At 52.7% G+C, this 61224-nt stretch overlaps 1 protein-coding gene across 7 annotated transcripts; it reads right to left on the bottom strand.

Moving 5' to 3' along the window:
* Positions 1–863: 863 nt before the first annotated feature.
* TCOF1 (Treacher Collins-Franceschetti syndrome 1) lies at positions 864–32130 on the bottom strand. Of its 7 annotated transcripts, none has more exons than XM_014543089.1 (26): positions 31952–32129; positions 29040–29095; positions 25872–26011; positions 25254–25327; positions 24674–24746; positions 24205–24278; positions 23434–23643; positions 23008–23217; positions 22316–22537; positions 21931–22134; positions 21557–21784; positions 21292–21468; positions 17356–17493; positions 16991–17164; positions 16651–16854; positions 15338–15448; positions 10798–10963; positions 9413–9534; positions 7903–8016; positions 7352–7595; positions 6803–6885; positions 6073–6253; positions 3973–4464; positions 2811–2908; positions 2015–2058; positions 864–1301 (listed from the first exon to the last, which is right to left on the bottom strand). In XM_014543089.1, exons 1-25 carry the CDS (start codon positions 32057–32059, stop codon positions 2032–2034), a joined length of 3930 nt encoding a protein of 1309 aa, XP_014398575.1. In that variant the 5' UTR covers positions 32060–32129; the 3' UTR covers positions 864–1301; positions 2015–2031. The 7 variants fall into 7 exon arrangements, with proteins under 7 accessions (XP_014398575.1, XP_014398576.1, XP_014398577.1 ...); XM_014543090.1 differs by having other exon boundaries at positions 864–1298; XM_014543091.1 differs by having other exon boundaries at positions 2015–2055.
* Between the last annotated feature and the right edge of the window lie 29094 nt (positions 32131–61224).

Raw genomic sequence — 61224 nt, 5'->3', positions numbered from 1 at the left:
TGTCAGCATTTTGGAAAACCCTAACTTAACTCTGGTGCCGTGTCACATATAGAAATTTTTTGATATTTGCAACCATAGTAAAACAAAGACTTATATTTTTGATATTTATTTTATATATTTAAATGCCATTTAACAAAGAAAAATCAACCAAAAAAATGAGTTCGCGTGTCACCTCTGACACGCATGTCATAGGTTTGCCATCACTGGTATAGATGGATGCTAACCTCAGTCTCCAAGACCTCCCCAGCGCAGTGCTGACTATTTCTGCCCAGCCCCTTGCTGTCTTTAGCAGGAGGCTAAAACCACTGAAGGAAAATCTCCCAACCCCACATGTTCACTGCCCTGGGCCCTGGGAAGTGGGCCTTTGCACTGCTGGCCATCAAGTCCTGGAGACCCTGACATGTCTTTCGAGTTTATCTACTCCTTGCCTTCCTTATTTCAGAACCTTTGTTACCTGGATACAAGGGCAACTCAGTCCTAACTGGTTTTCTGTTCCTACTGTGCCCGCCACCGCCATTCTCCACCAGGTACCTCAAAAGGGCCTGCCCACAACTCCAGTCCTAACTGAACTTCAAAAGGTGGCTTAGAAAGCCCCACTTCCATTTCTTGCCTTCTGGGTATTTGTCTGGCCTACCCCAGCACCTGGCAACCAACCATGGCCATGCTTGGGCTCCCTCTTAGCTATGCCATCTCCTCCAGGAAGCACCCCCCCCCCACCAGTTTAGTACCAGGTACTTAACTGAGGCAAACTGTCCCACTCAGCACAGCATCCCAGAACCTCGACATGTAGTCAAGAACAAATCCTGAGCAATGGTTTGTTCACCTCCAAGTGTCAGCCAGACTCCCAAGAATAAGTCAATTGCAAAATGTTTGCCCCAGGTGCACTGCAACTTGCACCTTTCCTTCAAGTCTTTTATTTTCTGAGTTCTTACAAAAACACGAATCAGGAAAAAACTGACAAAAGGAGGACAAACCCTCAGTATTAGCCAGGGACCAGGGCCGTGGGAGGAGCAGGAGGCTGGGCCTCACTGGGTCTGCAGGGTAAAAGGGTGGAAGGTCCTGAGGCCTCTGGGCATGTTGGGTCTGAGGAGGAAGGGGCATGTCACTTAAAAATATATTTATATGTATATATATACTGTACACATCTATACGAAGTGTCCTGTGTCAGGACGGAAGTCAGGCGCGGGGTCAGCGAGTGGAGGTCTCGGAACTGGGCACACTCCCTCCTCCTCCTCCTCGGACCAACCTCTGCAGGGCTTGTGGGCTGGGCCAGCACCGACTCTGTGGCTGGCCATCTTCTTCTGGGGAGGAAGGGGAAATTAAACATTCACTCCAACCCATGGGGAAGGAAACACACCTAGATGGAAGATTTCCTGACTTTTTCTGCATCAGGGAGAATCAAATCAATTCAAAACCTGGCATCCAGATGCAGGGGACAGGCATTAACTAACTATAGTGGATACCAGCACTGGTCACGCCCTGGGAAGTGGGCTGAGTGCTTGAGTGCCTAACTCCCCTTATGCCTGCCATCAGCCCAGGCGGCCACTTACAGCAGGTGTGGGGCTGCTGGGCCTGCTCAGCACAGAGCACGTTACCCCTTCCCCACCACCCGGGAAGCACAGGCCCATCGAATGGCTCCTCTCGGGGAAACCACCTTCTTTCCCATGAGTAAATGCCCTCAAATTAATGATTACAAGGAAAAGGAAGTGGACTGCAGGGAGGGAGAGAGGAGCTCAAGCCTTACCCTCATCCACAAAGAGGCGCCATCCCAGTGCCCATCTCCTAGGGCATGTGCAGTGTCTGCACCCAGGGAGTACCAGGTGCCGGCCACTGACCGTGAGTGACAGAATCTCTTTCTCCACCCTTCCCTGTGGGGCCCACCTCCCAGGTCCTGCCTGGCTCCTGGGGACCATGGCAATGCTGGAGCTCCCCTCACTCCAGCCCCCATCCCCCATCCCCCCGCCCTCTCCAGGGATCAGATGCTCAGCAAGGGTCCCCGGGCCAGGAAGTGTACCTGCTGTCTTGTGCTCCTCAGACAGGCTGCTGCTCTGTCTTCTTCTGTGAGAAGAGAAGGTGAGAGACTCCTGTACCTGACGGCCTCCTCACCCATGCTGCCCCCACCAGGAGGGCATGAGGGCTGCCTCCTGCAGATCTGAGGCCTCCCCACCTACCCCCAGAACCGATGCCGGGTGCACAGGGATTCCTGAGAACAGGGGCGGTGCCCCACACACCCCACCTACCCCCAGAACCGATGCCGGGTGCACAGGGGCGGTGCCCCACACTCTCTCAAGGAAGGAGCCCAGAACTGTGCGGCACAGACGTTCAGCTTCCCTGAACACAGCCAAGGCCTGGGGCCCAGTGAGAGCATCTGTACAGGTGCTGAGTCCCCACACCCCAGCCTTCAGGTGAGCAGCCTTGATCACCCATGAAGCAGACGTGCGTTTCTGTGGAGGGGTCCCTGCCAGCTGGGGCACCACCTCCCAGGGAACGCTTCCTCTCCTACCTGGGACCTGTAACAGCCTCCCTGTGCCCTGGGGCTTCCTCCCTTCACCCGCCACAGGACATCCTTCTACCTCAGACAGGGCAGAGGGTCACTTCCATGACTTCCACACAGACCTGTCCCTCCTCGGGGGGCTCTACTCTAGAGTCACAACTCACCCCTGCATACTCCCCGCCCATGGAGATGGGCGGGACGCTGGTCTAGCTCCCACCCTGTCACCTGCCATGCACAGGATGGGGCTCATCACATTGCCCCTGGGGACGAGGTTAGGTCCCTTTTCTGGCCTGAAACCCCCAGGAACTCACTCTACCTTTTTCTTCTTTTTCTTCTGTATTTGTGAGTCAGGGTCTTTGGTTGAGGCCTTTTTGGCTTTCTTCTTATTTTCCTTTTTTTCCTTGTCTTTTTTTTCTAAGGGAAGAAAGTAAACTTCCTAAATAACAGATGTTAAATTTAAGTGTTGGGACCAATATCGGGAGACACGCAGGGCAGGTCTCCAGGGATCCTAGGAGCCCCTCCTCCCGCAGTTGGGTCTCCAGCTCTCCCCACACCCTGGGGAACCATGAAAACAGGCCCTCAGGCCTATGACCACCTGCCCTGGCCTCATAATTTCTGCCCCACCTATGGAACACCTGGAGTATTACTACTTTTCTTTAACTCACTTTACACATTTATTTAAGACTAAAGGCTTGAAGCATGAAATTCGTGCAAGAGTAGGCCTTCCTTCCCCCCACTGCCGGCACCAGCTTCCCTCGTCCGGAAGGACATCTGGTCTAATTAGCATATTGCACTTTTATTATTATAGACTAGAGGCCCAGTGCACGAAATTCGTGCATGGGGGGGGGGCGGGGGGTGTGTCCCTCAGCCCAGCCTGCACCCTCTCCAATCTGGGACATCCCCCTCCCAATCCAGGATTGCTGGCTCTTAACTGCTCACCTGCCTGCCTGCCTGATCGCCCCTAACTGCTCCCCCTGCTGGCCTGATCTCCCCTAACTGCCTTTGCCTCGGCCCCCGCCACCATGGCTGTGTCCAGAAGGATGTCCAGTCTATCTGGTCTAATTAGCATATTACCCTTTTATTAGTATAGATACTCTCTATGGAAAATGGGAATGCAGTATCACCTATTACAGGGGGTTAAATGAGGTCCCGCCACATGCAGTCTGGCACAGAGCTCACAGGGGCAGCTGTACCTCTGCAGGGAGCTGTGGTCTAGGAGCGTGGACCTGAGAAGCCTGAAGCTGAAGGTGCACTGAGCACTGTGGGGAGCAGGCCCCGCCCTGGAGCGCTGGGTCTCCCTGCCAGTGGGCCCAGGTGCTCTGGGGTCACTCTGGCTTTGTCAATAGCTGCCCCCCATGACCCTGGACAATCTTCATCCTCCCCGTTCTGTGCTGAGGGCCCGTCCCGCCCGTGTGGTGACCGACAGCCCTCAGCACAGGGCTGGGCAAGCGCGATCCAGGCTGTGGACAGGCACTTACTCTTGTCAGATTTTTTTTTCTCCTTGTTCTTTGAGTTGGCTTGGCCTCCACCCTCAACCATCACCATCTCTGGCTCCCGTTCTGGCTTGTCCTTCTTCTTGCTGCCACCACTTGCTGTGTCTTTCTTAGATTTCCCCTGGGTAGTACTGGGGGCCTTTTCTGAGGAATCAGCACCCTCCCCGCCTCCCCCGGCCGCCAGCTTCTTCTTCTTCTTGCTCTTGGGGGCCCTGGCCGCTGCCTGCTCTCCCGACAGCTTCCGCTTGTGGCTCTTCTTGCTGCCCTCCTTGGCGGCGCCAGCGGCCTTCTTCCTCTCCTGCTCCAGCAGCTCCGCCAGGACCTTCACCACCGAGGCCTGGACCTGGGCCTCGCTCAGGGGCCAGGGCTCACTCAGGAGCCGCCGGGCGATGTCGCTGTGCAGGGCCAGCGTCGAGGCTTCGGGGCTCCCGGCCCCCTTCCCGGGCTTCTGAGGTGTGGTGCTGGCCTCTCTTCTGCCTGTGGGGAGAGGACGTGTGACATGGAGCTGCGGGACCGGGAAACAGTCCTCTCACGGTACAAGAGCCAGGGGGGTCCGAGGTCATTCTGGCCACATCTTCCTCCCACCTTCGACCTTCGAGCTCTTTTCTGTCTCCTCACACTGAAACCTCAAGTTCAGGCTGGGAACTGACCAGGACTCCAGAATGTTAGTGAAAGGCCTGGAATCTATCAACACAATGAAGGTCAGACAGGAGTCCAGAGCCCGGAGGCCGGAGACTGGGCTCTGGGTTTGCCTCCCACTGACCGGCTGTGTGGCCCTGCTCCTCCCACAGTCTGTTTCTGTGTTTGTAAAATGAGGGGTTGGGTGAACAGTGAGGTCCCCGTATTCTGAACTGTAGATCCACAAAAATTCGACGGCTGTGCACCCGTTCAGCTCACACCCCTCTATTCACAGGGGCCCACCCCTTGCCTGCCCAGGACCCTGTGGTGTGCACACGTGGTGTTGATCAGCAGGTTGACCGGCTGCCAGTGACTTCTGGAGCAGCCTTTGTTTAGAATTTCCCACGCCTCTGCTCTCCTTTGATAACTGTGCTGACATGTGTGAAAATGAAAACCTCCACAGCCCCTCTAAAATGCCGGCCGTCCCGAGATCGCTGAGGAAGAAAGTGAGCAATGGCTGCTCTGCTCCCCGGCACCAGTCTGTGGGACACCAGCACTGCCCTCGCACTACCCCTCCCCCCCTACTTCCCAGGTGACTGGCAGGTCTGGACTCGGTTCCGGTTCCGGGCCTCAGAGGTGTTCAGTGGCTGGGCTGCTCCCTGTGGCGTGCAGTGGGGCCTGAAGCAGCTCTTGGTCCAGAGCATTGCACTAGCCAAGTGTCCCAGGACAGACAGAGGCCCAGTTCAGTCCTCTGGTGCTTAGCAAGGGCACGAGTCGGGTAGAGGGGAAACTGAGGAGGGCTCAGTGGGCCGTGGCAACCTCCTCCCCCACAGCCTACTTCCCGGCTCTGTTTACAAACACCCAGAACATCGAGGCTGGGGACCCTGTGAGCTGTCCCAGGTGAGCCCGTCTGAGATCCCTGTCCCTCGGCTCTGGCAGAGTCGGGGGTGGCACGTGACTACTTTCTATGTGTGCCACACCTTGACACCGACTGGATGCATCGACCTTCCCCGTGTGGTTGGTTAGGACAGAGGCCCAGCAGGGCCAGGGGCCTGTCTGAGGCTTTAGAGTCAGCCCACTGCCCGGGGTCTTCGCCATGTGCTAGAGATTTCCCAAATGTGGCTCTGCCTTTCCTTTGGGCTCCCAGACTCCCTAGACCCCACACCATGAGCCATTTGTTAGGAAGAAAAGTCAACAGGGTTGGCCAGAGAGAGCCCAGTCCTATACTCCTCCAGCCAAGGTGCACTTCCTCTAAGACAGGTGGCCTGCCAGGTGCACCAGCAGCCACAGGGGTCATGACCCGACGTCCAGGCTGCCCTGGACCAGAGGAGCCAGGCACCTGGGCATGGCCCTACACTTCGATGAGCACCAGGCCTGGAGAGACAGGACCATGCTGGTGAGACTGTTTCTGAGGGAGGGAAAGGAGGCCATTGCCTGCCCCTCCCTGTCCTGCTGCCCTGGACTCACCTGTTTTAGGGGATGTGGTGCTGGGTGCTTGTTGGGGCTCCACTTTCTTCTTGCTGTCCAGGGCATCTTTGGTGGCCAAAGCAGCGGAAACCAAGGGGTTGGGGTCTGGTTTGGGAGTGGCCTTTGCAGCCTGGGAATTGGCTGGAGTCAGCCCAAGGGGCACATGACCTGAGAGGAGAGACTGAAGAAGCCCAGTGTGAAAGGGGCTGGGACCCCATCCCAGCCCGGGGAGCATGGCCTGCTGGGAAGGAACCAGCCCAGGGACCCCATCTCAGCCCCGGGAGCAGGGCCTGCTGGGAAGGAACCAGCCCAGGGACCCCCAAGATTGGGTCAGCTCTACTGGGCTGGTGGTGGGGACGTCAGCCCTTTGTGCATACTTCCTGTGCTATTTTAATTAATACATATCTTAGGCAGGCACATTTACAAAGGAAAATTCTTATTACTAATGCAAATGGAAAATCACTAGCGCCTGCCATGTGCAGATGATAACCTTAAAATAATCCCATCTGTTAAAGATTGTTTTTATCTGGGAATCACCTAACATCAAGGTGAGCCCTTTCTATAGACTCCAAGTCAGCTCCTCAGCCTTCATGCTGATATGGGCTTTGGGGGAAACATCCTGGCTCCACAGCAGGGCCCTGCCCAGGGTCCTTGTGAAGAGGAGGGCCCAGCCCTCTGACCTGGGGCTCCTGGCCTAGGACCCCGATGTTGCCAGCCCCCCTGCTGTTACCTGGGAAGGCTCTACCACCTCATCCTCGCTGGACTCTGCTGGGGTTTCCTCCACCAAGGTCTCATTCCCAGAGGGCACTGGGCCTATGGAGAAGTATAGGTATCCTGTTGAGAGCCTCAGGTAAGCCCCCTGCCAGCTGGGCAGGGCAGAGCCTTTCAGGGAGGCACCTGACATGGCCGGGTCCCCGCCTCACTCTCCCATCTGTGGTCATGGCATTCCAGGCGAGACACCTGAATGCTAAGCGTTTCCATTCTAGTCGCTGACGCCTGCACGCTGCTCTGCTGGCCTTGGGATTATGGTGGGGTCAGTTATGGGAGCCTGATTCCAAAAAGTTGGGAGTGATCAAACAGCAGCATCAGGGGCCTTTGACAGAGTTTGGACCAACTTCCTCAAGGGGCTGTACAGAAAGGGAAACAGCCCAGTGTGGGACGACTAGGCCAAGGTGGCAGAACCAGTGGAGATACAGAGCCACGGCCTGAGCCTCGGGCTCCACCAAGCTACCTCTCCCCTCCTCTAGGCCCACCCAGCCTTTCCCTCCCCGATCCTCACCCAGCCTGTGGGCCAGTGGGGCCGCCTGGGGCCTCTTCGCATCCTCCTCGCTCCCTGAAGAGCTGCTGCTGCTGTCGCTATCATCTGAGGTCCCAGAGGCCTTGGCTTTGGGGCGTCCCAAGGGAGGGACTGTGGCCCGCTGGACTGCAGGAACCTTGGGCTTTCTGGGCTTGTTGTTCACTCCTGCTTTCACGGGGGTGCTCTGGGGACTCGCCACAGGGAGTGAGCCTAGGGCACCATCAATCTAATTTGATGAAAGGAGAAAGTGGGAGAAAAGTTAGGGGAAATGAGATCTGATCTTACTGAGCACCTCAGCTAAGAGCCAGGTACCATGCTGGTTGCTTCGCACAGGCCTCATTCCATCCTCCCACAGCTCTCAGCCAGGCGGCCCTGGCCTGGTAGGCAAGCGAGCATGTGCTCAGGTCACAGGGCCGGTGGGTGATGATGCTGGAACTTGAGTCTCTGCCTGGGCCTCCCTTCTACCCTCTGTGGTCTTTGATTACTGTCCGCTCCAGGGTAGGGCCTGGACCCCTGGGGGTTCCCCAGCTCACCCCACTTGAAGACAGGGTTCTGGCAGCAGGAGGCTGGGCCTCACTGGCTTTCTGGGCAAGGACCTTCAGGGCGGCCTGGGTCAGCGGGAGGTTAGCCAGGTTCCTCTTTGTCACCTGTGGACAGGCAAAGGCAGCTCTGAGACCCCTGGGTTCTCAGGCGTCACCTCTGCCATGCCCTGAGCAGACCCCATCTTGCTAGGGTTGGAGGAGACCTGTATCTGCAAGGAGCCATGGGACTGGAGTAGGGACTGAGGGGTGGTGCAAGGGGCCATGCCACTGCCTGGGCAGGAAATGGGGTATGAGCTAATCACATCATTCTCAGAGGGTCCAAGAACACTCGCAGCCCCCACCAGTCAATCTGAGCTCCACTGGGACAAGTCTCTAGTCTGGTGGCTGGAACTGCCTCCCCAACAGTCTCCCTCAGGCCACTCCTGCTTTCCACACCCACCAGCAATAGGGAGAGAGAACTAAGAGAACTGGGGGTGACTCCTCCGCGCCATGCAGCCCTCACCTCAAACGACTTCCTCAGCTCCGACCTCCATGCACTTCCCCAGAGGGTCCCTGCAGCTGGGTTTCCCTGCCTGGAGTGGACCCCAGCTCGCTGGCCTGGCTGCTCCTCCTGCTTCCACATCATCTCCTCGGGGAGGCCATCCCTGCCCATCCTTTCTAAAGCAGCTCACCCCATTATTCTCGTCACTATTGTTTCCTGCGAAGCACCCACCAGTTCGTGAGTACTCTATTTTTGGTTTCCTTTGTTAGTGGCTGCCACCCCACTCACTTGGGAACTCCCCAGGGGAGGCACCTCTTGTTCCTGCTGCATCCCCCCTGCCTGGAAGACAGATACTTAGCACCATCTGCTGGTCAAATGGCCAAATGGATGCAGTGACCACAGCCCAGACACCTGTCGAGCTGTGATGAGCCCTCTGAGCTGGGGGTCCCAACTCCTGCTCCGGCCTCCCCCACCTCTCTCCTGTCCTCTCAGAAAGGAAGAGTGAGGAAACGGAAAAACCAACGGGTATGGCCCACAGAGCAATGCCTGGGAGCCAGGAGACCTGGGCTCTGGCCCTGCCCCATCACCAGAACAGTGAGCATTAGCTCCACCTGCCAGCACTTAGATCCAGGCAAGGACCAAACAAAAACACACTGAAACGGTGGAGGCTAGGAAGTTAAAGTCACTAGCACGCCCACTGAAAGAGGCGACTTTTGTTCACAGCATCTCAAAACTGGGAGAGAAAAACAGAACGAGCTGACAGGACCTCTCAGGGCAGCAGTGCTCTGCCCGGTGCCACATTCCAAGATTACTTCTCCTGACCACCCCCAGGTGCCCGGGAGCTCGGATGGGTGTAGCCAGAGGCCAGGAACGCGCTGGCTGCGAGGAGCAGCTACTCCTGGCGGTGGGGGTGGGTGAGAGCACCTGCAGCCCTGCTAGTAGCATGTGTGGGTACGTGGGGGGAGGGCAGGGAGCCCCCCACACTGCTGGTCTGCAAGGCCTACCTTGTCTGCCACATACCTGAGTGGCAGGGGCCTCCTGCTTCTTGCCCTTTGTCACCCGACTGGACACCTCACTGCTGCTGGCCCCAAGGGCTGTCCTTGGGTGGGCCGTGGGCATGATTACTGCGTTGGTTCTAATGGCTGGAATGGAGGGGAATGAAGTGCACGTTAGGTCACAGAAGCCCCATGGCCTCCCCAGCTGTGGCTGTGGCAACACCTAGTTCATCAGCCCTTCCCGGGGACCAGGTGTGGTGCCCAGGGCTTATGCAGCAGGGGCCTGTGCCATGCCTTCCCCAAGACCTCTAGGCAGGAACTGTCCTGCTGTCCATGCTCCAAGGCTCTGGAGGTCACGTGGCTGCTGGGACAGTGACCCTGGCTCTCCCCAGCCCCTCCCCACACTCCAGTTCTTGTGATGTCCCCCCAGCCGGCTGGCTGCCAAACGAGACTCTCCGTGTATTTAACACAGTCTCATGAAAACCACCGTGGTCACCCGCAAAGGCTCCGGTACACGACGCTCGCTGTAGCACTATGTATAAACGCCTCAACGGCCCCAACCAAAGCCCCGGCTTCCTCCAACATGGCACTGGCTCAATAAACTATGGCATGCCACCCGAAGGACCGCTTTGTAGCCAGAGGGAATCACGCTGTAAATGTGTAATGCCACAATATTGTCAATTAAAGATTACCGAGCATACGTTCAGCATGGTCTCACTAAAACACACAGGTATAGCTTAGGTTTTTGCCAATTTAACAGCTGTAAAATGTTAACAGTAATTATTCCAGGCAGTGGGATTATGTATAGGTAAGTTTTTCCTTTGGTGCTAGTCTGTATTTCTTAATTAGCCTCCCCAAATTAGGCATTAATATCCTCATTAAAAAACATCATAAAAACATTTATTAACCATTTTCATGCTATCACTGGTAGAGCACAGGTTGCAAACATCAAAGAAATCCCAGATGTGGTCCTGTCTCCCACTGACAGATGGAATCTTCCCTGCAATGTCTGTTTAGGGATCACCTAACCCCCTTTACATGCCACCAGGAACGGGAGGCTCACTACCTCTCGTAGCCCTTTTCATGTCCAGGCAGTCAGCTGTGACAAAGCTCTTCCTCAGACTATGGAGAAACCTGGTCCCTGCTGCCCGTAGCCTCTGGCCTGGGTTCTAGCCTTGGAGCCGGTACAGTGAAGCCCTGGTAAATCTTTCTCCTGAGCAGTCCCTCATCAAGGTGAGCCAAGGCAGTGCACAGACCTTGCTTGCCCTGAGGCCCTCCTGACCAACAATGTGCTCTGTGGCCCTGCCAGCATCCGCTCCCCTCTGGGTGTGTGCGGGCAGCCGCTGGCAGCTGAGCCCGGCCCGGCCATTGCAGCAGGGGATTTGGCCCTTGGTGGCGGGCCATGCTCACCGGGAGTCAAGCACTGCGTAGCGGGGATCACATCCTCATCCTCGCTCTCGGACGAGGAGCTCCTGGCCTTCCTTGGGGCACTTGCAGCCTGGGTGGGCACAGGGGTAGCAGGCTGACCAGCTGGACTACGATTAGGGTCGACAAAAATCAGAGGGGTTTTAATCACCTTAAAAAACAAAAACAAGAACATCCCCCCAGTGATTAAAGGCTGGGCCAGGGGGAGGGAAAGATGGGGTGGGGAAGGGTTTGACAAGGCAAGGGGGTCCTGAGAGCTCAGGGCAGCCAGACAGGGGCTGTTCCCCTGGGCACTCGCAGGTCCCCGAGCCCGTGCACCTGCTAAGACCCAGCACAGCACCTCATAGCTCACAGGAGCCCCTCCAACCCTCACAACGAACCCCTGAGGTCAGTAAGATTAGCTCCGCAAGTCCTGAGAGGGGAAGAGAGTTGCCTGCTGAACGGACACAATATACATCCACCTGGGGAGTGGCTCAGTCTGCTGGTCCCACCCACATGTGGATGCAGCCGCTGAGATGGGACCAGGACGCAGCAACCCAGCTCCATCGCTCAGCAGTTTCAACAAATATACTGCACAGGGGAAGACCACCAGGTGACATGGAGAAGACCACACCAGGGAGTGCCCTCATCTGGACCCACAACATGAAAAGTATCGGTCATGAGACTCGTGGGAAACGGGGGCGCGACGGGCAGGTCCCTTTCCAGGTGCAACATTACATGGTGGTTGTGCCTTAAAGGATCAACTACGTGGAGGGTTTGGATGAAATGGGCTGGGAGGGTATGTGCGGGTTCTTCATGTTGGTCTATCTGTGGGTGCGCTTTCCATTTTCCAGTTAAGACATTCAAAGAAAAAACAGCAGCAGCTGCGCCTGCTCCCCTGTGGACTAGCCTGGGACGCAGCGCTGGCGACTGTGACCACCGCAGGCTGCACTGGCAGCCCCGAGCCGGGGAGTGGGGAGCCTGCTTCCCATTCCCCAGAGATCAGGTCTGGCCCGAGTTCTGCTTTCTCTCTGGCCAGGGGGGAGACCAGGAGGGACCTTCCGAGGTCACAGTTGGGGACCCAGGTCTCCTCCAGGAACCACCCTGCCCACCTCCCCGAGCCTGACTCCACGCCTCAGCCCCAGGGTGCTGTGGGAGAGGAAAAGTGAAAAGAAAGCAGAAAGGCACCGCCCGAGGGTGGGAGCTCTGCTGGGCTCAGGCCCTTCCTACCCCTGCCAACAGCCTCCCCCGCGGCTGCTCTGCTCTGATCTGCCACTTCCAGAGCCTGCCTGCCCACGTGATGGAAGGGAGAGGACGGGAAGTGGGAGAAGGCTTACAGTTGAGGGAGGGAATCTATATATATGTGAGAAGACAGAGGAACAGATTGTTGAGGACGCAGAGAGGCAACGAACCCACCGAGGCAAACAATAGCGTCTGGGATGTTAAAAGTAGCTCAGCAGCAAAAGCCGCCTCCTCCTTGTTCCACTTGCCCACGCCACCTGCGCGCCCCCCCCACCCCCACCCGCCGCCCCAGCTTCAGGTGGTGACCCCTACCTCTGCCATGACCTCACTGTGTGGCCAAGCCCTGAAGCTTTGTGCCTCAGTTTCCCACCTGTTGAAAGGGCTGTTAGGAACGTCAGCCTGCGTCCACTCACCAGAGGGGCTCTGATGCGCTTTGGAAACTGCACAGCACAGTGCACACGGGGTGATGAGGGCGGTTGGAAAAGGCTCATGGGAAGACGAAGCAGCCTGAACATCTGGCTGTGCCTCCACATAGACGCCGGGAGGTAAGGACCCGGCGGGAACACAGAGACTCCCATCCCACTGCAGGGTCTACCGTCTGCAGAACCAAACCTGCGGGCAGTGCTCACCACCTCGTGTCGGAGCCGGGCCCATCACAACTATGCCCTCATCCTAGGCTGGGCAGAGCGGGGTGGGGGGAGCCGAGTAGCACATGAAGGCACCCATGGTGGCAGGGCTCGAGTGCAGCTCTTCTCCGGAGCCTCTCAGAACGGTCTGGGTTGGTTAACCGACCCCGGGCAGCCCCATCCCAGGGACCGAGACATCCCACTTGCTGGGAACGTGGCCCGGAGCCTCCATGTTCACGAGCCCCAGGGACTCCCTCCCAGGGGTCAAGAAGACTGAGGCTCATAGAGAGAAGGGGGCAAGAACTGGGACTGGCAGTTCTTCAGGGGCCAGGCATGAGCTCCTTCCCAGACCAACCAGCTAAGCCTGTGCTTTAACACCCTAATTTGGTTTCTTTCGGGTCTTCTTTTTCTCTCTGCTCAATCTGGAACTTTGAGGGCAGGGCCTATGTCTTTTTATTTGGGCAGCTAGGCCAAGCCCCGACATAGACTGTGGCTGGGTTACTGCCAGCACAACGGGCTAAGCCACAGACCACCCGCTGAAGTCTCTCTAAGCTTGAGGGGGAATGGAGCCACAGTCCTCTCTCCACCTCCCAGCCTGGGGCTCTGCCCACCACTCTGGCATCAATCCCTTTCCTCTATTGATGGGCTAATAATAAAAACAGAGCAAAACTTGTCCATAGAGAAGTACTTGGTAACAGCATAATAACGATAATAATCATAATTAGTGAGCTGGGGATTAGGAGCAAAAATCCCCTAGTTTGGAGGAGGCAGCCGTGTCCCCAGGCTGTGCCTTTCCCCCCCAATCCTCCTGGGGAATGCACAGACTGCTGACTATTCTCCTTTTTTCATAGGGACTCCAGAATCTTCAGGACCAACGTACCAATTAAATGTTTCAGTTTAAGCACGATGTTCATTTTAATTGTGTTAGTCCGCCCCTGCACAAGGGTGAAGCGGCCCCTTCCCTCCCTCCCAGCTGTTTAGGTTCTTGGGGAGGAGGCAGCCTCCTAGAGGCTCCGCAGAGCAGAGGGCAGCCCCAGCCCCTCTGCTCCTTCCCTGGAGGGCAGTGTCGAGGCAGGGCCGGGAGCGGGCCAGAGTGGGGTGGGCCTGGTTCCAACACCAGGTCTGTCCACTTGTTTTCAGCCATGTCACCCTGGGGCAGTTCAATTGCTTTCTCTGAGCCTCATTCTTTCCTCCTTAAAATGGGAATAATGGAAGGAACTATCCTCCTCACAGGCTGGTTGTGGGGATTAAACAGAATATGCAAGTCTGTGGCTTAGGACAGAGCCTGCTGCACAGGTGACCCGACAATGTTAGTTGTAATTCAGAGTTATATTCTGTAATTAGGTATTGAGTGGGCCCATCACTGGGGTGCAAGCAGCACCTGAGCTTACTGATTAGCATGTGGTCTGACATGTAAGGGGAGAAGGGCAGAGACCCTATGGTCTGGGCCAGTGGTTGGCAAACTGCGGCTCGCGAGCCACATGCGGCTCTTTGGTCCCTTGAGTGTGGCTCTTCCACAAAATACCATGTGTGGGCGCGCATGTACAGTGCGATTGAAACTTTGTGGCCTGTGCGCAGAAGTCGGTATTTTGTGGAAGAGCCACACTCAAGGGGCCAAAGAGCCGCACGTAGCTCGAGAGCCGCAGTTTGCCGACCACTGGTCTGGGCAATGCAGAACTCTAGCACTGAGGGGCCTGGCAGGAGCTTCCAGGAGCTTGGGGCTGGAGGACGAAGGGCGGTGTTATCTGCCAGAGGCCTGGGCTTCACACAGAAGCTTGGCCACCAGCCCAGCAGGCTTGGGCCGGAGTTGGGGAAACAGGTGGGCTTGGTCCTGCCCTCGGGGCACAATCTGGGGAGGATGGCCGCAGCAGCAGGGCACGTGAAGATGAGCCTCAGGTGCCTGAGCGGCTCTCAGGCCAGGCCCTGGGATTCCAAGAAGCCCCACAGAGACTTCCAGTCCCAACAGGAGGCGGGGCACTCGGGGAGCCGAGGACTGGTGTTTGCCCTTCCTCAGCTTTTCTTTTTTAACTGATTTCAGAGAGTGAGGGAGAGGTGGAGAGAGAGAGAAACATCAAGGATGAGAATCACTGATTGGCTGCCTTCTGGGGATCGAGCTCACAACCCGGGCAGGTGCCCTAACAGGGAATCAAACTGTAACCTCCTGGTTCAAAGGTCGACACTCAACCACTGAGCCACACCGCACGGGCCTTTCCTTAGCTTCTTATGGGCCACGAGGATTTCAGGAAATCAACTCGTAGGGCCTTGATTCCTAACTTCAAATGGGCAATACCACTCGCCCTCCTGCAGGAACAGGCGCCTGCTCTCAGGCAGGGTGCTGTGGACCTGCGCTAGCGGGCAGACGTAGGAGGGAGGACGCCACCCTGCCTGTTTACAGCTGAGCCTCCCAGGCCTCAGAACAGCCAGCGCGCCCAGCATCACTGGGCTGGTGGTGGGAGCGCCGGCTCTGACCCTCGACTATCTGGCTCTGAGGCCTGGATGTTCAGACACCCTGTGGCCTGACTCATGGGGTTATTGTGAAGACAAATGTGTCAAAATAGAGGCAAGAGCTCTGGAAACTGTGAAGTGCTGTTTAAATGGGAAAGATCTGCCCTCAACCCCACAGGCCCTCCAGCCCAGCTCTGAGCCTGCCGTGTCCTCAGAGAGAAGGTGCAGCCTACCTGGCCTGCCGGCAGCTCCTCGTCACTGCTCTCCGAGGACCCCTCCGCACTCTTCTTCGGGGTTGCTGGGGCCAGTGTGTTACTTTTGGCAGCTTTGGAGTTACTCTTCTTCTGATGGGACAAGCACATGGTGGGGGGAAGCAGGCATTAGCTGAGGGGGAGCAGGACTGAGGGACTAGGAAACCATGGCCAGCTGCAGCGACAAGGGATGGCAGTGTGCCCCTCCCTATATGCACATGGTGGGGAGGGGGAAAGATGGCACAGATGAACAGACACAGGGCTGCTCGCCAGTATGGCCCACAGCCACTGGAAACACCGGCCTCCACTCTGCTTACCCTCCTGCCAGAGCTGACTCTGAACTTGAAAGGGATGCATGAATAAGACACTGCTAAAACCTGAGGACTAAGTGCTGTTGGCCCGGCACGTGCATGAGAGGTGACAGCAGCCTGGATGAGGTTATAGTGGTGAGCCAGTGGCCCCAGCACAGTTCACACTTGGCTGCAACACCCCAGCTAAAAGCCTGGCACGGGGACTTCCAGCTTTCCTTAAGAAAAGGAAGATCCTGCCCCAGGGAGGACACATTTCCACAAGGTCACAATTGGCTGGAGCTGACAGGGACTATCTCCCGGATGGGGCAAGGGCTCTCTACTTTGCCCTGGTTGCCACCACTCTCTCCTGTCTCTCCTGATACCAAGGCTCAATATCAATCATTTCCATTACACGCCTGAGCCCTGTAAGTCCTAGAGTTTGTTACCATGGACTTCGGCAGGACACAGCCACCCTGCTGTCTTCTGCAGGCAGACAGAGGGAAAGTGACCCAGGTAAGTCCATTCTTCATTCCCTCCCCACACCCCAGGCTTCACACTAAGCTGGACGAGCTCTCCCCAGGAAGATGCACGTGCTAGTGTGAGGCCAGGCCCAGCAAGGGGATGTGACTTCCTCCAGCTCCCCAGGGCCTGGTGGCACCTGCACTACCACCCAAGCCTCCCATGACTGACAACTTTGGATTCTTGGCCTCATGTGTCTTGGCAAAGAATGGGAGTTTCTGGCCTCGCCTTCCATGGGGCTGGTATGTCCACTCAAACTATGGAGGCCTTGGTAGGTATGGGAGTGCTCAGGACGCCCGGCATCAGGGAGGCTGGGTTTGGGGAAGTTTTACAGCAGGGCTCACCGAAGGAGACGTGGAAGACACCCTGGAGACAGAGCCTTAATCTACCTAGTCTTCCTTCCCCACCTGGCCCTGAGCCCGAATTCTGACCCAGGAATAGGTGACGGTGGCTTGGCATTGTGGTTGCCTCCTCATTAGGTCTCACCTGAGCTGCGGTCACAGCTGCCGGTGCCTCCCCGTCGCTGTCCGACTCCTCCTCGCTGCTGCTCTCCGAGTCCTCCTTTTGCCCAGCCTGAGCGACTGTGGGTCCTGTCTTCCCAGGGGGTGGCGGGGCAGCCCCTTTCCTGGGGGACCCCTTGGTAGGGGCCGAGGCAGTTCTGACCTGGGTGGTCTTCCCTGAGGGCTTTGCCTGGAGTGACAGAAAGAGAATCAGGGCAGGGAACGCAGAGGGACACAGGGGATGGATGGGCATACGGAGGTGTGCTGTGGGGGACTTCTGACAGAGGGGAAGCACAGGGCTGCTCTCTGCCCTCCCGGGGCCTCACCAGAGTGGGTGCCTCCCCTTCAATGTCCGTCTCTTCCTCACTGCTCTCCGAGATGTCCTCGACTGGCCCTGGAGCCTGGGCTGCTGGGGCCGCTGCCTTCCCCGCAGCTGGCACAGACACCTGGCCCCTCACTGAGACAGCACTGCTCTGGGGGGTTCTCGCTGGCAGCTTTGCCTGAATTGCAAGGAGGTAACGGTATTGAGGAAAGAAGTAAACAGCAGTTCTTTTTAGGTTAAACCCCACCCACAGTGTGATGGTGGTGACGTTGCTCCCGCCCATGCAGGGCCCTTGTCCAGGCTGGGCCACTGCTTGCTCCTCCTCTCCGCTCCACCCCCAGCACCTCCTGGGGCGCTGGTCCCACTTGCCTTGGCCGGGGACCCCTGTTTGGCTTGAGCAGCTGCAGTGACCACTTTCCCGGGAGCTGATGCTGCCCCTTTGGCTGAAGCCACTCTGGTGGGAGCGGGGTGGGCTTTGCTCTGAGAGGTTTTCACTGAGGCCTTCACCTGGAAGGAAAAAGGGAACCACGGAAGGGAGAAGGTGAGATGCAGTAGAGCAGTTATCCAAGAACACCGATTCTGGCGCCTCCATGTAATAGCTGTGTGGACCTGGGTAAGCCATTTGACCCTGCTGGGCCTCAGTGTCCTCCTCTGTAAAACAGGGGTAATAATAAGGCCCACGCATGGGGTTGCCATGAGGACTGAGAGGTTTGCAGTGTGTAAGTTCCTGGTACGTCGTAAGCACTGAAACCCATTGTTGAGAGCACCTCCTAGTGTTAGCTAATCACAAGACTACCCAGAGCGAGGTGCTTCCGAGGCTCCCTTTCAGCGAGGTGGCCATATGACCAAGTTCTAGCTAATGGAATGTAAGTTGAGCACACGCTCGACTCTCTTACACATGTAGGAAACATGTGTCTTCTTCCTTCTGGCTGAGGTCGTAGCTGGAGCTTAAGCAGCCAATTTGGTCAGTGAGATGGGGGCCAGCTACTGAGGAGGGCAGAACAAGGCAGAAAACCATAGTTTGAGTTTGTCTTCAGCTTAACCTAATGTTAATTGATCCTAGGGAACCCCCCAAATGCCTAGCAGAGATGAGAGCAATAAAGAGCAAAATCCTCAACAGTGTAGTGTAAGCATGTCAAACTCATGGCCCTCGGGCCGCGAGTGACCCACATGAATATTTTTGCGGCCCAGCCAATATAACGGTATGTAAGATACATTTTAATTAAAGTTTTGTAACTTAATTTTTACAATATTCTGTTATATATAATTATTAATAACGAACTACAATGTTCGCTAATGACTATCATAATCATGTTGCATTCGTTTTCCTTACGTGCCTTACACGCAGGCGCACTATTTCTCTCCACGAATACTAGCAGTGAATATTTTAGCAGCCGATTGTCAAGTCATTAGTCTTGTACTGACTTGTTTGGTGTGCGCAACAGGAAATATTTCGCTTTCAGAGAACAAGAAAAATAGGTTTTTTTGCGTTATGTTTATTAACTTGTGCAGTTATTCAGTGTCTGGTAAGTTAATGTTCAAGAAAAAACATTAATTTTTATTAAAATGCGCTATTATTTTATGTTAACGATTACTCATTTATTTCAGCCCTTTGTATTCAGCATGTCTCTATCAAAAGAAACCTATGTTCCTATGAAAATTGAAGCTTTTGCTTTTTTGCGGCCTACATAAACTTAAACCTTATTTATTAGGCCAGTGTTAGCCCTTGAGTTTGACATGCTTGGTGTAGTGTATGAAAGCAAGCCCTGCTAATATGAAATAGAAGGAGCAATTTGGCAGCACCTCAAGGCCCCTGCCTGTCAGAGATGTCATTGGATCAGTGCCAGAAGAAATCCTCCATACCCCAGATTCCACATCCACATGAGAACAAATGAAATTAAGAGTCAATCCCCTAAAGCACAGCCAAGTATGACTTAAGGCCAAGGTGCTCAGTACAGCACTCAAGTCATCCATAGGGGAATAATGACTCTTATGTAGATAAAACAAAAGGCACAAAGGACTAACCTGACCTTACAGGTGTTAAAAGGACTGAAATCATACAAAACATGTTCTCCAGGGACAACAGGATTTAATTGGAAATCAATAACAGAAAGAAATCTGCATAATCCCAGATATTTGGAAATTAACCTACTTCTAAAACCACAAAGAATTAAAATAAAAACTATATCACTTCAAAATCCACGGGATGAAGCTAATGTAGTCCTTAGAGAAAAATTTAGAAAAAAAATAGTACCAATCTAACAAACTCAGAAAGCAGGAGAGAATATGACCCAACTCATTTTATGAGGCCAGTATCACCCTGATGCTAAAGCCAGGCAAACACATCAAAAGAAAACTACAGACCAATGTTCCTCATGAATATAGATACAAAAATCTTTAACAAATGATTAGCAAAGGAAGTCAACAAATAAAAGGGAGTATACACTACAACCAAGTGGGATTCAAGAATGAAAGTTTGATTTAATACCTGAAAATTAACTAATGCAATATATGAATAAAACAAAACAAAAATCTGACAAAAATCCAACTCCAACTCATAAGAATTCTCAATAAATTAGGACTAGAAGAATACCTTCTCAACTCGATAAAGAGTATCTATGAAAAACCTACAGCTAACATCGTACCTAATAGTGAAAGACTAAATGTTTTACCCCTAAGAGTAGAAATAAGATAAGGACGGCTGAGCTCACCACTACTATTCAACATGGTACTGGAGGTGCTAGTCAGTGCAATGAAATAAAAAGACATCTAGATCAGAAAGAAAAAAGTAAAACTGTCCTTAGTTGCAAACATGATCTGTGTATAGGATCTACAAAAGCCACTAGAACTGATAAGCAAGTGTAAAAATGTCAACATACAACAAAAGGCCAGAAGACACCCTACTGCTTATTCAGCCATTCGCACACAAGGGCGTTTAAATCCTGAATCATCTTCCTGAGTCTCTGGCAAACTTAGTTTTCTAGAACCAATCCTCTGTCTTTGCTACTTTGTCTGTTTTGGACCTCAATTCCCAAACGGATGGTTTAATTTGAGCTGGGTTGGTGTCTCTGAGCAGATCAGAGACTACCTGACTCATTTCTGACCCCATGAGAGCTGAGCGTGTGAAACCCAGTTAGCATGCACAGCATTTTGAGGGTGAGGCAATGTAAGCATTACGTCACTTAATCCTCATAATCCCACAACAGAGACATAGTTACTATCCTCATCCTTCAGGCGAAGGCATGGAAAAGGTGAACACGACTCCTCTTATCCGCCCCGTCTGTTTTAGCAGAAGCTCTTCACAGGCTTCCTGAAGCAATGACAGCACCATCTCTGACAAGGGCATGGGGCTGTACAGCTATCACCTAGAGAGGGATTAGCATCTCTATTTTTCACCCTGAGAGAAAGTAAGACCCCAAATCCATAATCATTACTGTGGCTGGAAAAGTTTTGGCCAAGATGTGGCAGAAGAAAGTGAGAAAGACAAAAGGCTTTTGAGGCAGGCACTCTGGGGCAGAGGCCCAGCTCTGACCCTCACTGGGTGGCTGAGCTGGAGCACATCACCAAACAATGCCTTTAAACTCCAATTTCCTTCTGCAGAAATCAACACAGATGAACACCTATCTCATGGTACAGGTGGGAAGCTCAGATGGGAAGACAAATATTTAAGGGATCAGCATATTGAAACTTGTTCTGGAATGTGTCCACAGCTTGGAAAAAGTGGATGGGAGCCTGTTGGGCCAAGACTCAGGGAGGGCACGTGTAGTTTAAAAGTCCCACAAGGTAATAGTGAGAGGGGAACCAAAAAAAAAATCCTTAGAAATGTGTGCTCTGGTAGAGGGAAAAAAGAAATGACTAACTTCTGAGTGGTTATTAAAAGAAAAGCAACAATTAAAAATAATAAACGGTGGGTGGGTGAGTGCAGGGAGTGAGCTATCTTCACCTCTCCCAGTTCTTCCAGGCTGGGAGATGACTCCATTCTGTTGCACAGCAGCCTGGCCGCCCTCAGGGAGATGAGAGCTGGCTGTGTGCAGGCCCCTTGTTGGGTGTGGCAGGTGAGATCTTGTTAAATTATCAACCCTGTAAGGGTTGATTTTCAATTTACAGAAGAGTAAATAGGCCCTGATGGATTATATCACTCTTTAGGGACTTGAACCCAGGCACCAACCCCTCCATGTTTGCTTGGGGCTGAGCTGAGGTTGCCCCTGAGACTTCTGCACACCTGAGGAAAACAGCAGAGCCCACCCTCAGCCCTGTCCCAGACACTGACGTGGGTGGGATGGGCTGGCTCCTCCTAGGCCTCACCTGTGCTGGAGCCGAGGAAGCCTCCTCACTGTCTGATTCTTCTTCACTGCTCTCTGAGACTTCGTGCATCTTGGCTTTGACCTGGGCCAACATGGGCCCTGCCTTCCCAGGGAGTCCCAGGGTGGTCCCTTGCCCTGCGGCAGCTTTCACTGGGAGGCTTTTCCCCACAGACTTAGCCTAGAAGGACATGGAAGAGAGCTATGGCACAGGAACCCAAAGGACCACCAGGGGCTGGCCCTGAGTCAGCCAAGCACACTGGCCTCACCTGTGTCCCTGCTGTGGCAGGAGCTGCCTCCTCCTCGCTCTCTGATTCCTCGCTGCTTGAAGAATCCTCCCCCGGCCTTTGGGTGCCCCTGGCCACAGCTGGGGAGGATGTGCAGGCTGGCGAAGTCGCTGTGCCCACTCGCACTGGGGGGACTTTGGTAGATGCAGGGGCAATGGGAATGCCCTTCCTTGGGGAGGCCTTGGTCTGAGTTTTCATAGCCGGTTTTGCCTGAGGGACACAGAAGTTAGAGGCTGGAGGAGGCCCTGGATTCCGAGCCGCCATCTGCCCTGGGGTGGAGCTCATGCAGTCCCCATAACTCCCTGTGGAGCTGACCAGTGGGGACCGCTCAGGGTCAGGCTATGCTGTGGCCTCACCTGGGCTGGAGCTGTGGCTGCAGATGCCTCCTCCTCACTGTCTGACTCCTCGCTGCTGCTCTCCGAGTCCTCCTCCTGCTTCCGGGCCTGAGCCAAAGTGGCTGCAGACCCTGCTTTCCCAGGGGGTGCTGGGACGCTGCCTTTCCCAGGGGGTCCCGTGGCTGAGGTGGCTCTGCCCTGGGAGTTTTTCCCCAAGGGCTTTGCCTGGGAGTGACAAAGGACAGGATTAGGGCAGGGGGCCAACAGAGGGAATGCGTGTGAGGTAAGATAGGTGAGGAGAGCAAATGGGGGACCAGTACTCTAGGTGCAGGGGGGGTGGGGGAGGACAAGCCCATGGGTGGCTCTGCAGGCAGAGCACAGGCCATGTAGTGTCCTCCAGCCTCACCTGAGCCAGGTTTGAGGTTACAGGTACCACTGCTGGCACCTCCTCCTCACTGTCCGATTCCTCACTGCTGCTCTCCGAGTCCTCCTCTGGCCTCCCTGCCTTGACCTGGGCAGCTGCAGGCCTTGCCTTCCCAGGGGGTCCTGGGACAGCCCCTTTCCTGGGGGGTTCCTTGGTGGGGGCCGAGGCAGCTTTGACCTGCGGGGTTTTCCCTGAGGCCTTCACCTGGAGTGAGAGAAGCAGAATCAGGAGAGGCAGCCCAGAGGTGGATGTGAGGAGACCCAGGAAACCAGACAGAGCAATGACGCCACACACATCACACTATCAGAAGGGGTGGGGCAGGCTCGGAGCATGCCTGGGAATGGGAGAATAAGTCTTTGTTTTGTTAGTCCTCACCTGGAGATATTTTCCATTGATTTTTAGAAAGAGTGGAAGGGAGGGGGAGAGATAGAGAAACACTGACGTAAGAGACACACATAGATTGGTTGCCTCCTGCACAAGCCCTGACCATGGCCAGGGATTAAGCCTACAACCAAGGTACATGCGTTTGACTGGAATCGAACCCGGGATCCTCCAGTCCCCAGGCCAACGCTCTATCCACTGAGCAAAACTGGCTAGAGTGGGAGAACAAGTCTTCAGAAGGCCTTTCGGCACGGGCACGGGCACGGGCACAGGCTCTACTTTCTGGGCCTCACCTGAAGCGCAGTCTTGGCAGCTGGCGCCTCCTCCTCACTGTCCGATTCCTCGCTGCTGCTCTCCGAGTCCTCCTCTGGCTTCCCTGCCTTGGCCTGGGCAGCTGCAGGCCCTGCCTTCCCAGGGGGTGCTGGGACAGCCCCTTTCCTGGGGGACTCGTTGGTGGGAACGGGGGCAGCTTTGACCTGTGGGGTTTTCCCCGAGGCCTTCATCTGGAGTGAGAGAAGCAGAATTAGGGGAGGCAGCCCAGAGGTGGATGTGAGGAGACCTGGGAAACCGGACAGAGCAATGACGGCGCACACATCACACTGAGAAGGGCTGGGGCAGGCTTGGAGCATAGCTGGGGCTCTTTGGCAGCGGGAGACCCAGTCTTCAGAAAGCCTTTTGGGGCGGGGTACAGGCTGCGGGCTCTCCTTCCCCGGCCTCACCTGAAGTGAGGTCTTGGCAGCTGGCGCCTCCTCCTCACTGTCCGATTCCTCGCTGCTGCTCTCCGAGTCCTCCTCTGGCTTCCCTGCCTTGGCCTGGGCAGCTGCAGGTCCTGCCTTCCCAGGGGGTGCTGGGACCGCTGCTTTCCTAGGAGACCCCTTGGTAGGGGCTGAGGCAGCTTTGACCTGGGGGGGTTTCCCCGAGGCCTTTACCTAGTGAAAGAGAAAGGGCAATTTGTTCCCTTCCTCCTGAAAACTCCCTGGTGACACCTTCAGGATAAAGCAGAGGCCTTAGTGGGGCTCTAGGGACCCCCTGCTTCTCTCCTCACTCCCTGCCTTGACCAATGCTCTGACCTGGCCTATCAGCTCCATCCCTGAATCCTTCACCCCCTGCCCATTTCACCTGGCCTCCTCCTCCAGGTCCCACACAGACACCAGTTCCTTATGACAGCTTTCCCCTTGGTGAGGCCCTGTGCATAAGGCCCTGCTCCAGTGCCACCTCTCCCAGGAAGCCTTCTTTTGTCACATAGGCAAATGATGTCTCTCCCCCACAACCCTAGACCCTTCTCAGGCCCAGAGTGCAATGAGCAGCACCTGGTCCTCCCCCACCAGGGCCCGCTAGACCCCCCGGTCCCCCGCCCCCACCTTTCTAGCTCCCAGTCACCCTGAAACACTTGCTGAACTGATCTGGTCCCACTTGTCTGTGAAGTCAGGCTCCTGGGAGGGAGAGTTCAAGGTGCGCAGGGGCAGCTCCTGAGGATGGGGTGCAATTACCTCCACATCGGTCTCATCGCTCGAGCTGGAGGTCTCCTCGCTGGAGCTGTCGACCTGGCCCGCTGATGCCAATCCTGCGGGATGCATAGGGAGGGCACTGAGGGCCATCCCTCCCAGCCCCTCTGAGGCCTTAACACTTGTGCCAGCTTAGAAAAATCTCCCTCCTGCATACACGGAGGCAGGCAGGACAAACGCCCAAACCCAGGCCTCTCAGTTTAGTCTCTAAGCCTCCGAGATAGGCTTATACCCCCCTGAGACCAATAAGCCAGAAAATACTCCACCACCCGGGCTACTCAACTCCCTCAGCAAAGCCTGATGCATCCCTGTGGTTGATTCTCCCTCATCAAGGGAGGGGGAAATGATCTGAGGTGGGGCCTCGTTGTCATGGAGACGCCTCTGCATTCCAGAATGTCCCAGAGCTGGAAGCAGCACCCAGGCCTGCCTCCCGCCCACTCAGGGGGCTTCTCACCAGGCTTGGCAGTGGTTCCGAGGGCAGGCTGTGGTGTGGAGTTCACTGTCTTGTTGCCTTTCTTGGTCTCTGCCTACAGAGAACAGGAGTCAGACACACTTGGGTATGGCCTGGTGAACTGAGAACACGGACCACATCTGAACCCAGCCCTACCACTTCCTAGCCCTGTGAGTTTGGACAAACCATCTCCCTACCTCTCTGTTTCTTCACCTTTATTTTATTTTACTTTATTTTAGTTTGTTTGTTTCGTCACCTTTAAAGTGGGGCTAAAAATGGTGCCTCCCCTCACGGAGGTGTGGAGAACAGGTGACTGTTCTGGGGACACAGCTGTTGCTTGCTAAGTGGTTGGTTACAGTTTGTTGTGGTTCTTATCATTATTTTATAATTATTTTTACAGAAAAGGAAACGGAGGCCCAGAATGGTGAAGGGACTCGGCAAGACCCCACAGCTGGTAAGTTGGGCTGAGATTCAAATCCAAGATGGACAATTACCCACAACCCTACCCTTCTCTCACGGAGACTGTCCCTCACAGGGCACTTCAGCTCTTACGGGTAACAGCTTGGGACATGGTCCCACTCACCGTGGCTTTTCCTTTCATGCTTGATGGCAAAACCGCCCTCACAACTGAGGAGTTGGTGGATGCTGGTCTTGGGGCTGCAAAACACAAACACCCGCTGGATGAGCCAGGTGAGCCTTTTCTCATCTAGGAACAGCAAACAGGTTTCCGCTCATGCAGGAATCGGTGTGGCGCCTGGTGCTGTATACGGATCTGAGGCTGAGCCAAGATTTGTGGGAAAGAGCTCTGTGGTACATCAGCCACGTCCACCAGGAGCCAGAGAGAGGCAAAATGAAAGCTACATGTCTGCATCCTCGATGGAGTCCCAACTCCCTGGTGATGAGACAGAGGCCCCCAGAGGAAAAGGACTGGCTCATAGTCCTGCCACACGCTACCAAGAAGGCACTGGGGCCACAATGTTTGGTGCAGAGGAAGGGCTCAAATAAATACTGAAACAGACAGGTAGGCCTTTCTGAAATTCCCCCTAAAAGGTCCTGGTCACTGAAGAAGCCGGAGGCGGTCCCTCTGAAACAATCCAATACCCAACAACTTGTACCTAAAAGGGGCCGGGCCCTGGGCTAAGCCCCCACAAGCACCAATCATGGGAGCCCCCCAGCAGTGCCCAGCATGCAGGGCCCTTACCAGCTTTGGCGGTTTCAGCTGCCGCCTCCTCCTCCTCTTCTGAGCTCTCCGAGGTGCTAATGGGGTCTGACACCCGGGCCTTCTTGGCCTGCAGCGCTGCATCTTCCTCGGCCTTCTGCTTCTTGCCAACCTCCGAGGTTCTGCAGGACAAGGGTGACTGGCTACACCAACTGGTGACAGGGACAACTCCAGGAGATTTGGAAAGAAAGACCTTCCCACATCCTGCCCCACCTCCAAAGGAGATACGCAGAGTTTAAATGGCGATGAAGACATAGTGTAGATAAAATTCTGCATTTTCACTCATTTCATAAAGCAGGGGTGGGGAACCATTTTTCTGCCAAGGGCCATTGGGATATTTATAACTTCATTAAAAAAAAAAAAAAGACATAAAAATTAGCCTGCTATATTTGGCCAAACATTTAATTAACTCAGCCCTAATGCCTTGGCAGGGCCAGACCAAATGATTTCTCGGGCCCTATACAGCCTGTGGGCCAGACGTCCCCCACCCCTGTCATAGTGTTTTTTATAACCGTCTAGTGGTCTTCAATACAATCCGGAATGGTCACTAACATACTAACAGTAGCGAACCGGTGTCGAGTGACAGGTGCTAGCATCTGCAGGCCATCCAGGCTCCTCCCTCCTCCAGAACTTTCAGCACCTGCAGTGCCCTCTTCCTAGAAGACTCTGCCCAGGTCCTCCTTGTCTTCAGGCCTCAGCTCCAACACAGCCTCCTCAGAGAGGCCCTCCCTGATCACCCTCCTCCCCCAAGGTATTCTCAGCCTATCATCCTGTTTCATTTTCTTCAGAGCACTTTCTCGCTCCTGTTATTTTACTTACTTCCTGCCTGACACCCCCACTACACAGTGAGGTCCGGGGAGGGGGAGGGACCTTTTCCAGCTCACTAAGGTACCCTTCACACATAGCACACATCTCAAAAAAAAAAAAAAAAAATGAATGACTAAGTGACTTGCCCAAAGTCAAAGAGCAAGTCTGGGACTGGGGCACTGGCAGAATAAGCACTCAGATGGCTGAGCCCCTGGAACTTTCAAGTATCATCTCTTCGACTCCACCCTCCCACCCCGAGGGAGTCACTGGCTATGCCCACACTCTCCAGCTATGAGACATTGCTCTGCCACAGTTTGGGGTGTGCTGCTCAGGTCCCTGGTTCCCTGCTCAGGTCTCCTTGTTGAGACTATCCTGTTAAAAACAGGTTTCATTTTTTACATGTATCAATTGTTCTGCCTCTCTCTTCCTAACAGAACGTTTTACAAGGGAAGGAGTTGTTCTCTAGTTTGTTCTGTTATATCAAGAACAGTCTTGGCTCATAGTAGGTGCTATATAAACTGGGGGCATGGGGGTGGGGGGAGAAGATGCCTCCAATGGCCAGGTTTAGCACTTTATTTACCATTGTTATCATTTTACAGAGACGGCACACGCTCAGGGAAACCGTTTATCCATGGTCATACAGCTAGTTGGCTGGGTTTGAATTTGCCAGGAAACACTAGGCTCGGCTTCCTCTGGTGGGTATGAGGTTCCGTCTCACTCAGTACCCCTTATCCACAGGGGCCAGGGGCAGGAAAGGGCTTGTGGTGCAGCTCACTGGAGCGGGTCTCTGGGGAAGGAAGTGCTGTGACTGATACCCAAGACACCTGGGCAAGTCAGAGAGGGTGAGAGAGAGGAAGTGTGGGGTGTGCCCTGTGCTTGCTGTAGCAGCAAAGAGTAAAAAATTAAGGCCTGGCTAGGCTTTTAAAGACCTTGGAAGCTGAGACCCCAACCATACCATTCCTGCCTTTGCTTACATACCTCTGATAACAGGGAGCTCACCACTCCCGCTGTTGCCTATCTAATTTTTGGATATCTCTGATGACCAAGCACTTGTGTTCAGAAGCTGAAACCTCTTCCTAAAGCAGGCACATAAGGATGCCACCTCAGTCACCCAGGGCCCCAGAGAACATGCCACTGCCTTTGTCCTTACAGATGTGCAAACAATGGTCCCCTCACCTGCCCTTTTGCCATCTCTTTTCCATCCTGGGCAATTCAGTATTCTCTATGGGACATGGCTCCAGGTCCTTCACTCACCTGGTCTGCTGTGGTCAGGCCAGGGCATGGAGAGAATACAATTGTCCCCTCCTTCATTCTCAAACCATTCCTCTGTTTATGCATCCTTGGATTATTTTTCAGTCCTTGAAAAGTACTTAAGTTTTACATGTTTCACAGGCATTTCACACTCTGTAACATGTCCTTGAAATTTCCCCCTCCAAATCAGGCTCCCTTGCAACTCCATGCACAAGCCAGATACCTGGGATTGGACTGGATTGCCTCCCCAACCCATCCACAGATCCTGGGTTCATCCCTGAATATTCCTGGAATCCACTTCCTACCTTCTACTATTCTCCATCAGCTCTTGCCTGGATGATGATGTCCAAGCTACAGAGCGAGCCCATCACTGCTTCCCCCTTCCATGGCTCCACTGCTCTTGGGATAAAGAGACAACTTCTCACTGTGGATGATCAGGCCTTGCATGGGGTGCGCCCTGCCGACTCCCCGGCCTTATCTGCACTGTGCTCACGGCTTCAGGCCTCAGCATCAGCAGTTCCTTCTGCTAGGTACACTCCACCTGTTTCTCCATACCTATTGCCTAGGTCACTCCCCCACTCCCTGTAGCTTTCAAATCAAAGGTCACTGCAGAGAAACTTCCCCTAGAACCCCACAAGAGGTTTATGCGGTTTTGGCACCGGGTACCTCTTTTTCATAATCCTTATAAGCATTGTAATTTCACATTCATTCGTTTCATTCTTTGATGTATGCCTACCTCCCTGACTTGAATGTCAACCCCAGGAAAGAAGGAGGCATGTCTGTCTCATCTCATAACACTTCCATGCTTAGAACAGGGCTTGGCATTTAATAAATGCTCAATAAATGTTTGCTGATTGAACGAATAACATTACTGAGAAGCTTCTGTCCTTATTATTATTCAATATTGATTATAGCTCTCAATATTCTCTTCTACTACTAGACACTCATGCGTGTGACCTGCCTTCCTGGGGGCGATAATGGTGTCTACAGTGGGCTTTGGGGACAGATCTTAGGCCAGATTAGTACCCTAGCTTATTCCAAGCTGACAGCTTGGGTGTCCCTCCTCCACACTTTCAACACCGTCAGACTTACTGTTGCCAGTGCGTATAGATGTCCAGAAGGGTTACAGGCTGAACTGGGAAACTTTTCTGCAGAGAAGTAAAGAGAGAGCAGCAATTAACCCCGCAGCACAGTAAGGGTCCTCCTTGGCTCCAATTCTCCACAATCTCACGACTCGCAGACAGGTGGTTGAGAAGGGGGTCTTTCTGCTCTGGGAAATATGTCTGCTTGCCCTGCCATTACCACCCAAACCTTGTAGAGACAAGCAGGGCAAGTATTTCCAGTTAAAACCTTTTAAGACAACATGTTGGTGAGAGGTGCCTTTGAGAGACTGGACTGGAATGCTCCAGGCCAGCATTTATCCAGTCCCCAGCCTCCCTGGCACTTTCCATGCGTAGAGGCCACAAGACAGGGCTTTCCCCACCCCTGACCTTTTAAAAGGCTTTTAAAGGCCAGGCTGGTCAAGCTCCCCAGGGCAGGAGGAACCACAGCCCAGACACCGAGGCATCCAGGTGGCATGACTACAGCCCACTTATCCCCTGAGAAAGTACTGGAACCAAATGGTGCCAGTCCCTTGACAGAAGCCGAGGGAACCAGGTGAAATCCAGGCCTTTGGAGCCCAGGCCAGAGAGAGGGCCCACTGTCTCTGCAAGTATCAAGAACCTGGGATGACAAGTGCCCCGGGAGGCCTAGTGAGCAACGTGCGGTGAAGGCAGAGGGCGCCAGGGCACCAGGTGAAATCCAGGCCTTTGGAGCCCAGGCCAGAGGGCCCACTGTCTCTGCAAGTATCAAGAAACTGGGATGACAAGTGCCCCGGGAGGCCGAGTGAGCAACGTGCGGTGAAGGCAGAGGGCGTCAGGGTCCTGGGCAGAGTGACCAAGAGGGTACATCTGGAGTCACACTGAACTCCTGTTACATAGTTGGGCTCATCTCTTCACCTCTTCACACTTCAGGTTCCACCTCGCTATCAGGCCTGAATGGGATCATCTAGTCAGTGCCCAGCACAGTGAGCCAGTAACACTGAGACATCAAGGGTCAGTCTCATGCTACTCCTCCCTAGGCACACTGTCCTCCTCACTGCCCCTCAAATGTGTCAGGCCACCCTGCACCCATCAACACTTGCTATTCTTTTTGTCTGGAATGCTCTCTACTGCTAACTACACTGCTCCCTCCCTCCCTCCCTTCAGGTCTCTGGCCAAATGTCACCTTCTCAGTGGGGCCTCCTGACCACCCTAGTTATAACTGGGCATTCCTATCCCCCTTTCCTGTCTTATGTTTATAGCTAGCACATTACATCATTAACCTTAAAAATATTTGTCACCTGTCTGTTCCTGCTAGAATGTACCCTCCATGAGCAAGATCCTACCTTTACTTAGCCTCTCAGGACTGTTTTCATTGTGTCCCATAGATTTTGGATTGTTGTGCTTTTATTGTCATTAGTTTCCAGGGTGTTTTTAATTTCTTCTTTGATCTCACTGGTAACCCAATCATTATTTAGTACAGGGGTCCTCAAACTACGGCTCGCGGGGCACATGCAAATACAAATATTGTATTTGTTCCCGTTTTGTTTTTTTTTACTTCAAAATAAGATATGTGCAGTGTGCATAGGAATTTGTTCATAGTTTTTTTTAAAACTATAGTCCGGCCCTCCAACGGTCTGAGGGACAGTGAACTGGCCCCCTGTTTAAAAAGTTTGAGGACCCCTGCACTGGAGCTAAAAGGATATTGGTTAATCACTTTATCAGGTTAAAACCCTCCCGGGGCTTACCGTTGCTTTTCAGATTAAGACCAAACTGCCTACACCAGGGCTCCAACCAGCACCACCTTCCCCTCCCACCCCCAAGGGACCTCTATCCCCCCTGTACTCCACATTTCAGCCACAGTGGACTTCCCCAAGGCCAACAGTCAGCAACAAGTCCCATCCCACCACAGGGCATTTGCACCTCTGCCTGGAATATACACCTCCCTTCTGTCAGATCTCAAACCTACACCACTTCCTCCGGTGAACGGGCCTCCATGCCTCAGACAAGGGCAATCTGCCACCCCTGTCTTAGCGCTCGATGCCTCTCATTCTTGGCACTTAACGTCGTGTTTTGAGTGTACGCTTTTATGATTTATATCTATCTTTCCTACCACATTTAAAAAAAATATATATTTTTTATTGGTTTCAGAGAGGAAGGGAGAGGGAGAGAGAGACAGAAACATCAATGATGAGAGAGAATCATTGACCAGCTGCCTCCGGCAGGCCCCACACTGGGGATTGAGCCCGAAACCTGACCCTTCGGTCCCCAGGCCGACGCTCTATCCACTGAGCCAAACCAGCCAGGGCTTCCTACCACGATTAGACTGTAAGCTCTAGGAGGGCTGGGGGCCCTGCTCATCATTTTGTCACCAGCACCCAGAGCGCCGGATTAACAGTTGCTGAATGAATGAAGACATGACTACTATACCAGAAACTGAAACCTCAAAGCTGTTTGACTCAGTACAGAAGGGGGGGTGTTAAGGGCCCGAGCTCCAGCTCAGAGAAGGGGCCACAGGCCCCTTTTCTGGGCGCTCTCTTTCGGGGCCGGTGGCAATCCACCCCTCAAACTTGCAGCTACCTTCTCCATCCTATGGGGCCGGACCGAGCCACGTGGCCCGGCACGTAGGAAACTTGAAAACGCCGCTACCAGGAAGGAAGAGAGGGTGGAAGTACGCGACGCGGGAATCACAGAGCCCTGCGTGTGGATCCCACGTCCGGGCCCGCCCACTGCACGCGAAGGGGAAACTGAGGCCCAGAGGGACTGGGAACCGCAGGGAGGCCGGAGGCGGCGGAGCCTGGTACCCCTGGTCGCGTCCTCGAGCACCGGGGGGCCTGGCCGTGGGCGCCCGCCAGGGGAAGGGGCGTGGGGGGCGGCTCTACAGATCTCACACGCGGCCCTCGCACACGGCCCGCACTCGCTTACCTGGCAGCTCTGCTCCTTCACTTCCCGCGCCGCGCGCACAAAGCCTGCCTGCAGCAGGTGCTGGTAGATCAGGGGAAGCAGCTCCCGCCGCTTCCTGGCCTCGGCCATGCCACCGGTTGGCTCACCTGCACGCCCCCCTCAATCCCCACCCGCCACTTCCCTCGTGCCCTTAGACCTCCCTTGCCCCACTTCCGGCTCCTTGTTAGCCGGGCCGCGCGGCACGCCGGGAATTGTAGTCTTATCTCCCGGAGTGGCCCGCCTGGTCCCAGCGGGGAGAAGGGGTGGAGGCTGAGACCTCCCATTGGCTGGGAGAGGGCGTGGTTATACCTCAACCCGCCCCCTGCGCCAGCCAGGATAAGTATGACTCCCTCTTAAGTCTTTCAGCCTTGTCTCTTGAAGGAGTTCGTCTTCCACCTGGGCTCCCTGAGTAATGCGATTGGGTTTATTCATCTCTGAACATCCTAATCTGAATGTTTTCTAGACTCGAATTTCCAGTTACAAACTCAGTTATTCACATCACACTTTTTAGGACCCGTGAACTAGAAACCTGTGGATGAAAAAGGGCCAATATTAAACCTGAGAGGCTCAGGAGAGATCTACATGGTGGGCCTTACAAACTCAGAGACAGAAAGTAGCCTGAAATTAAAACTTCCTAACTAAAATCGAGTCATGGGGGGTAGTCACGTCCTAGGCCTTCCTTGACTGTCTGTTGCCTTTTTCTGCACCTATGATAACATACTTTTGGAATATCAAAGTAATTTTCTTTTTTTCTGAACCCCTCAAAGTACAACTACCGTCCCAGAGCAGAGACCACAAATCCCCATTGTTATTATCATGATTGATGTTAACTGTTAGCTATCCTATACCCACCAAAGGAAAAGAAGTATGCGTCTATTCATTTTTTAAAACATGTTTTTATTGATTTTTAGAGAGAGAGGAAAGGAGAGCTTCCATGACAGAGAAAAATCAACATTGATCGACTGCCTCCTGCATGTCCCCTGCTGGGGATGGAGCACACAACCTGGGCATGTGTCCTGGCCAGAATCGGTGTATACTCAACCACTGAGCAACACCAGCAGGCAATTCATTTTACTTTTTATACAATCTCATAGATTCCCCCTGCCCTGCTTTGCTTTCTCCTGCCTCCCTAACCTATCACTAATGGATTTTATGTAACCCCTTTACACCTCCTCCTTTGATGGTAATGTATAAAATAAGATGCAAAGCTGCCATTCTCTGGCACATTTTTCAATCCATTGAGATTTTGCTTCCCAACAATTATCAGTTAGGCTCAAATAAATTCATAAAATTTCTTACAGGTTTGGATGGTTCTTCTATTGGCAAACTATTTGTCCTTATCATTCATTCACTGAGCAAATAGTTACTGAGCACCATATCTTGAGTAGCATGGGCTAGTAGGATGAGGGGGTGGATAAAAAGACCAATAAGGCATGGCAGCTGCCCACAAAACTCACAGGGACGAGAGACATGGTAACCAAGCAACTATGATTCAATTCCTTATGTGCATTGTCGGGGACAGGCAGAGCCTGTGGGAGCAGGGATGAGGGGCACCCAAAGAGACATCTAAGCTGAAGCTTAAAGATGGAGTAGGGATTTCTAGATGCAGAGGAAAGGCCTGGCATCCCAGGCAGAAGCACTACCTGAGTAAAGACAGGAAAAGCCTTAGGCTGGTATAGGTTGGTAAACCCAAACATAGAACTCAGTCCATGCTGCTGGGCTGTAGGGTTGGGGGTGGGGGTAGGAAGAGGGAACACGCGAGGACACACGAGAATGAAGAAGTAGACAGTGCCTACAGCACCCCCTCACCCACCAGCAGAGTTTGCACTTCAAAAACAATAGGTCGTCTCTCACTGGTGTTATTCAGGAGGGTGGCCTGCATTTGTGTTTTTAAAAGATTGCTATGACCCAAGTGTGGAGGATGGATTCGCAGAGATAAAAACTAGAGGCTGTGGAGTTGTTGAGAGGAAGTTGAGCGGAAGTTGGAGGGGACAGGATGAGCTAGGCTGGGGACTATTTGAATGAGCTATTTTATAACTTCGTGGACCTGTTAAGAATCCAAAGACAGCACGACAGTCTTTGCTCTAGAAAACGTTGAATGTGTACAGACACTTAACATTTCCCATAAAATATCAGGACATAGATAAGCACATACTGAACCTCCTAGGAATGCACCAGGAAGAAAGGGGGAGGGGAGGGACAGGACCATGTGACTGACTGAGTGCAGTGAAGGGAGAAGAGGGAAGAGACTGATCTACAAATAGCTATTTAGCTAATGCTTACTGAGCACCCACTATTGAGGATGAAATGGTCTCTATCCCAATAGAGTTTACAGTCTAATGGGGGAGACACACGCTAAACAAATAGTTATGCCAGTTCATTGCTAGAGTAAGTGCAGAAAGGAAAAGGACAGTGTTTTCTACCCTGGAGTCACACTGCCCCCGGTTCAAATTCTGGCTTTGCCTCTTTTTAATGATGTGACCTTGGTAAGTTACATAACTTCTCTGTGCCTCAGTTTCTTCATCCGTAAAATAATTATAATTTCTACCTCGTAAGGTCATCATGAGGAGTAAATGAGTTCTCAGGGGAAATGCTCAGAAGAGCTGCTAACAGCAGTGCTGTGTGTACGTGTCTGTTAGCCATTACCGTGAAAACGTCCAATAGGAAGGAGGGATCTATCTTTTCTTGGGTGTTAGGGAAGGAGTCTCTGAGGAAGTGGTGTTTGTGAGGAAAGCTTAACCATGTGTAGGGGAGGATGGGGGGAGAATCCTGGGGGAAGAAGCTGTGCAAAGGGCCTGAGGCAGAAGGTACAGCTGAGAGAAGAGGTAGTCAAGTGCTTTGTAGCAGGGCCCCGAGGGACAGCAGAGGGACTGGGGAGTAGAAGGTGGGTGGAGGATAGATTCCACATTAAGGACCTTCTTTCCATCCTACAAGTGACTGGAAGCTACTGACAGAATAGCCTGAGAGTGACAGGAGGACATTTGAGTGTTAACGTGACCTGTGTGAATGCCTAGGGGAGAGGGGAGTAGTGTATAGTATGAATGAGTAAATGCAGGAAAACAAGTTAGGGTTAGGAGTGCAGGCAGGCATCCAGAGAGAATGGAGGGGTGCTGGTGACAGTGGAGGTGGGGAGCTGTGGAAGCTTCCAGAGTTATTGGGTAATAAAATCATCACAGAGATGTGTTGAAAAGGAAGTACTAGAATGGACTCAGAGGTCTCTGTGCAAACAGGCACACAGTGACTTTCACAGACACAGGGGACACCGGAGAGGACTGGGATGGGGGAATGAGCGAGGAGGGGAAGGCTGGGGAGGGGACATGAAAGTGAAAGTTCCTCGTTAGACATGTTGAGATGGAAATGCAGATGTTGAGTAAGCACTTGGAAGCCTGGGTTTGACTCACATGGAGATGGGAAGTGGTCTGTAGAGACATGATCAATGAGACTGTGGATGAGGGCAGGATTGCCCAGGGAGAGAGAGCATGAAGAGAGAAGAGGGGTGGCCCAGGATGGAACTCCAAGGCACACCCCCAGCTTAGGGCTGCATAAAGACTGATAGGTCTGCGAAAGAGGAGGAGGGGGGAGAGAACCAGGGGGAGTGGCTGCAGGGAAGGAAGGCAAGGGCGAGTTTCAGGACAGTGGGGAGAGTCCAAGGGGAATGCTCTGAGAGGTGGGACAGGATGAGAGTGGAACTACTGGCTTTGGTTTAATGACAGGCAGGGGATTTTGGTGGCTTTAGGAAGAGTGCTACTTCTGTGGAACGATGGAGAAGGTCAGATGGCAGTGGTCACGGAGTGAAGGAGGGCTGAGGGAGGCTGTGGGTCCTTTGAGGGGTTTTTGTGTGAAGGGGAGGAGAGAGCATCTGTGAGCCAGGGTCCATGTGTGTTGTGAGGTGGAAGAGACTTGAGTGTGTTTAAAGGCTGATAGGAGATCAAAGGGAGAGAGATCAATGAGGGGTGCAGGAAACAGGGGAGACAATCAGCATGGATGTTCACAGGCATGTGGGAGGGGTGGGATCAGGCAAGTAGGTGGAGGGGTTGGTCTGGGAGAGGAGGAGGGATGGCTTCTCCAGAACCAAAAGGAGGAACAAAGAGAGGCCGGGTGCAGATGTAGATGTAGGTTTGCAGTGGGATGCTAAGGGAGATTTCATCTCCAACTTCTATTTTTTCTGCCAAGTGGGAGGCAAGGTCTGCTGTGAGCGAGGAAGAGGTGGGGAGGCGTTTGAAGGAAGGAGGACAATGAGCATTCAGAGAGTTGAAGAGCAAATTTGCCTACAGAATCCCTAATTGCTGGATGGTGTTGTCAACCTAGTTGAGTGCGGTGGTCATTCATTTATGTGTGTCCTGTCCTGTTCCGCTGAGTGATTTGCCTTCATAGTTCACCAACCTGGATATAGGCAGGAGGAAAGCACTGAGTGGGATTTATCTAGGCCTAGGGCTTTGCCAGATTGGGGGGAAGGGGGAGGGGTGCAAGTGTTGGCCAAAGAGATGCCCAGGCTCTGGGCCCTGGGATCTGGGCAGGGAGGGCAGTGGAGACAGACAGGGTTAATTTTCAGGGAGACAGGAAGCCTTCATGGACTGGGCTGCTGTGAGGCTGGTAATCAGGAGCCTGAGCTCGGAGAGGGATGGCAACTTGAATTGATGGTGATGCCCAGGTTACTGACTAGATGGCTAGTTGGGCTACTCACTGAGACAGTGGACAGGGTGATGAGCATACAAAACAGTGCATGAAACTAGAAGGTCAGAGATATTCTCCCCCTTCCAAGAACCCATTTTCACCCCCGTGGGGGCATTACCACCCCAGGAGAATGCACACCTTAACAGAATGTAAATCCTCTAGAGGCTGCACCCCAATCAATAAGTATTGGCAAGTGCAAGGGTGGCTACAGTCCATCTCCTGCAGAGGAGAGGAGGCAGAGGCTGGCGTGCCCTGAGTATAGGCCTGGAAGCAGACATGTGGAGGCTTCTGGAAGGCAATGGAGAAGGAACCAGGGGCCGAGTCCTTGGCCGACCTTGGAAGACATGGAGGACTGGTATTAAATTAAAAAAAACAACCAACCACAACGACACAAAACAAAACCAACCAGGATGGTCTAATTCCTTCTGTCTGGCAACAGGTTGTTTGTTTTTATTTTGTTCCTAATAAAATTCATTTGAGGCACTTAGGCCTTGTCCTCGGCTCCTGGGAGGCTGGCTCTTCTGTGGACAATTTCTTTATTTCCTTGATTTTCCAAATCATACCCTTCACTGAATTGCCTCAGGGCCCAAGCACAAAATTAAAACATTAAACTGGTAGAATATAACACGGCAACAATTAAGACAGCAGCAAACAAAACAGTGCATTGAAAAAAAAAAATAATTGCCTACCCGTTAGAAAAAGATGTCTTTGTTAGTAGTGGAAGCCAGAAGCTTCCAAACCACTCGACTGGGAGCGCCTCTCCGGTGAGCAGCATGCTTAGTCATCTTGAATTCTCGAGCAGGGCACACTGAGGGCACTCGGAAAATGAGTGAAGGACTGTCAGCAGAAAAGGAAGCTAAGCAGGTGGGGCATTATCCCCTTCCTCTCCCAGCAGGAGCGGCTCCTGCACAGAGGTGGGAGGTAGGTACCATGATACGGGGAGGATGCTGGGCCAGGAATGAGGAAATTACCCTTTGGGCTTGGCTCTGCTGTGTGACCCTGGCCACTCTCTTGGCCTCTCTGATCCTCAGCATTTCTTTTGGTTGGAGAGGTTGGAGAGGGATCCTTCCAATATTGGAACTGTCAAGTGAGGGGCTCATCTGGGGAGGTTGCCCTTGACCCCAGGACCCAGAGATAGTCCCTTCATCCACTGTAACGACGGGTTCTCCCTGGACCAAGTCACTTGGGCCAGTAGGTTTCCCATGGCCTCCTTTTCTCTCATGGGATGACAATTTCTCTTTCTTTCTTTAATCTCATTGGAGATTTTGAAGGCTTATAAAAGGTTGCCAAGTGATTACTGAAGTAACAAATCAAACAAGTCATAGGTGTACAGAGACGAAGCTAATCTTCCCTCTCATCCATTCCCAGCCCACTACCCATATTCCAGGCCTTCCCCTCCACAACCAAGCTGGGCAGGGGTGGGGGAGGGGGGGCTGGAGCTAGTGTCAGATTCCTTCACATCCTTCCTCTGCAGGGACAAACACACACCTCCTTCATAAGGCTTTAATCCTCCTTTTCTTTTTCATTTCATTTTTTTTTTTTGACAAAGGGGGTCATACTAAACGCACAACTCTGCAACTAGCTTTTTCCACTTAATAACATATCAGAGCCATTTCTCCAGACATTTGGATCTGAAATAGCCTTTTGAGTAACAGTGAGTGACAGCTCACATCTGTAGAGCGGTACTCTGAGCCAGCGCTGTGCTGTGAGGTGAACGAGCACAAACCGGCTTAGCCCTGAGAGCATCCTAGGAGGCATGTAACTGGGTCCCAGCCCTGTTCATAGACGAGGAAACTCAAGCGCAGAGAGGCCACGGCGTGGGCCATGCACCCAGTAAGTGGCAGGATTTGGACGTGCTCCGGCTGCCGGAGTGCGCAGTCCCCGGGCAAGATGAATGACAGCCAGAGGTGGGAGACAGCATGACATAGATTACTCACTTCTAGTTTTCCGGCTGATACCATGGTGCTGCTCTAAATAAATCCTTATAGCCCTGAGCTTTCATTATGGCAGGATAGAATCAAATGTAGGCCAAAGGGGATGCCGGTCTTATTTTAATAGCCAAAAGCCAGATTAACTATCAAAAGGATTGTAACAATTCGAAGTCCCTTCAGCATAATTTCTTATTTATGTGGTTTTATCTCTCAGAGCTGGAAGGGTCCCTGGAGAGCACTAAGCCCGGCTCTCTCCTCTTACTGATAAGGAAGCAGGCCCAGAGGTAGGAGTGGAAGTGGCGAGGTCCCCAGTAGGGTAGGGCCAGAGACAGGCCCTGTCCCTCTTCACCTGGACCTTCTCCTTCATGCTGCCTCTGCCACTGCTCTCTTCTCTCCTGTCTGTTCTCCACACCAGCGGTCGCCAACATTTCGGACCTCGCGGACCACCTGTGGTCCGCAGACCCCCGGTTGGTGACCGCTGCTCCACACTGTACTTGGCATCACATCACTGCCCTGCTTATCAAACCTCCCAGGGGTGAACCACTGGCCACGGGATCAAGTCACAGCTTCTTCTTCTTTTTTTTTTTAAAAATATATTTTTATTGATTTCAGAGAGGAAGGGAGAGGGAAAGAGAGATAGAAACATCAATGATGAGAGAGAATCATTGATTGGTTGCCACCTACACACCTCCTACTGGGGATTGAGCCTGCAACCCGGGCATGTGCCCTTGACCGGAATTGAACCTGGGACCCTTCAGTCCACAGGCCGATGCTCTATCCACTGAGCCAAACCAGCTAGGGCGAAGTCACAGCTTCTTAACAGGCATTCAAGCCCATCCAAGTCTGTTCATCCTTCAAAGCCAAGTGCAAATGCCATCTCCTCAATGATGCCTTCTCCCCTGACTGTCCCGACTCCTCACCTTGGGCAGGGTCATCTCTGTTCCGTAAGGAGGCCCCTCTTCTGGCTGCTCTTTCTAGGAAGAGCCATATTGCAGAAGGACCTGCCAGGAGGGGGCAGTACACAACCAAAGAAAGGTCTCCCAAAGGTCAAGGTCACCAGGGTGCCTGCAGCCCATCACAGGCCCGTAGGTGTGTACCCCTTCAGTGTGGCTGCCTGTGGGAATACGGGGTTCCACCTTGGCAAGCCCTCCTCCCTGTGCCTCCTTTGCATCACTGTAAAATCAGAGGGTGGGACCAGTTCAGTGTTTCTGGAAGTGTGGTGACGCACAAAGTAACATCAGGAGATAAATAGATGGACCCTTAAAAATGGAAATCATTATGTGCTTATTTTAATGTGTATTAACAAAAAATAACTAGCACATGAAACCTGTTATTTCACAAATATTATTGCTTAGAACGAGGCGAAAGTAGGCATTCAAGTAAAAAGAGACAGTGAGTCAATAGAAAAGAAAGTGCCAATTAAGCAATAGTACAAGTGGTAAGACGGTGGTGAATGGCTGTGATGGAGAAAACGTTGTCTGCCTTTGATGTCCCAGGATTCTGTGATTTGTGGTGACTCCTGCCCTTGCTAGGGGTGGAGCAGAGAGGAAGGGAGCCTTGGGCCTTGGGCCAAGGGGCAGGAATTCAGCAGATGGGCCTGTCCCTACCCCCTGACCCTCCTCCACCTGTGGAAGGGGGAGTGCTTGCCCCCTCCCCTCTTTCTCAGCTTCCCTGCGGTTACTAAGGAGTGGGAGGCTGAGAGGGGCTGCATTCTGGAAGCTCATCTGCTCTCTCTTTCTCACCCAGCACCCCGCTTGGCATAAACTATTCAGGGTGATGATTAACAAGGACTCAGGAAGGCACTGGGGGTGGGGAGAGAAAATAAGGCCATGTGGACCGAGTTTTCTCACATACAAGTTGGATGTCCAACATGGAATGACCGTCACATGGTGCCCAAACTTGGCCATGTACTGGAATTGCCTAGTGATTCAATAGAAACACAATTCCAGGGCCCACCCCAGGCAATTCTAATTAAGGGGCCCCTGCACTTTATGTTTTTAACCCCCCCTTCCCCACACACCCTTGACTCTGATGCTTCTGGGCTTGGAACCACCACATTAGGCCGTATATCCCCTCGGTGTACCTGCGGAGACACGGAGGCTCAGGGAGGCTGTGTCACTGACCCAGAGTCAGTCAGCAAATGACCAGATGTCTTGACTCCCAGCTCACTTCTCCCCACTGAGCATCCCTTGTTGAGCCTAGTCTGTGGTTAGCAGAGCACTCCACTGACAAATGGGTGGGGTTTCTTTGAACCTCCTTCGTCTCTGGGCTTGTCAAGGATTTCCCACAGAAGAGAACCTGCTGAGTGAGCAGCCAGCCATCTGCTGAGAAGCCAGAAGAGGTGGGGAGGGGTGGGAGTAGATGGCCAGGGAGGGCGTGGCTGGGAGACGCAGCCTCCTCCCAGCAGTTGCCAGCCTGCACATCAGCTTGCTGAGGGCAGGGGCCGAATCAGATGTAGGCCACCAGTAGCTGAGTTTTCCAGCGGGATCCCTAAGGAAGAGAATTAGGAGGAAGGACCAGGAGGTAACTTCCAGATGGCATTTTCTAACAGTGATCAGTGACCTGGGACACAATTGACTTTGGAGCAGTTGCCTGGCCCCTGCTGTTTTTAAATTATAAAATATGTAACACATGAAAAATATGGGGACAAATACATACAGCTCCCATGCTCCCAGAACCTGGATTGTGAAACAAATAAATAGATGCTGGTTGGCCCACGCCCCTCCCTCCAGCCCAGAGAGTCAAATACCCCAATTCCTGAGGTTGGTGTGATTCATTCCTGTACATGTTTTCATATTTATGCTCCATACGTGAAACACATACTAAAGCAATACTTTGCAGATTTTTGAAACTTTTATAAATGATCTACTATTATACATAGCCTCCTCTACAAGCAATTTGCTTGTTTTTGTTCAACAATTTTTTGAAATTTACCTGTGTTGATGGACAGAGCTCTGCATATATGTTGCCACTATCCTAATTATTTCATTAAGTACTAGTATGTACCGCAATTTATGAACCCACTTCCTGTGGATGGGCATTTGAGTTATTTCCAGTTTTCCACCATCCAAGGACTCTGCCTTGAATATCCTCGCACCTGTCACCGTGTATGCCCAGGGAGGGGTCCCTGTGGCGGGGGATGGTTCACCTCGCCCACCATCGCCACCATTGCTGGACCACACCTGAGGGGCTGGACAGTTTCTGTAGTTTCGAATCCAGATTCTCGCTGGCAATTGTCAGGTTTCGGGATTCATGCCACTCTGATGGGGGCCACCAAGTGTCTCTCGTTCGAGTTTCTGTGTGTTTCTGATCAGTGGGGCTGAAACGTTTTCATCATTTGATTGGTCGTTTGGATTTCCTCTCCTGCTGTATTTCCTTGTTTGTTTGTGTTTTTTGTGTGTGTGGTTCTTATCGATTCGTGGGAGCTCTGATCCTGGGTCTGTCGCTACTATCTTCTGCCAGTTGATGGCCTGTCTTTCACCTTATTCACGGAGTCTTTTGAGGCACAAGGGTTTGACATATTAGTGTGACCAACAGCGGCCCTCTCTTCCTCTACAGTCAGGTCTGCAGTAAGCTGAGGCCACTGTGCTGGCGTAGGACCCTTCGCAGGAGGCCCGTGGCAGGCAGAGTGAGAGGGGAGTGGGCTCTGAGCCCAGCCAGGATTGGCAGGCGAGGTGAACTTGAGAGGAAGTTATTTCACTCTGGGCTCCAGCTTCCTCACTTATAAAATAGAGGCAAGCTCAGTCTCCAGTTCTCAGGGATGCTGGAAGGAGGGAGGCCATGGCAGAAGTCCCGAGACCCCAAGGGGAGGAGAGACTCACTGAGAAAAGTCTCTGGAGAAGCTGTCACCTGAGCTGTCCCCATCTTGCCGGGCCCAAAGGAATCAGCACGGTCTCTCAGATCTACTCTGTCTCAGAGTGGGCGGGGTCTCTGGAGGAACTGGGATGCATGGAACCCAGGTCTATGACCCCCTCCCTTCCACCATGGCCCAGGGTCCTGAGCCTGTGTCTGGGGACTCCAGAGGCAGGGACACATGTGCAATGGCACTCCTGATCTCGAAGAAAAGGGAGGGTGGACAACCCAGCCGCTGAAAGCTGACCATTCACCCGTGGCAGCAGGCTGGGGAGAGCATCTGATGGCTCCAAGGAAAATATTTGGGGAAAGAAAAGGACGCACGTACCCTGTCACTTTCACTCATCTGTGACCACATGCCAGCCTCCCCCCCCTCCCCCCTGCCCCACAGGTCTCTTAAGGCCACAGCATTTCACTCATCTGTGACCACATGCCAGCCTCCCCCCCCACAGGTCTCTTAAGGCCACAGCAGGGGGGTTACCCCTATTACCCTCAAGCAATTCGTCCCGGGCACAGCACCCTGTTGGGGCACAGTGGGGTGGGGTGGGCAGCCTTTTGGACAAGGCCACAGAGCCCATGATCAACAGGCCTCCTTATTCACACCCTTTACTGACCCCCAAATCCCTTTACCATCACTACCACAGAGGGGTCAGGCTGCCCGAGTGGCCCAAGCACTGGATGGCAGTCAGGGATACTGTGTCCAATGGAAACTTATTTCTGGAGTAGGCGATATATATTCAAGATGCAAATCAGAGGTACAAAGAGGATGCAGAGAAAAGTGAGCCCCCACCTTCCCAGGAGGAGGCAATGTTATCGGAGAGTATGTACATATATGTATGCATAGAACTGTGATCGTAGCGCATTAGGCCAACTACGGTAAACCTTGCTTATTATTTTTGTAACCCCATCTTCTCTCTCCCAAATTTAGGACCTCAAATATAACAGGCAGAAGCGAATGTTGACGGATGGACAGATTAGCAAATGGGGCGGTGGGTGAATGAACGATGTTCATCCAGGCTTCGGCTTTTCCCACTCTGTATTTCAAGACTCATCCCTGACCTCGGGAGGGTCCCTCTTCCGTTGGCGTGTCGCTGCATGTGGGCACATTCGGGCCTTCCTGACCCTGGCACAGAGCCATATGGGGGAACTAAGTGAATCAGGCAGCTGAACAACTTAATTGTCATTTCCACCAGCAGATGGTTACCAGGGAAACCCAGAGAATGTTAGAACTGGGAGGGGTTTTCAGGCAATGTGGAGGCCGCCTGACAGAATCTCAGATAGGGAAGGGGGGTGAGTGGTGTCGTTCCATAAGTTCTTTAAGACTTTAATTCTTTAACGTTCATTTCAATGATAATGTAAAGCTGTGTTTTGGGATCATCTGGATGTCTGCCTGATAGCAGTGAGTAGCCATGTGCCCACGCCCGTGTCGGAGAGTGTATTTGTGATCCCATGGGCACTGGGATAATCAATACTCCACAGCCCCCTGAAATCACCAAGATTTTCATGTAGACCAATCTGGGAAGCTTCTTATATTTTGTGTCTGCAGGTCCCTAAGATCCCTGGATGCATTCTTAGGATCGGTGAGAATATTTTAAAGGCATCTGTATGTTATTCAAGTATGAGAAACCCCAGTGAGGACAAAAGGGCACCAGGTCAGGATTGGAAACCTGGATTTAGGTCTCATCTCTGCTTCTTACTGGCTTGGTCACCTGGACTCTTCTCTCTCTTTGGCTTTAATTTCCTCTCAATAAAATCGGGATCAAAGTGCCTTCCTCGCAGGATATTGTGGAGGCAACATGAGATAGTGGATGTGGCAGTTGTGTCCATGAGCGTGTTCCACCCTCTCGTTTTGCAAGGTAGGGGAACGAGGCCTTGGAGAGGTGATACGGCTTTTCCACATTGGTTACTGGCAGAGCTGGGCTGGAACGCAAGCTCCTGACCCCACCTGGCACTTCCTCCACTGGTGGGGTCACCTAGGCCACGGGCAGGAGTGGTGTGATTCTAATTCCGGAAAGCGTAATAATAACATCACCGGTGGGGCCTGTCACTGTTTGGGCAAACATACTACCTTTATTTTTATTTGTTAAAGAGATTAAATTAAGGAAACCAAACAAATAAACTAACACACTGAACTGCCCACAGCTGTACCTCTCTTCCTGGAGCAAAAAATAAATTCTTCCTCAGGCAATAGGTCAGAGAGGAGGCATGTGGGGACAGGACACCCAACCGAGGACTGCAGGGCTCGACACTTTGACTTACCACTTTGCCTGGCCCATGGGCTTCATTTCAGCAGCTGCTGCTCTGGGGGGGACATGGTTTCAGGGTTGGGGTCACTGGGCCAGCTGTGAGCTCCAGAGAACAGGGACCAAATGTGGTCACTGCTGCTTGTCCTAAGCTCAGCTCAAGGTCTTGCACATAGTAGGTGCTCAATCAGCATTTAGAGAATGAAGAAATGAGTGACGAGAGCCATGTTGCTGTGTGTTTAAAGATTTGGAGGGGCCTCTCAGAGAAGATGTCTCACAAATCTGGGTTCAAAATCAGGAGACCAGGAAGCAAGGGACCTCAGGGCAGAAATGGACTTCAGGGACCAGGCAGCAGATAAGCAGGGAGTGATGCCTGGTCCAGAGGCTGAGGTCAGACACAACCACTTGATCGATTGCTTGTATCCAGTCTCTGAGCCAAGCAGCTTTCAAATGTCAGGCTCTGGGCTGGATGTTGGGGGTCCTGAGCTGAGAAAGTCCAGTACCCCAGGAGCCTCCGGTCTATGGTAATGGGCTCACAGTGGTGAAGAAGAGTTTGGGCTTTGGAGTCAGACAGCTATGAGCTCAAACCCCAGCGGCACAATATGTGACCTTGGGTGAGCTGCTGACTTCTCCACCTTCCTGTTTCCTTTCCTGGAAAATGGGATGAGGAGTAATGCCTGCCTCTCTGGCTGGCAGATCTGATATGATGCTAAGGCACCCAGCGCCCGACCCAGCGTGAGGGCTTAGGACCTGCTCCCCAGCATGACCATCTGCCCGGGCCTGGGCCCTGCTGGAAGACAGGCCCGTCTCCTCCATCTGCCCTGAGCCCTGAGTAGCTTCTCTGACCCAACAGGATGGGCATCGCCCTCTCACACACATCCAGTTATTTTTAGTTTATTTGTTATTGTGGTTGTTGGTGTGGTTGTTGTTTTCATGGAGAACATTGATGCTATGAATAAACTTGTACATTTCCCCCCAGTGCACAAGAACAAGAGTTTCTCTAGGGTATACATAATAATAACAAGCAGCTGGAAAGGTAAGGACACTGGGCAATCAGAATGAATGCTATGGCCCTGGTTGGCTTGGCTCAGTGGATAGAGCGTTGTCCTGCAGACTGAAGGGTCCCGGGTTCGATTCCAGTCAGGGGCATGTACCTTAGTTGCGGGCACATCCCCAGTAGGGGGTGTGTAGGAGGCAGCTGGTCGATGTTTCTAACTCTCTATCCCTCTCCCATCCTCTCTGTAAAAAAATCAATAAAATATATTTAAAAAGAAAAAAAAAAGAATGAATGCTATGGAGCTGGAGCCAGTGCTTGAGGTATTCTGAGAGGCCCTGGATCTTGGGGAATGTTGGGAGGGTCCCCAGGGGAGCAGCGGGGGCAGCCAGAGCACAGGAGGTCACATGGCAAAGGGATACTGGGGAGAAACCCAGAGTAGTAGCTATTTGCCAATTGTCGTGGAATTACTTCAAAATTTTAACCGTCAGTGTGGTCAACATGGTAAGCACAGGTGTACATGTGCCTGGGAGTATATACATCCAGGAGTGGAATTTCCAGGTTCTAGGGAAAGTGAATGATCAACTTTATAAAACAATGCCAGCTGGTTCTCCAAATCACTTATCCCCATAGACATACCCTCTAGCAGTAAGCATTGGGTTGATCCACATCCTTGTCAACACTTGGTAGTGCAGGTTCCTTATTTGTTGCCAATCTAGTAGATATAAAATGATATCTCATAATGGTCTTAATTTGCATTTCTCTGAATCCTAATGAGGATGAACACCTTTTCATGCTTATGCTTAAGGGATGCTATTTGCTTAAGGGATGTGTCTGACACTATAGAGATCATTGCACTACCTGCCTCAAACAACAGCTAGGTTGAGCAGTAAGGGAACTAGGAGACCTGGGTTCCAGCATCAGCTGGTCCCACCCCCACTTTGTGGCCTTAGGCAAGTCATCTGCCTTTTCTGCACCTCAGTTTGACCAGCAGTCAAGTTGGGGAGAGCCTTACTTGGCTTACAGGAGAAAAGCTAAGAGATCAAATGAGATCATGAAAGTAAATGTGCTTTGTGGACTGAAAAGACCTGTACCAGGCAGGAGTGAGTAGTCCCTCCTTGAGGACAATTAAAAAATTGTTTTTGTTTCATACTACTTTATTTAGGAGGGGTTCCATTTTTCACTCCTCAGTAGATTTTATGTATTTCTCATATGCTTCTGCACGCATTAGTTCATCTAGTTCTGGAGGGTTACTCAGTGTCATCTTGATCAGTCAACTGTCTCCATAACAAGATTTGTTGCCAAGTCCTGATTTTCTACAAGAGCTGTGTTAATTTCAGTTACTTCTCCTGACAGAGGAGAATAGAGTTCACTAGCAGCTTTCACACTTTCCAAAGCACCAAACTCATCTTGCTTGTTCATTTTTGTCCCAATTTCAGGCAGACTACAGTAAACAACATCTCCCAAAGCTTCCTGTGCAAAATTGCTGATTCCCACTGTTCCAATACCATTTTCTGTTGTTATCCATTCATGTTTCTCAGTGAATTTACCCACCAACACCAGACTGGGGCCGGTGCGCAGGGTCCAGATGGCGCCTGTCCTCAGGGCCGCGGCGGGCAGGGTGGAGCGGGCGGCCCTTGCGGTGCGCAATGCAGGCTGCCTCAGAGCACCATGTTCGCTGGAGGAGTTGCAGTACAGCTCCAAGGCCGCCCTGGCGGGTTGAGCAGAGTAGGGGCAGCCCTGGAGCTCTAAAAAATTTTTTAAAAATTGATTTTAGAGAGGGAGGAAGGGAGGAGAGAATGATAGAAACATGGATGGGAGAGAAACATCAACATTGATTGGCTGCCTCCTGTACACCCGCTGCTGGGGATCAAGCCTGAAATCTAGGCGTTGGCCCTGACTGGGAATCAAACGGGTGACCTCTTAGTGCATGCGTCAACGCTCAACCACTGAGCCACACCAGCCAGGCTTGAAGACAATTTTAAAAGGTTTTGAAGCCGAGGGAACAAGAGCAGCCAGCCAACCTCCTGAATGCAGAGAGCACCAGCTCTAAGGCTTGAATGGAAGTCTCCTTCCTTCCTCCTACCCTTACCTCCTACTCTAACCCTCAACTCCTGGCCTTAGGTACCCTGAGGGCTTTGGGAACCAAACTCATGTCCAGGCTGTTCTGACGTGAAGCTGGCTGCCTCCCTCAGGCCTGGTCCTTCCCTGGGAAACCTGCCCTTTGGGGCTGCTGGGCCAGCAGGTGGCCATGGACTTAGCTGCTCAGGCCAAGACACTGGGATGTGGCCACGTGACAGTGCCTAACCCTTAGGCTCATGGCTCTTCCCTCTCTTCCTTCTGGGCCCACATTCCTCACCTGTTCAATAGCAGGGTTAGCCTAGATGAGCCTTTCTCAAAGCATGTGCTGTGGAGCATGAACCATCATGGATGATGGTTATTGAGGGGAGGAAAGGTGCTGTGGTGAATGAAACGTTGAGTTAAATTATTTTTGCAGCTAACATTTGCTCAATGTGCCAGGCACTGGGCTAGGCTAGGCATTTTACAAGCATTATCTCACTGGCTTCTTACCACATGGGAAGAGGGCAGGCAAAGGGAGCCCCAGGCAGAGGGAATAAGATGTGCAAAGTCCAGGAGCAAAGGGAGCACATATAGAGTCACATACACAGTGGACTGAAGCAGGGGGTGAGGGTGGGGGGTGGGGGGGTGATGAGGCCAGGACATCAGCAGAGGGCAGTCACCCAGGGCCCTGACTTTGAGGCTTCTCGATTTGGGCTGGGACAAAGGAGGGGTGAGAATGTTGAGGAAGTACCAGGGAACAGTGGCTGTTGGCTAAAGCTGGGAACGTGGGAGGAGGAGTGAGGGACAGGGCACAGGGGATGGTGACAATGAGCTTGGCTTTGGCCTCCCCGATGTCTTGTCTAGCGCTGACCTTCTCAACTTCCCTGGAAGGAAGGAACATCTCCCTGCGGCCCCTCCACCCCCAAATGTTTCAGGCAGGAAGGAGCAGGATCTGTTTTGTCAATGCAGCTTGCAATAAAGAGTCTCATTCAGGGAGGCAAACAGCTGCTTGACTATTAATAGGCAGGGCCTCAGCCGCAGCCTGCTGGGAGGGCCTCGGCGTGCCGCTCTGGAAAGGTGACTCGGTTCCTCTGCCTGTCTGCATTTTGTACCCCGTGTGGGACAATTGGCTGGGTGCTGAAGAAGGTCAGCAGCTCCGAGCCTTCGTTGGGGCAGTTAGGAAGGTGTGTGGCATGGCCCTGCTGGATGCTGGCCCTCCCACTACTTGGGGACTCGGCCAGAGGGAGAGGGAGCCCAGAGGGCCCTGAGCTGGCCAGAGAAGCACACCTCCATGTGGATGGGAGGTGTCTGGTGGAGTCTCCACAGCTGTTCTCATGGCAGATAGGCCCCTGCCCTTAAAGGGCTCACAGCGAGATCAGAGCTGGTACCTGGAAGGGAATGGGGGTTAGTCTAGAAACAGGGCTGATGAAGAGAACTGGGGGACGGAAAGGGTGGAGGTTGAGCCTGGGGTAAGGGAGACCCCATGCATGGGGCATTCCCGGTCATGAGCCAGACCAAGGCTGAGGGGAGCCTGGAAGTCCAGGCCTGAGGGAGTGAGGCTGGAGAAGGCCACAGGCTCCTCCTGGCCACCACCGTCACGATGGATGATCTCATTTGTGGCCAGCCAGCTCGCCCATCTGAACCAGCCTGCGGAGAAGACGGCTGGGAGTGAGCTGATGGAAACCCGACGGGCGCCCTGGGCCACAGCGAGGCCAAGCCCTGCGTGCTGGAAGGCCCGTGGCGCCTGCCCAAGCGGGCGCGGGGCTCAAGGCTGGCTTTGTTCTCTGCCCTCTCAGGTGGCTGCTTCAGGTGGTGGCCACTTCAAAGAAGCCCCATTTGCAGCAGGGCCTCGCCTCGAGTTTCCTAAGGGCCCTGTCCAGGCTAATGAGATCATTAAGAGGCTCCTTGTTAAATGGGTTTAAATAGAGTTTGCCTGTGCAGCCTCTGGCTGAGCCCTGCACCCTGGTACCGTTTCTTTTTTATAAACTTTTAACGTATGTGTGTTTGTATCTGTGTATGTACATGCTTGAGAGTGTAGTCTCTGGCCTCAGACTGCCCAGATTGAATCCTGTCCTCCCCCCCCGCCCCCAGACCTTCCCGACTTTCTGGTAGTTTGACCTCAGGACAGTCACCTGCCACTCCTCAGTGGGCTGCCCAGTTGTCCTGCTGAATTATACTGCAGAACTCTCCCCAGTGACTGCCCGTCACCCTCAGGAGGGTGTCCACGTTCCTCAGGATGGTCAGCCTTCCGTGGCCTGCCCTTGGCCTCGACCCTCGCCAGGCCCATTTCCCACCCTTGTCACTTTGACAATTCAGACCAGCCCTCTCCATTCAGCCTTCATGTGTGCTGTGTATTCATCTTGGAGCGCTCTTTCCCTGCCTGCCTGCCTTTCTTCAGGTCCCCGCTCAAGTTCCTCTTCCTGGGAAGGCCCTGCCCGTCGCTCACGCCGGTTCCGTGTGTCCCTCGTGATGGCACCCACCACATTGTACTGAAATGCCCTGCCCACTTGTTGGCTCTCTGAGCTAGACTGCGAGCTCCGTGAGGGCAGGGACTCATCCCGCTCCTCTGTGTCCCCAGGGCCCAGCACTGCACAGCATAGTCTGTCAATAAGCTTCTGTCATTTACCTGCATTTGAAGGTTAAGGCTGCCTCCGGGTCTCTAGTCGTTGGCTGTTCCTTGAAGTCGCCCCTGTTCTCCTCAGTGGCCTTGACGCAGAAGCCCGCTGCAGCGAAGTCCGGACCAGGAAGGACGCACAGGGAGGCCCAGACCCGGGCACTGAAGCTGAGCCCACCTGGAAGCAAGCTGTCATCACATCCGGGAGCTCCAGCCTCTTGATCGGGCCTATCCTGGCTCACCGGGCCTTTGCCTGAGGATAGGATGCAGATTTGTAGTCTGTTCCATCCAAGTCTTCGTGATTTTCCCCAGACCCCCATGATATCGGTGTCTACTTGGTGTCTACACTGATGGATCGGTGGGGTCCTGGTGGGCAGGAAGGTAGGGAGCCAGGGGGTGGTGCCCAGCTCTGAGGGGGAGGTCTAAGGCCATGTGGCTGGCAGGAGTGAGGTGAGAATCACTGCGGAGGGGGCAGCGCCTCTCAAGTCCTAGTGGGGAGGAAAGGGCAGACAAATGGGAGGCGAGTCAGAGAACTAAAGTTGGGGGTGAGACAACCAAGAAAGGACCCAGGTCAGCTTCGAGGAGGGAGCGGAGGCCAGTCGCCAAGTGTTGAACCCCTGTCTAACTTGTGCTGTTGGGGAGAGCTGGGTGGCTCCCAGGGGCCACTCAGGCTGAATACGCATCTCCCCACGGAACCTGGAGCCCCTCCAGGAGAGGGACCGTCGCTTTTCGCATCTGTGTCCCTGGATTACAGAATGAATCCCACGTCCTTTCGTGCAGTCAGCATTTAAGGGAGGCGTTCTCTCCCCTGGGCACTTGAAAGTGATGCTACTCCTCCTCCTAATAAAAATCGGTATCATTTGTGGAGCTTTTACCATGTACCAGGCACTGTGCTAATGCTTCCCTTCCATCATCCCTAGGATGTCAGGCCCACGAGAGCGGGAGCAGGGCCTGCTCTGACTCACCATTGCATCCCCAGGGCCTAGCAACAGCCTGACACAGAGAGGATGCAAATGCATATTTGTTGAATGGACCCAGAATCCTGCTGAGATAAGAAGCGGAATCTCAAAATAACAAAGGTTATTTAACTAGTGGGATGGGGAAGTCAGGATTCGAACCCAGTTCTGACTCCCAAGGTCACAGACTTGGCCACGCTCTGCTGTCATGGCCATCACCTCTGAGCTCCCTGTCCAAGTGTGGCCTGAGAACCAGTGTTGTCAGCACCACCTGGGAGCGTGTTGGAAATTCAGAATCTCAGCTGCACTCCAAAACTATTGAATCAGAATCTGAGTTGTAACAAGACGCCCCAGTGGTTCAGATGCAGTGCCTTAAAATGTGGGAAGCTGGTCTCCCATGGCACGCACCCCCTCCCCCACAGTCCACCCCGACAGCCACTCAGGGGGTCTGTGCCCTTGGCTGACAATCAGCCGCAATCCAAATGCTCTTGGCCTTTGGGTTCTTTGTCCTTTGCCATGAGACTGCTGGGTGTAATTGTAGTGCTGGCAGCTTTGGCTGTGACTTAAAATTATTACCACCCTAGGACCAGAAGCATATTTCCACCTTTTAAATCTTGCATGTCCAGCAGGGCTCTAGCGCCGCAAGGAACACGGTCATGAGAACGGAGAGCTATCTAGCTGGTGGTCTTCCCGTTGAACCGGAGCATCTGGATGGGGTCTCATCCCAGCCGGGGCCCTTCCGGTTCTCTGCTCTTCTGTATCCAATCACGGAGGTTGTGGACTCTCGGCTCAGTCTGTTTATTATGTACAGACAATTTAATCCAATAATTATATTCATAAACAATTCCCCAATGATGGAAGAGGCTCTGCTTGTTTATGTCTTGAAGCTTATGAGTTTGGTCTTTCGAAATAGCTTAAAGAATTGCTTTGTCTAGCAGAAGGAACACAGAAGATGGCTCATGGTTTATTTCACCCAAGTTTCCCCATCCCCCTTCTCTCTCTGATAGAGGCTCCCCAGGTCCCTAGGCCATCGACCCCATGTGTCCCCGGCCTCTCCTAACTCTTGCTCAAGAAGTCAAGTGAGGGGTTTGCTCCAGACTCACCTGACTTGTTTATGGGTTTATCTAAATCAACAGTTCTTTAAAAAAAATTTTTTTTTATTGATTTCAGAGAGGAAGGGAGAGGAAGAGAGAGATAGAAACATCAATGATGAGAGAATCGTTGATTGGCTGCCTCTTGTACGCCCCACACTGGGGATTGAGCCTGCCACCCTGGCATGTGCCCTGACTGGGAATAGAACCATGACCTCTTGGTTCATAGGTCAACACTCAACCAGTGGGCCATCCTGGCCAGGCTGAATCAACAGTTCTTAACCTGAGGTGTGTGAGATGAACTAGGAGGCCTGTGGTCACCAAGAAATTGTATGTGAAGTTTGGTTCATGTGTGCATTTTTACAGGGGGAGTCAGTCATTTTCTCAGATTCTCAGTGGAGTCTGTGACCCCTATAAGGTCACTGGTTTCTCCTGCCTCTGAACTTTCAAGACCCACATTTTTTCTCTCCTTATGTTCCAGTTACTAGGATTCTATCTTCTTTGCAAACCTGGGAGCTCCATGCCAGTGCCATTCATGTCAGAGGTTCTGCATTCTGAAGTATAAGACCCTTTTGCAAAGTGCAATGGCCTCCTCACTCCAACTCACAGGAGGGGAGTTGTAATTTCATGTGTTTAGTTTACAGTTATTGCCTGATGCATCCACAGCTTCCCAGACCTCTTAAAACCCCGCCCCTGTCCAGGAACGTATAGCTCGCAGGGTGAGATTGGTCATGGGTAATAGGAAATGAAAAGTCCCCAGATATTATCAAGTCCAACACCCCCATTTCACAGGTGAGGACACTACAGCCACTAAGAAGAGGAGGGACTTGCCTGAGGTCATACACAGAGTGTCTGTCACAGCTGGGGCTAGGAACCAAGTGTTCCGACTGCCCGGATTCCATTGCTGACGCCCACACACTCTCTGTAGTTTTAGCCACACAGATGTTTTCAAGAAATATTTGTGAAATAAATGAATGAGTATTGGGCAGGGTAAGGATGCCTGTAGAGTTGAAGTTTTCTCTAGTTAGCTAAAATAAGTGGATAGTCTTGTTTCTAGATCTTCTCCTCTCTCTCTCTCTCTCTCTCTCTCACACACACACACACACACACACACACATACACACACACACACCCTAGACTGGGTTGATGTAGCAGTTTGAGCCTGGAGGGAAAGATAGAGGTGGTTAAGGGGGATGAGGGGGTGAGGGGGATGAGGGGACTTCTTTCTCTGGAACTTAATGTTAAGAAGCCCTAACTTGCCTTTGTTTAACTCCAACCTCAGTTTACATGGATTAATTTAATCATTATTTATTGAGCAACTTTTAAAAAAAATACATATTATTGATTTTTTACAGAGAGGAAGGGAGAGGGATAGAGAGTTAGAAACATTGATGAGAGAGAAACATCGATCAGCTGCCTCCTGCACACCTCCTACTGGGGATGTGCCGCAACCAAGGTACATGCCCTTGACCAGAATTGAACCTGGGACCTTTCAGTCCGCAGGCTGACGCTATATCCACTGAGCCAAACCAGTTAGGGCTATTGAGCAACTTTTACGTGTTGAGCACTGCACTGAGGATGTGAGGGTCAGTAAGTCCGAGCATGGCCCTGTCTTCTGGTTGCCCACAGTCTATGAGGTGATGGCTACAATCCTTCACAGGCCTTAGAGCCGACAGCTCCACCCTCCTGACTGCAGATCTGACAGGTCTTCACTGAGCCAAGGGAATCCAAGTGGCCAGGATCACTTCCTTCTTGTGGTGGGCACGACTGCATCTGCCATTCCCAGTGCCAGGACCGCAAGGAACGGGGGTCATGCAGTTCAAGGCTTTGCTACACATGGGGAAACCGAGGTCCAGGGCAGCCATGTTGGGACTTACCCCAAGCAATCAGAGAATCGGGGGCCCAACCAGGACCATCGCATGGATCTCAGAGGTTGGTCCTAAGGGCTGGGTCCAACAAGGGGAGGAGAAGAGGGCACCTGGGGAGGAGGGAGCAGGGAGTAAGGCTGCCCTAGCTTTCCATAGATCGCTCTGGAGTCAGAGGAGCTACCCTGAATGTGGGGCCAACGTCAGTCCCCATCACAGAGAAGCTGTCACCTGGCCCAGGCCAGGGATCAATGCTGCCCTCAGGCACCAGAGGCCTGGCAGGAGGAAAAAAAAAAGAATTGTTATCAAATTTACAAAGTCCTTTTATGTACCAAAACATTTATACGTGTTGACCCTGTCAATGAGAAAATTGCTGCTGGCCTTCCTCAAAGAATCATGAAGATCAAATAATAATAACTATTGTTATAACAATAACAGCAGCAGCCATTCATTTGCGTGTGAACGTGTGCTGAAGACAGAGTTGTGAGCCAGCAAGCAACCAGACGCACTAGCCTGAGCCAGAGTATCCATCCCGGCCTCACAGTGAGGGAGTGGCTCCACAGAGAAGGGACCTGCTCCAGGCCTCTCAGCGGGCTGGCAGGGGGTGGATTGAGACTTGGTTCCTCCTGCCCACAGTTCAGGGCCTTTCCTGATGCCACCTTGGCTCTGTAGCCAGCCCCCAAGAGGGCGAGCACAGCCTTGAACCTCCAGGGGTGTGCTGGGTCATGCAAGGCTCTTCCCACAGCCTCCACCCTCTCTGACTCTAAGGGTGCAGCACCCCCAGGGCTGTGCATGCACTCCCTGCCCCACAGGCCAAGGTGGCACCTCAGGCCTGGATGTCACCGGACCTGAAGCCAGTGCATTTCTGCCTGGCGGAGTCCTGCTGGCAGCTCCGGGACCAGCGATGTCCCCAATGCTCCTGAGATGAACGTAGGCGATAGCCAGGGATGGCGCTGAATACGGAATCACTTAATGAGAAAGAGATGAAAAGTTCAGTTATATTTTCAGTCCTTCACATCATATCATTTTAATTTGCTGCTAGCATGTCTTTAATACCATTCTAAGCCTTGCTTGTGTGTGTGTATTAAAAAAAGATGTGTGTTTTTGTTGTGTGTGTGTTTTTTTAAAGCAGGCCTTGGGCTTGGAGCCTTTGGCAGGCAACAGTATCTAGTTAGAATTTAATAACATTGTTTTTATTGTATTTATTTTTACTTTTAGCTCCTATTTATGGCAGGTGAGACTGGTTTTCCATTTGCAGGAGTGATATAAAGTTTCCATTCTAAAGACATTTATTTAGGTTAAAAAGAGTCTATTTAAAGAAAAATACTAAATGAATAATAATACAGGTGGCAGGCAGACATCGCCTAGGTGGTTCAGCGAGTCCTGAAATTTGGGAAACACTGATATATGCCGTCGTGGAACAAAAAAGTCATGGATTCTCAGAATCAGACACCATTGCATGTTGGAAGCCCAGGATTCTAGAATCCCAGAACAGAATCTTAGCACCATCAACCCTAAAACGAATAATTTAACATATGAGATGCTATGAAACATTGTCTCTCAGGAAATATTAGCATGTGGGGGGAAAGCCTTGAAGCCATCTGTCTGTTCAATCCCCTCATTTTGATGTGGGGAGACTGAGGCTCCAGGAGATTAAGGATAGAAAGAAATAACATGTGAAAGAGCCTTATAAAATGTAATGTGTTCTTCAAATATTAGGGGTATTTATAAAAGGCTCCCCCCCCTCCCCGCCCCTCTGCAAAGTTACTGGGTTTTCTAGGAGAGAACTGGGACCAAAATCAGCTTTCTTGACTCCTGTCCCTGCAGCTGTTGCTTTCTTGGCACCCCACCCCCACCCCACCCTCAGCTATGACGAGGCCCTTGAGGCTCCTCTGGCCCAGGCCCAGCCTCTGCCGGGAGTTGTGGGGACATCTGCAGAGGGAGGGGAGGTGGAGGGTCCCACCTGCAAAACCAGCATGTTGCCAGAAGGCCTCCAAGGGAAAACCCGTTTTATGATTCTAACTCTCCGTTTTCCTCTGGGACCTCAGTTTCTGGTTCCGTTCAATAGTCGGGAACCTAACCACTGCTCTTCCTGACCCCCAGACCTGTAAGCATAATTCCTGAGTCTTATTTGTAAAGAGAGTCGGGCTCCATCCCTGGGGCATCTTGGAGACTCTCAGTGGGGACAGGACATTAGGCAAGACAAGGCCTTGAGAGCTGTTGAGGTGACGAAGGGAAAGGGATCCATCACCCTGTCGGGAAAGACCCCAACGCCCCAGCTTCATTTCTCCACGTGCCTGGAATTGACGGGATTGCCTTGGCCAGGGGCCCACTGCCCTGAACGTTGGGGCTACAAGGTGTGGCGACAGGCTGGACCCTTTGGGAAGGTCAGCGATGCCGCTCTGACCTGGTACCTCTGGGTACCCAACTTTCAGAATGGCGACCTAGCTACTGGCACAAAGTGTGGCCCATCCAGGTCCCAGTCCTTCTCCACACAGCGGGGAGAAGGGGCCTCTGGCAGGGGTGGGGTGGGCAGCAATTCCCTCCAACCACACAGCCAATGGCCCCTTTCTCCTGATGCCCAGACCTAAGGGAGCTCCTTGGATGGCCAGAGCTGCCCCTTCTCATGGTAGGCACCTCATTCATCTGCCAGGCCCAACTTTTCACACCCACTTCTGAAGTGTGTTCTCTCTCCCTCTGCCCCAAGAACCGTTTCATGTGGCTCATGGGAGGGGAAATACCGTGGGCAGTTGCTCCTCTGTAGCTGGCCGGCTCGGGGGTGAGGGTGGGGGAGAGCAGCCCCCTCTTCCTGAGGTGGCCCACAGTCCACCTACTGGGTGCCAGGGGTGTGCAGTCATGTGGATTCCTGAGTAAGTTCCCGGCGGCCCAGCGGCAGCCCCCACCACCACGGCTGACCCTTCCCGGCCCACCATGCTCCAGGCAGGCGCCGGAGGAGGAGGGAAAAAAGGACCACTTCTCTCGCCGCCGGGGCTCCAAAGCATCTAAGCCATTCTCTCCACATTAATCATGGAAAAGACAGCATGCTCCGGCCGGGGAGGGAGAAAGCGGCTTTTTCATCTGTCTGGCTACGCGGGTCTCGACACCAAAGTTCAGTCCTGGCTAAGCTCTCGCTCTTGACAGCTGTCCCGCCGCCTCCCACCCATCTCAGCCTCTTCCACCCACACCCGCAAAGGATAACAGGATTAAGTCAATTTCACTTTTCTGAGAAAACGCTCGACAGCCTGTCCTGTCCGCCGGGCCGTGGAGGCCAGCTCACGGCTCCTTGGCACCCACCCGCGGGCTCCCGTCCTCTCTGGCCATTACCCTGGGCTGGGACTGTTAAGTATTTCCTCATTAAAGCCCTGGCAGCTCGGCTCAGGTCTGCGAGCCAACAGCAATAGTTACAACTGCCCTGGAATGTTTGGACAGATTTCTGCAGTTACGAGTTTATGATGTTGAAAGGTTTTATAGACAGGGGACTGTGTTGGTGTTAAGGGAGTCCATGTCTCTGGGGGCCCCAAGTCTGCTGTCTTAAGATCCTAGCGGCAGGAGGAGGAGGGGAGGGGACCAGAGGAGCCAGGGAGGCCAACCCAGGAGCAAGAAGAAAGAGCCAGACCGCCGAGGGATCTGCCGAGTGAGGGACGTGAGAGGGGCACCCAGAGTCACTTTTGCCTCCAAATGAGGAAATGCAAACTCCGCAGGAGAGCATCGGAGCCTGAGCTCCTTTGGCAGCCAAAGGAACCGCCGTCAGATCTTCACTGTCTTCTGTTCCCAAATCTGCAACCCTCAGAGAGGAGTCCAGTGTGGGCTTCGAAGGGGAAGGGACCTCCTCTCCAAACCACATGCAAATTGCTGCGGGTCTGCGCTATTTTTGGGGGAGAGGACCCCTAAATTGCATCATATTTGAAAAGGCAGCTGTGACCAGGACTACTGAGTTATACCTACCCTCTCATTGTGTTTCGAGGCAAATTGAGGCCCATTCTAGTCATTCATTCGCTCATTCATCAAGTATTTTTCCAACTTAGAATTCCGAAGGGCAGGCCCAGCACACTTCTCACTATACCACACTGCCTGCCCCCAGGCTGTCCTGCTTCTCTCCCTCTCTGCTCTCTTGTGTGGAAAAGGAGGAAATGCAAGAAAGATCTTGGTGGGTGGGCTTGTCTCCTTGACCATTGCAGCAATTGAGACGTAGGTCATTCTACATGAAAAGACCCTGCTGTAACATCAGGCACAGAGAGGGAAAGGAGTTTGCTCAAGGCCACACAGCACGGCAGTGAAGGAAGTAGCCTTAGTTTCCCTCCCAGGCCGAGGGTCTCTCCACTGATTCCCATGCTATGCTTTATCATACACACTCTGGCCCTGACAGTTAGGCATAGGCCAGGGCCAGTCCGGTGTCCCAAAGGGGGGTGGGTAGGGGTCTAGAGTCAGAGAATGACAAAGAGGAACCAAGTGGAAGGGAAGAGAAGCTCAGAGAATGGCCAGGAAACTGCATGATCCTTCCCTGTTGTACAGGTAAAACCACTAGAACACAGCAAAGCATCGACTTCTCTTCTATTTTAAAGAAATGCATACTTATGTTAAAATTAGTTATACATAAAAGTAGAAAAAATTCATCTATGATCTCACCCCCCAAACATAGCCATTGATGAATAATCTGGTACATTGTAGACGGTGGCTGTGCTTTCTCTGTTTAACTGAACTGCACCATCTAAAGCAGTGGTTCTCAACCTTCTGGCCCTTTAAATACAGTTCCTCATGTTGTGACCCAACCATAAAATTATTTTCGTTGCTACTTCATAACTGTAATGTTGCTACTGTTATGAATCATAATGTAAATATCTGATATGCAGGATGGTCTTAGGTGATCCCTGTGAAAGGGTCGTTCGACCGCCAAAGGGGTCGCGACCCACAGGTTGAGAACCGCTGATCTAAAAGAAAGCAGCAGCACAGAAAGGCTAGGCGGCAGGGCGGGTTGTGGGTGTGTGACCTGGGCAGTTGCACAGAGCCCTGAATTTAGAGGGGCTCATGCTTGGCTGAATGCTCGGCGGTCACCGCTTTGAAATTCTTAATAATGTTTGAACCAGGGGTTCCAACATTGTCACTGTGCCCTGGGCCTGCACATCATGCGGCCGGTCATGGCAGGTGGTCCGGGTGAGCACTCAGCCCTGTGTGACCTTGTGCATGACTTCACCCTGGGGTGCCTCTGTTTCCTCCTGCACATCATGCGGCCGGTCATGGCAGGTGGTCCGGTGAGCACTCAGCCCTGTCTCGACTCCCTGTGTGACCTTGTGCATGACTTCAACCTGGGGTGCCTCTGTTTCCCGGGGTGTCAGATGGGGAGGATTGGAGGGCCTTCCTTGCAGGTTGTCATGAGAAGTAACTGAGGTCGGCTTCTGGGGGAGCCTGTGGGCAAGCGGTGTCCCCTCGGGGCTCTGAGGCTTTGCCCGGTTCCTGCCTTCTCCGCGGAGCAGTCCCTGGCCCTGGGTGTGCGGCGGTCCCTGCCCTTCCCAGTCCAGGCCGGTGCCCCCTCCTCCGAGGAGCTTTCCCAGGATCTGCATCTGCAGAGACCTCCCCTGAGGTCTCTTAGGCGGTGTCTTAGGAGGCCCGTTTCTACTTCGGGTTGTGATAATGGTGTCCAGCTCTTTCTTCCTCCTCAACTGTACGCTCAGACCTGGGGTTCCACAGGCCAGACATTCCCCCAAAATTAAAAACTGAGCTAGGGTTGCCAACTATCTTCTTTTGCCAAAGACATGTGTAAAAGGTTATTGTTTAATATAGCCACGACCTCCTTAAAGAAAGGACTTTTGACATCCAACAAAGCAGGAAGGGCCTAACCACCGAGCGAGAGGCAATCTTTGAAAGGGAATGAAGGGAACTTTAGGACAAACTCCATTGTTGTCCCCTCACGTCACTACTGATCTACGCAATCTTCCCCTGGGACCAGCATCTGGGCCTGTTCCTCATCAGACTGCCTCGCTGCCTCGTTCTGCCAAAGAGACCCCGGGCCCTGCTCCCTGCCCCAGCCATGATATTCAAGGGGTTATTTTCTTTTTCACCTTGAAAGAGCAGCAGGGGCCACGGATTCCAAAAACTGTTATTAATCCTTAAAAAAAATTCCACGTTCCAACCAAAATGTGGACATGCTTTGAAATGTTTGTAGTGCCTCCCTCTCCCTCTCAGCTTTCAAGAAGTGAGGACTTCAAAGGCCCTTGCCTTGCCGAAATAAACACTGGGGCTGGAGGCAGGAGAGAGAAACACGGGCTCATTGAGTGGAAAAGAAAATTGTATTTTTCTTCTAAAAGGCATCCGGACCCATCACCATGAACATGGCCTCAGGTCTGGAGGACAAACGTTCAGGGGGTTGAGGACAAGGGCTGGGGTGCATGGGGGCTGTGACGACCAGTCCCCTTGTCTGTGTGTGTTCCAAGCTGGGTGACAGTTCTGTGCACAAGGGCTGTCCTCGACTGAGAATTGCTTTACTGGTATCAGTCAAGCTTAGGCGCTCGACTCCCGAGCCCGCTGGCTCCAATCCCAGCACCGTCACTGTGCAGCCGTGTGGATGGAACTGCTCCTTGCCTCGGCTGTACAGTGTAGATTCTCGTTTTATGCAGGCCAGTTAATGCTTGCGTGCTGTGTACAGTGCCTGGGACATGTCAGCACTGGATCGGGGCAGCTATAGGAATCAGTATTGTTTACAAAAGTGTCTAGAGGGCAGGATGAGTGGTTATCTCATTCCCTTCTCCGAGGTCTTGCCCAAACTTGCAAAGTTCTATGATCCTGGTCGCCTAGTGTCCCTATCCCACTCTCTCAGGACAGGAAATGGTTGGACTTCCGGAAAAGGAGCAGGCGCTTGGCTCAGCCACCTGCTAGGGCCTGTGAAACAGGCCTAACAGGAGAGTCCTTGTTGAGGACGCAGGAAGAAGTACTTGTACGGGGTGTGGCGCAGGGAAGCACCCCTCTTCCTCCTCCTCCTC

The sequence above is a fragment of the Myotis brandtii genome, unplaced genomic scaffold (genome assembly GCF_000412655.1).
Source record: "Myotis brandtii unplaced genomic scaffold, ASM41265v1 scaffold32, whole genome shotgun sequence".
In the NCBI taxonomy this organism is placed as follows: Eukaryota; Metazoa; Chordata; class Mammalia; order Chiroptera; family Vespertilionidae; genus Myotis; species Myotis brandtii.
This window is presented reverse-complemented; position numbering and strand designations above follow the sequence as displayed.

Bases quoted from the DNA above. Each gene is read 5' to 3' on its own strand.
- TCOF1 (XM_014543089.1), bottom strand. From the start codon at position 32,059: ATGGCCGAGGCCAGGAAGCGGCGGGAGCTGCTTCCCCTGATCTACCAG. The intron at 29,096-31,951 runs GTAAGCGAGTGC...ACTTCTCTGCAG, and splicing joins TGAAGGAGCAGAGCTGCCAG to AAAAGTTTCCCAGTTCAGCC. The intron at 23,218-23,433 runs GTGAGGCCGGGG...CTCTCACTCCAG, and splicing joins CTGCCAAGACCTCACTTCAG to ATGAAGGCCTCGGGGAAAAC.